This window comes from Amborella trichopoda, chromosome 2 (assembly GCF_054954075.1).
Source record: "Amborella trichopoda isolate Santa Cruz 75 chromosome 2, AtrichopodaSantaCruz75HAP2 v2.0, whole genome shotgun sequence".
Classification (NCBI taxonomy): domain Eukaryota; kingdom Viridiplantae; phylum Streptophyta; class Magnoliopsida; order Amborellales; family Amborellaceae; genus Amborella; species Amborella trichopoda.
In genome coordinates, this window is record NC_142337.1 from 60,452,803 (window position 1) to 60,524,891 (window position 72,089).

At 33.0% G+C, this 72,089-nt stretch overlaps 1 protein-coding gene across 3 annotated transcripts; it reads right to left on the reverse strand.

The window, feature by feature from the left end:
* Positions 1 to 9,069: 9,069 nt before the first annotated feature.
* On the reverse strand, positions 9,070 to 18,504 carry LOC18445135 (kinesin-like protein KIN-14F). Of its 3 annotated transcripts, none has more exons than XM_088859089.1 (19): positions 17,998 to 18,504; positions 16,646 to 16,812; positions 16,364 to 16,507; positions 15,253 to 15,558; positions 15,041 to 15,115; positions 14,829 to 14,897; positions 14,460 to 14,561; positions 14,162 to 14,290; positions 13,983 to 14,064; positions 13,788 to 13,883; positions 13,522 to 13,698; positions 13,195 to 13,301; positions 12,925 to 13,105; positions 12,651 to 12,813; positions 12,283 to 12,536; positions 11,874 to 12,037; positions 11,549 to 11,743; positions 10,391 to 10,935; positions 9,070 to 9,636 (listed from the first exon to the last, which is right to left on the reverse strand). In XM_088859089.1, the coding sequence occupies exons 1-19, from the start codon at positions 18,140 to 18,142 to the stop codon at positions 9,492 to 9,494; spliced, it is 3,246 nt and encodes a 1,081-aa protein (XP_088715215.1). In that variant the 5' UTR covers positions 18,143 to 18,504; the 3' UTR covers positions 9,070 to 9,491. The 3 variants fall into 3 exon arrangements, with proteins under 3 accessions (XP_088715215.1, XP_088715218.1, XP_088715217.1); XM_088859092.1 differs by having other exon boundaries at positions 16,070 to 16,507; XM_088859091.1 differs by lacking the exon at positions 16,364 to 16,507.
* Between the last annotated feature and the right edge of the window lie 53,585 nt (positions 18,505 to 72,089).

Below are 72,089 nucleotides of genomic sequence, written 5' to 3' on the forward strand. Positions count from 1 at the left end.
TACTCATTTAGTGCTTCTAAAGTAAATTGTAAAATTCACGAAAACGATTTAAAAAGGCCTAGGTCTTTACGGGAAAAGATAAAGCCTCATCTCAATACTTGTCAAATAATGCAATTATGGCGTCATAAAACCTTCAAATCAATCATTTTAGTCTTAAGCACTATAGTTGTGAAAATAATAATAATAGGATTATAGTATTTAAAAATAGTGTATATTGTAACATATATATAGATCAAACAATTCATTTTCAAGTGTTCATAGATTTGTGAGATCTATACCATTTTTTTAGTTTCAAATTTCATAGTTGGTGGTGAAAATTGATTTTGGAGCTATCATAGAGATTAATGATGCCCAAATTGTTTTCTAGAGGGGTTTTCGATGTGAGGCTTTACTCCTTTTTTTCATAAATCATAGGCCTTATACTTGAAAAAAAAAAGTTTATACAAGGTTGTGAACTTCTTTATAGAAACAAGATTGCAGTAATTTACATTGTTAATTTTATTTGGACAGGGTAGATTTACCATTGTATTAAAAAACGTGTCACTTTTTTATACTTATCTTAAAAAGCATATCAAATATGCATTGTCCAGCTAAAATAGACAGTGTATGAGATTGCAACTTTACTTATAGAAATAAGTTTGCAGCTTATACAAACCGCATCCAATTTTAAATAGAAAGATCTTCCAAAGTAACTTTTTGCCAAAAGGACTAAGTTTATAGTATGCTCGAGCTGTGGTACACACATTGAAAACAAGAGAGCATGCAATACACACAATATTAACAAGGAAAATTGCTTTATGCGGCAGGGACCGCATTTCTACATTTGCGATCCCTGAGGTATAAAGCATCCATCTTAAAGATGGATGCAAATAGGTGGTCCATCTAAAAACAATTGAAACTAACGGTCTAAATGTTTTCTTCATAAAATTAATTCTTTTTTAAATTTGTTTGTTTTTCATATTCTTGATCTCCATGTTAGAGACTACATTTCCTTAAAAATTAGGTAAAAAAATCCATCTCAAAAGTAGATTTTTAAGAGGTAGCTCATATCTACATGGACTCATAGAAATCATGTCCTTTCAAAAACTCTTCCAATATTTGTACTTTTGTTGGAAGGAAATATTTATATAACATGTCAATCTTATATTATTGAAGTAAGGAGCACCTCAAGAATCCATTGGAAAAGGATATTCTGATGTTAAAAACCCCAAAAATTGATCATATCGTCCTCGGATATATGGATATGAAAAAAAAAAATTCAAGTTCTAACACTTAATATTGTAACATATTATCTGGACTATCTATTTTTTTAAAAAAATAATAATTTATAGATCTCCTCAATTTACATCATTTTTTGAGTGTTAAATTTCATAATTAGAAATAACAATAGATTTTCATACCAAGATTTTTGTAGGAGCTTTACTTTGATTGTTTAAGGTTGATGATAAAACGACCACATTAAGATACTACAATGAAGTTATGCATGGGACTTGAATTGTTTCACGATTACATGCAAGAGGAAAGAATCTTTGTCGTATGTTTAAGGAATAACTTTTATTAGCTCGTAAAAGTAAGAGAACTTCGCACTAATTTCCCTTGAAGTAATATTTTTATATGAATTTTTTCAAATTAAAATTTACATTTATTATTTTTTCTTTTTAAAAAATGTCCCACCTTCAAAATGTGTAGCTGACTACGTACCAAAGTTTTGAACAATGACTGTAGACCTCCATAATACAAGGGTCAAGGGTTACAAAGGTCAAGGGTTTTTACCGTGACTTTGGACCTCATGACCCAAAGCGGATTGTTAAGAGTCCAAAGTTATTTTGACTTCACTTTGGATCTTGAAAGTAAAATTAATGCTTTATCAGCAAGGGTCTTAGGTTTAGATTTTTAAGGTTCAAAACCAAGACTTCAAGTCTTAACATCTGACCTTAAGGTTCGAAACCAAGACTTCTAGTCTTAACATTTGACCTTAGGGTTCGAAGCTGGGGCATTTTGAAAAAAAAAAAAAAGGGAAAAAAATGGAATTAACATGAAAAACAAAATTTCTAAAAGATACAAAAAAAACTAGAGGATTTTTGGCTCAGGGGGACTTAGGCATTTAAAATACTATTGTATTGATAATTGGGAAAATACTTTGAGGATGATGTATCAAGATATAAAAAATTATTTGCCAAAACCTCACAGACTCTCGTGTGTAAGTTAATGCAATTTTGAATAGCAGCTTGATTGAGAAATATTAGTGTCATGCCTTAGTGTTAGAGGTATGCATGCATGTGTTTGCATGCTAAAAAGAGTGAGAATGCTAAAAAATTTAGGCCTTTGGCTATGTTGGTTGTAAAATGAAATGATATAGTGGAACATGAATTCAGTGGGAGTGTAGTCCCTCGTGGATCATACTAAACAAATAATGTTTGCAGATACCGGATTATGCTTAACGATCTAGGCCAGTCGGTTGGAAAAAACCCATGTTACTTGAGTATAAATAACAAACCGAGAAGGGTTTTAATGGGTTAGCCCTTGATGAGGTCGGAGAATATGCCCGGATGAGTGAGTCGAGGGGCTGTGTGACCCTTGTGTGTGATGGTGGCCTACAGAGACGGGGGTCAAAACCTCATCCATATGCCATTACACGGCATCCATATCGATAGATCGTTCGGAAGCGTATGTATGTGCGAGAGATACCCCTATGCACCATAGGAGCTATGTTCGCATTAGGTCTAGGTGACCTTGACTAGTCTCTAAGGGATGACCTAAAATCCCATAGACTGGGATTGCAATCCATTGACTCATTAGCCGGACTTTAGTGACCCGCTAATAAGTCCCTGCTTGGACTGTGGGTCATGAAAAACATTGGGTCGGTCTGATAAAGCAAATGTGGTTTGTAGTCCACAGTTGAAGGTAGAGTGCCCCATGATTGTTGATTCTTAAACTATATAGATTCTTTTCCCATCAAATTAATTTAATTGTATTTGTTTTATAATGAAAATTATTTTAAGATTATTATTTGAATTTTTATGAACCCCTGGATATTTTATTTATAATTTTTGGATTTATAAAATTAAAGATATTGATTTTACAATTGTTTAAATACTCAAATAATATTATAAAATCCTTTTATTAATTTTAAATATATAAAAATATCATAGGGGCCCATTGTGCACATGGGCCCGCCATATCTTTAGAAGGTAAGGCCCATAAGTGCCTCTCTTGGGTGGCATGCCCCACCTTTATTCTCTTTCCTATTTTTTGATTTTTTTGGTGATATGTCATGTGGCTATATGGTTGAAAAATCTTGACTAAATATTGACTTGATATATCTTTGAAAGATTTTGTGGAAAGATTGAATAGACTTGTGCTATTTTATGATGTACACAATATTTTGATTAGATTTAATTTATTTAATTTCTATTGATGAGAAAATGGTTTAGGAAAGGGAGATAATGGTTCATGCACCTTCCATAATATTGATAACTCATCTATGGAATGGATGGCTCAGATATCTCACCCCACAAGTCACCCTTGATTGACGGTCTATGTTCAATCTCACAAGAAGAGGCAAGCCAAAGAAAACCCTAAAAAATCGTAATCTTATTCAAAGCCTATAAAAATGGATTGTCTCTACCAAAAAATCTCTACACCTTATATTTCTATTTCTTTCTCTTAATAAAGTTTATCTCTCTCATGTTTGATCTATTTCTCCCACATTGTGAAAGAACATAAGGGTTTAAGTTGTAGAGTTCTTCTCTCTCCTATCTCTCAAATATGGATTTATGGCTAAGGGTTTTAGGGTTTAGTAAAAAGAGAACCCATATCTCTCAAATTAGGTTGAAACTAGGTTGCTAACAGAATTCATCTGGGGTTTAAGTTTGTGATCAAAGGGGTTCATGTTCCATTGATGTGGCTTGGCCGAAATTTGCTTTCCCGGTTCGAGATTGAAACTAAACCGTTGATCTCACGCTATCAAATGTTGGTGACTCGGTGTGGCGTGTAATAAGCCCGGTTGAGGTAATCTCCGGCACTCTTCCTTTTATTTTTTGCAATCTTATCTTTTATTCTCAAGCATAGTTATTTAAATGGCAACAAGTTGTTAAGATCTTGGTTTTATTGTTATGTTGATTTTATTTTGAAATTTACCTTATTATAATAGAGACCACTTGTAAGTGATCTTTTGCCAAAAGAAAAAAGTGAAGAAAAAAAAAAAAAAAAAAAATTGTATTCTTCGGTAAAAGATCACATAGGTCTTTCTTTCAAGCTACACCCCACGGCTTATTTTATATAGGGCATTTTGGTTAGGAGGCTTGCCCTTATAATATACGACCTTATACTTAAAATTTATAGACATAATGGCGGACCAGAATTCGTATAGTCAATCTCAATTATTTTAAAAAAAGTTTTGACAATGATGATAATACTTCCTTAAAATTCATAGAAATTTAATAGTTGCACAAACCCCACGCTTGGAATCGTACTTTTATTTATTTATTTCAAGACATTAAAGAATTTAATGGCCACAATTGTATAATGATAAGACCATATTTTAGTTGGTGATGTTGGAAAAGAAGGGGTGTCTTTAGTTAAATAATAAGGATTGTTTGTCCTCTGCACCAACATACTTTCAAGGAGAACATAGACATCAACCCTGAATTTGAGGGAAGACACATTCTATACTCTCTCAGTGTGTGTGTGTGTGCAAGTTTATATAAATTTAAGGTCCTTACTGTATAGAGTTAGCCGGTTAAACATAATAAATTACTGTGTACAATGTAGTGTTTAAAAGCATTGACTCGCCAAAGTCCTAAGCTCGATTTGCCCAGACCGACTTTGGCGAGTTTTGATTCAAAACTGTATTTCTTTTTTAAAACAAAAATATAAGCTTTGTAGTGAGAATTAGGTCTAGTTTCGACACCATCCCTTCGCAGTCCTGAGTTGGCTCGGCAATTTGTTTAACACTCCTAACATATACACTGACTTAACCTCCATCCCCTTATAGAGAAAGGTTATGGATCTAGTATGATATTTTTCCTTTTTCTTTCGTACTTTCATTAGCTAACAAAATTAACGTACAAGCTATTGTCTATACAAAATTCTCGGAAGACTTTACAAAACACCACATTTGTTTGAAACTTATCATGTCTGCACACATGCACAACGATAAATCTCTCTTCTCTCTCTCCAAAGTTCAAACCATATTTCTCAATAATTGGAAGTCCACAACTTATAGGAATTGATTTAGAAAGAAATTTATATAAGGTGTTAACCTTATATTGCAGAAGTAAGGAGCCCCCAACAAATTAACTTAAAAATATTGTTCCGATGTTTAAAAAAAAAAAAAAAACTTTTCAATTGATGATCTCGACCTCGCGATGTATAGATGTGAAAAAAAAATAGATCTCAAATCCTAAAAATATTGTATCTTGTAATATACATTCATTTTCATGATTTTTCAAATATAAGAAATAGATTTTTTTGGTCATCGCAAATATTTCCGACATCAAAACTACCTTTTCAGGTGGATTTTTGAGGTGAGTGCACCTTACTTCTACTGTATAAAAAAACCTCACCCATTGGATTGGGCCCAAACGGTGGGACTTTTGTGAAGCAAATTGTCTCAATTTCCATCAATGTAAATAGGGTTTTACATGGGCCCAGAATTGGGTGGGAGGCAGCCGAATACCGGGGAAAACGGGACCGCTCTGATACGACACTGCAACTAACTGATGCATGGATATTCCACTTTTTTGACATGTTAGAGAGAGAGAGAGTACATATGTACACTGCTTCAAACGATATAGTTTGTGTGTCATCAAGTTTGAGAATATTTCTTTTAAAGTTTGAGCTTAATCAATGGAATAAATATAATGGATATTTCACTTTTTTGACATGTTAGAGAGAGAGAGTACATATGTACACTGCTTCAAACGATATAGTTTGTGTGTCATCAAGTTTGAAAATAGTTCTTTTGAAGTTTGAGCTTAATCAATGGAATAAATATAACCATTTAATTTCATATTCAATGGTCAAGATTAATTGTGATCATCTTGTATCAAAGTTAAACACTTTCATTGTATACTTTTTCAATATAAAATTAGACTTTGGGCTTCTAAATACTTAGCTCTGACTATTGTCCTCATCATCGTCATCTGAGTCTTACCCAACTAATGTTGGAATGAATGATTCAGCTTGAGTACTTGACCCGAGTTGGTATGTGTACTATAACAACAAAAAAGTGTTACCAAAAAAAAAAAATCTAAAAAATAAGAAATATATATTTAAAATGTGATTAAACAAAACATATCTAAATACGGTTAAAAAATTTGTAAAAAAAAAAAAAGATTTTGAAAAGTCAAATTGTAACTAGGGGGTATTTTTCAAATAATCCAAAAAAAAAGAAAAAATGTAAAAATAAGTATTCATGGTTAAAGTACTTTCCAATTTTGGCCAAAATAATAGAACACATAATAAACATGTTACAAATAGATTTATTTTTTCTTTTTCTTTTAAAATCCCCGAGTTGGGCACCGTACTCGGGGATAGTCGAGCTCTGCAAGGTGCCAAGCCCGAGTTACTTGGGCGAGTCTGAGTCGACACGCGTGAGTAGTGAAACACTGATTTCAACTATTTGAGGTCGGCTACATAAATCCCCTTCTACCATTTTGCTCCATCAAAGATCATACCATCATTTAGACTTGATCATATAACCATCTAAAAGTTTAAAAATATCCTATTACTTATTTTTTTAAGTACACAATTTCTTTTAACATGTGTTTTACACAATGTTCAATCCTTAAACATTCAAAGTAAGGTTCACAACCAAATTTTATCATATGACGTAATTTTGGTGTCAATTTTTTTTAAAATGACATGGTAATCCATTTTCATCTCAAATCATAAAATTTTAGACTCCAAAAATGGTTCAAATCAAGTATATATATAAACACATAAAAATCTTGAAAATAGATAATCGAGATAACGTATTGCACTATACACTATTTTTAAGACTCGATTTTTTTTTTTTTCATATTCATATATCTCGATGTCTTGAAGATCAATTACATGATTTTGCAATTTTAAAACAACCTTTTACGATGGATTTTTTAGGTACACCTTAATTCCACATTTTAAGATTCCAACCTTAAAAAAACTTTTCCTTTCATTTATTTTGAGATTGGATGCTAATTTCTATCTCGAGTTTTATAAATCCCAAAGGTGTGAATCTATGATATGATGTGGCAAGAGCATATAATCTTCCAGTATGCTCTAAGAGTTGCATCACACGCCCCTGAGACTTCACTTTCATCATCCAAGTCTTATCACAATGATTTGGGATTAGCTATATGAATCTTATTATTTCATTCTATATATTCAGAATTTGTAATAAGATGTAGTAAACTTTGACGTTAGCTGCCTACCTAACACAATTCATCTCTTTTTATTGCAAGATTACGTCTGTGATAAAGGGGGAGGGGTCTTTGCTTTTCTTTAATGCGTGTGTGAGAGAGTGAGAGAAAGGCAAGAGGGGCCTTTACTTTTGTAAAGAATCATTGTCTCCACATGAGCAACAATTGCCAGCACCGAAAAGCTTGAAAATGAGTAGTCATAGCACTCATTCCTACAATTCCTTTGGTGATGGAATCCAAGATAGGAGGCCCATCATTCTCATTCTTTACAGGACAGATATTTTGCAACACTTCTCCCAAATGCTGCACTTCTCTCTCTCTCAATCTCAACCAATGCAGTCCTCCCTCTCCCTCCATCTATAAGCAGCATAAATGTCAATGTTTTGGACATTGGTTTAGTAAACCTTTTTATTTCAGAAGTGAGGTTTTTTGGGGAATGCCCATCTCTCTCTCTCTCTAGATATCTTGATCCACCTTTCAAGACTTCTTATTATCTCGATATTAGTAAAGGGAAGGTCTATAAAAAGAATGGTTATCTAAGTCACAATCATTTGCATTCATTAGATATCAAATTGAATGGTTTGGGGTGAGTTACTAAAGTTTGAGAACTTTTTTTTTTAGAACTTTTGTAACTTTTCAGTGACTCACTCTAACAACCACCCATTTTGAAGTTTAATAAACAAATTGTGATTTTCATATACAAAAGATAAAAACTCTCTAAACAATCATTTTACTACATCAACAGAAATTTTCATTTTTTTCACAACTTTCGAGAGGTGTCTCAAAAGTCAGAAATATTTTTCCAAAAAAAATTCTTAAAAAAAACTATAGGCGATTTTGAACAGTATTTACTCGCCACGAACATGATAGGTCCATGATGGCTTATTGAACAAAGCCGCAACGGACAACATGGATGGTATATGGTTCGTGATGGTTCTGCATATTTTTTGACTACCACGCTGTGTTCATGACGGGAGTACCGCCACAAACATACTGGGTTCTTGGATGGCATCGAGAATATACGAGTAAAAACGCTCTTCATTTTCACCCAACAATCGTGAGTAGCTTCCTTTTTTTTCAAGCATGTAAAATCTAGACCCTTGAATATTCAATCCCGAAGATCTGGAACGTACACATGGAACACAACAGAAGACCGTCGAAGGTTGTTCCCCACTCTTAATTTGAATTTGAAATTGCGAGGACAGCAATTTAAATATTGAAAACAACTCCAAACCGCCGAATCATCGCGACTAATTGAGAAAATAAGGAAAAATTAGAAGGGCAAGCTTTTTATGCTTCCATGTAGCATAAAACTTATATATTTTGATTTATTTTTAATTTTTTTTTACAAACTATTTTGACATCAAATTTTAGACGACCAATCTTCTATTAAATTCGCACTAGCAAAAAATAAAAAACAAATATTTCCAATAAAATAAAATGATCAAAATACGCTTAAAAGATTCAAAAGGTAGTTTGATCATTATATTTTATCAAAAAAATATTTTTAATATTTTTTATAAGTGCGCCCCAATGAAAAGATGACGCGTACCAAATTTCATATTCATAAAATTTGTAAAAAAAAAACTAAAAATAAAATACTTTGAGACGTCGAATCTAAGATCAAATGATGAGTGACTCTCTTAATCAAAATTGGACAGCTAGATGGTAGGGAAAGCATAGATCTTATATGATGTCCAGGAAATACAGAAACCTTTTCCAAAATGGAAAGCCCAACATTATATACTACAAGATATAAATAATACTAATAATAACAATAAATTGAAAGAGTAAATACAAGATTTATGAGAAAGCCACACAGCCAACCCTACGCTCACCGTTCCAGTTTTTCTTCTCTTTTCTTTATTTTCCTTTGATAAAAAGAACACCAAAAAAATGAAAAAGAAAAATAAAGGAATACACAGATGAATATAGCTCGCCAGGTCACCCATACAAATACAAAGCAACTGGAATGATTGCTGCGTAAAAAGACGAAGAAATTGGAAACAAAAACCAAAGCTCTAAGAATATTTATCTCTCTTTTCCATCTTTTTCTTTTTCTTTTTGAAGAAGATGAGACTTTATCATTCACTTTCCATTTACTCCAAACTTTCCACCTGATGATGGGCGTTTCCCGTCAGCTCCGCCAGAAACCGGCTGCCTTCCAGTGCGTGCTGGACCACCATTTGATAGTTTACGAGAAGGTGAAGGACCATGTGCTTGATTCGGATTCCTGACCATAAAAGGAAGAGCAAAATCAGATAATATGTAGCTTTTTTAAATAAATAAAATAGAAATTATGGAGCTAGTCCAGTGAAATCCTTGGTAAATTTGTAACTTATTACACAAAATCTGTATTGTTTGCTAAACTAATACATTACAAGGAAACAAGGTTACACGAATAACACAATCATGGAAAAATATGAGTTCAGAATGTAAGGCAAAATCCTAGGAAATGTATTGCTTTTGAAGAAAAAGTGAAGGCAGCTGCCTACATGGCCACAGATCCTGACTGCCTAGATGGCCAGGAGCCTAGGAGCACACCCACCTAGGTGGCCGGGCACCTAGGACCCCTGGCCACCTAGGCGGCCACCTCTGCCTTGGGCTCCCCTATGCACACGCCCAAGAGCATGCGTGCCTAGCGTGCCCGCCTAGGGAACCGGCTGAATTTTTCAACATTGTTTTCTTCATTTTTTCAATATCTCCAATTGTTATTAGATTTCCCTACTCGCTTCTCTAATTTTCACTAGATTTTGTGATCGTTTCCTGAGTCTTAAACTCTTGATAACTATCTCATAAAGAACTTCCCGAGAGCAAGGTGTTTGCAATGTTAAAATAACCCAAGTGGCAGTTCCATCATTGAGAGCTCATTAAAAGAAAATAAAATATGAGCTCATTTAATGAAACTAAAATAAGATTTGCAAGCTCCCTGAGCTCAGAGATGAGAAAAATAACTAATCATTTTCAACATTTCCTAAATAAGTTACCTTTTATTGGGGCTCTTCACGAGCCTCTGTTGAGGCTTCTTGATCTTTGATCCCAACACATTCATCACCGAAGTAGCATTACCAGTGGTGACATTATTTGGAAGATTGAATTGCCACAACAAATCAGCTTCTGAAGAATCACTTGTTTCTATCTCTATCTCGTCCGAATCATCAGTTGTTGCCATCTCATAGCTGCTACTCCTCAGCATATTATCTTCAAAGTCTTGGCTGGCTTTCCTGCTTCTCAACCTACTGATATCATCAGGTTGACAGGTATACTGTTGATCTGGATATATCTTTCTCATATCTGCTATGTATTTCTGGTAAAAGATATCTGGCATTGGACTTTCGCCTTCCCAGCCTGTTTCTTGTTTGTTTACCATCACCTTGTCTACCCAATCTGGAGAACCCATTTCTCTCTCCTCTCTCTTCTGTAACTCATTCTTCAAGCCACTATCTGGCCATGGTGGTGAGTTCAATTGTGTTAAGAAATCTGGAGGGTCAAAGCTTGGTATCTTTGGTCTAGCAGTGATGTTGCTTCGAACCTACGGGAAGCGAATACTAGTTAGATGAAGATTGATAAAGAATGAGAACAAATATAACCTGATACAAGCTTGCCGAAAGAAAGCATAAAAGCAGACGCAATATCTGATGACCTCGTTAGCCATTTTCTTAAAATTTTAGAGAACAGTTGCGCTTAGGCTATGACCATGATCGTTCTTATGATCAAATTAACTAGAATCCAGAATCATACAAATCGATGGCAACTAAATAGCTTGATCATCTTAAATAAACGGTTTTCGACTGCTTGATGTCCCATAGTCCACTGGCGAACATGGCTCTCTCTCTCTCTCTCTCTATCTCTCTCTCTCTCTCTCTCTCTCTATCTCTCTCTCTCTCTCTCTCTCTCTCTCTCTCTCTCTCTCTCTCTCTCTGGCCTATGTGGACATGGGAAAATAAACATCGGTGCTTTTCCAAAATGTAGAAATGCTTCTAAAGGAATTGCACAAAATGGGCACACATATGCACACCCACAAAACATAAATGCACATGTGTTTGTATAGTGGTTATACAAGCATATAAACTCGGTAAATGTTTTTTCAATCTTCCACTGATTTCTGACGCAACTGCTCATGGACTGGAGCAAGAAATAGTTACCTCTATGTTTCCCACTTCTTCCATGGGCAGCCTGTGGTTACTGACCACTCCTTGCACATCTCCATTTTGTCGACTTGAATGCATTGGCGATGGCCCACTACCCTTTATCCTTTGTCTCTCAGGACTCAATCTTGCACTTCTTACCTGCTCCTGTTCTCCTTCCTTCTTTGTCAATGCTGCCTTAAGGCTAGCAACCTAAAATCATTTCGCCAATCACACAGTATTTAAAAGCCTTGAAGTTCCAAAACAAAGCAAAAGAGTAAAGAAAAATCATTTGATTTATAAGGGAAATAGGAAAATATAGGGAACTGAGAAGAAAAGAAACCTGTTCTTTGAGCTCTCTAACATCAACACTCTCCTTGTTTACACGTGCAGCACCTAGCTCAACACTGGCAACCCTTTCTGCAAATTTGAGTGTACTAGTAGTTTCTCCAAATGCTTCAACATCAGGACTTATGTGAACAAACATCAAGGTCTTTGCCTGACCCCCTGAAAACAAAAATCGAGAAACTCTTTTGATATATTCTGTTGTTTTTGATTGTTTACTTGGGATCTGGTAGGAATGGAATTCAAGTCATTAAATTGGGGCATCCCTCCACCCTAGCCACCTATTTGAGACCATTCCTCAATTCTCTTGATAGTTAATAAAATTGATAATGAATATTTAAAAATATGCTACATTACCATAGATCAACAAAGGAAGAAATTTATGCGAGATGTTTCTTTCTACATACCAAGTGAGTCCTGGAGCAATTGGGTGAGTTTGCTGTTCCTGTAAGGAACATGGGCATTTTTCTGTGCAAGAGAGGCAATTACATCGCCAAGAGCTGACAAAGACTTGTTTATATGTTGGGCCTCTTTTAGTCTCTCTCCCGTAGCCTCAGATTTGTCGACCCTCTCACTTCCGGCAAGGTCAACTAAATGCAAACATCCCCTTAGAACAGCGCCCGATGTCATGTCTCTCCCTTGAACATGCACGGTCAGGCAACTGCAAACAATTCCAACAATATTTAACCAACAAGAAGGAACTTCTTAACTATAAGAACCATAATAGAGAGAGAGAGAGGGGGAGAAAGAGCGAGAGAGCTCTAGATATTCAGACCTGTGAGATCGACTACTACGGTCATTCAAGGCAGTTGCTCCGACAGCCCGATTTCTATGCCCTATGTTCATCAGTTCAACCACCTCAGATGTTGATGTAACAAGTACCAGATTTGCTTCAGGAACATTAAGACCCTTTTGCTGAGAGTTATTACGAATTTCTAATGTATTTCCAAGTCAAGAAAATAATGTGAAGAAAAGTCTAGACTAAACTTAAACTGGACTTCACTCAGAAGGGAAGAACATTGGAAAAACAAGAAAGGTTCGGAAAGGATATCGCCTGTTGAGACCATCTGCAGCAAGGAGATCTCTAACTTGTTCATTGTAAATTTCAATCATCTGAACAGAAACTTCATAGCTAAAAGTGTCTCTTCTTTGTTCTGAGATGCAAAATAAGTCACTTAATGCCCTGTAGTTGACCCCTCGGCTTTGTTCTGTGATCTCTTTAGGACCATTCTAAAGAGGAAGGGTAAAAAGAGATCAGCACTGGTCATCATGGTTCAATAAGATTGCTCATTGCAGGATTAAAGAAACGAATGGCATACCATAGTGTAGGTTTTCCCTGAACCAGTTTGCCCATATGCAAATATACAAACATTGTACCCATCCAAAACAGACCGAATCAAAGGTTGCGTATCCGCAAACACCTCCGCTATCATAATATAGACACAGTCAAAACCCCACAAAATATTTCAAAAAATAATTATTTAAAGATTAAAATTAGATAATTGTCTAAAACTGGGAAGACTGAAATCTAGTTTTTCTGGGACTTTTCTCAAGGATTATCAATAGAGATAAAACTAATGGGTTCTCAATGTCACGTCCACAGAAAAAAGTACAAAAACAAACACATAAAAGAAACCATCACCAACCTTGAGTTGTAGATGGACCAAACACTTTGTTGAAGTTAAATGATCTACGGGCATCCTTCCCCTGTTTCAAAGGGTTCAAGATTGTGAGATTTCCATCACCAATGTAATCCACAGTGCTTGAGCGGCTTGCTTGACCAGGCAAGAAGGGCCTCACTCTGCAATAAACCCGAATACTTCCTACAAAAATAGTGCAACCAAATATGTATAAATGCCCAGTCACCATATCAAAACTATTACTAGGATTCCCAGTACGTTCAGTGACTGACCTTTAAGATCCTGGACTTGATTATACAGATGCCGATTTTCCTCAAGGACTTTATTATAGCCTGATGCAGCTCGGGAAAGACCACAGAGATGCCTCTCTGTTCCATAATAACAAATAGGAAACATCATGAAGGGAACAAAGCAGCAAGATGGGCACATTTTTAATAACGAGGACACAAGATTATTTGGGAACATACCAAGAATATAGAAATCTTCAGAGTATTTCATTTGCATAAAATGGATCCCAGCTTTAGTGGTTTGAAGAATGTGTTTCAGTTCCTGCAACATTTGTATAGTATAAGGGGTGCTCAGCCTCCGTTTTGTCTAAAAATTTCCTCTAGAGAATAAAATCAGAGCAAAATTATGAAATATATACCTTGATTTCTCTTTGTTGTTGATCAAAGAGTGTTTTTTGTCTTAGAGCCCGATGATCCATTTCCTCTTTATAGGCTGGTGGGGTTGAAGAAACATAGAGGCATGTGCCATCTTCTTCATTGATTTCCATCTATTACAATAATTTACAAAAGATAATAAAGTTATCGGGAAATCTCAAGCATATACTTTCGTCTGCTTAAATCTTTGCATTTGGCAAGTGATGTATATGCCTGTTGTCATAAAGTTGGACAGTAGGAGAAAAATAAAAAAAGATAGTCATTCAGTAAGACTAAACATACATTCAAATCTCTGGAAGCGGCGGCAAGAGCAGCCAAGACCTTAGCTTTGGGAAGGGACTTCTTGTCACCAGATGCAACCAAGTCCTTAAGAACTGTTTTGAGCTGTTGCAAAAACAACAAATTCCCCAAAATTACACTTACGGGTATAAAATCACACCTATGTACATAAAAATGAGAAGCAGCAAATAAGAACTACTTTTATATATAATAAGAAATGAAAGCGCCACATATTTTCAAAGAGTAATGATCATAGAGAATAAGAGAACACATTTTTGTTAAGTTCCATAGCAAATGCAAAGCCAATATAAGGCCATTGACTGATTCCCCTAATGTTTACAAAGTGAACTACTGGTTAAAAAATTATCTCACCTGGTCGCTTTGGGTTGCAAGACGGCGCTCAAACTCTTCCATGACTTTGCTAAGCATGGATTCCACAAGCTAAAAACAAACATAAGATGGCATAAGAAAATGCATCATTTTAATCAAACAAAGGTGCATTCACGCAAAGCCCACAAATAAATTGCATAATTGCATCTAGCAGAATTCTTTTGATAATCATTATTGGCAAAAGGTCAACTTACACAGGGAACCTCCTCGGGCTTCCTATCTGAGAGAGCAGCGCGAACCAGCGTATTTAAAGAATGAGAACCAGGAGTCTGAAAAATGAGATTTGTAGCATTCAATCATATAATCCTTGTGAAAGTGGGTAGTTTTGTTTGCGTGTGTTGTGAATTAACACATACATGAAAATTATATGATTGAAAATTAAGGATCTAAGAATAACGACCCATACCACTTCAGTAGAATCTAAAGAAAGATTCGCACTTGAATTCTGTCGTGATAATGAGAAACCATTTTGGCCTTTGTCATCCATTTGCTGTGGACCACTTGGATCAGTTTGGTACAAGTTCTTTGACAATGAATTCATGAAGGGATCAGAATTTTTGGAAGGCTTTACGTTTACAACACATTTTCCTGAGTTGGTCGGTGGCTTAGAATTAGCTCCATATCTCCACATCCCATTCCCGCCAGTTTGCTTCCAATCACTGTAGGATTTAAGACCCAAGACACAGTTCACAACCTTCGCACAGTTCCCTCCCTGAAACATTCATCAATAAAATACCTCAATAAAACATCGTTTGCATTAACAAAACAAACAGCAAAATTTTCCCAGTTGAAAGAAAACAGAGAGATGAGGAAAGCTTAACAATTAGATCAACTGAAACCACAGTTCGAAATGAAGGACTAGGGCTCGATTTGCTAGGGTCTTGAACAAAAGCCAACCACAACTTGGCCATATTGGATGTCCAACTTAGCCGAGTCCAAGGGTAAAAATGCAGGGGGACCAGGAATTTTTAAGACTCGCCTGAGTTTTGGTGTTTTCTATCTGGACCCAGCAGACAAGGACTTGTCAAGACTTGCCAGAGTTTTGGTGTTTTCCATCCCAACCCAGCACAGCATCCTGCTGGGTTGAAGTGACTCACTATCTAAGCCTGAGTCACCGGTTTTAAAATCACTGGCCGAAACATAAAAGCGGTGCAAAAAACAAAGCAATTTTAAAAAATTGTTTTTGTATGATTGGTTACCCATGGAAGATAGTTCAGTTATACCAGTGATCCTAGAGAAAGAAGGGGCACTAAAACTGAGTGACCAAATGGGAAAGTGTAGCGTAACCATTCAAGTATGTACACCACTACACCCAACACCTGGTACCAATAACGGAGGGTGGAGATCGATCATAGTTCAGACATTAACTTGGTGCAGATAATCTCTAGCTTCCACCACCAGGAACTGAAGTTGGATGAAACTCAGTGCCATATATATGATTCACCACTAGCAGAAGGTATAGTTTCCTTATAGTTCCTTAGTTCTCCTATAATACTCAATATAATAAAGAGTATCACCATTTCCAAATCAGATGCTTCGAATGTAGGAAGCCTCATCTCCTGCACTGCTACAAGGAAATTCCTCACATTTTCGAAGTATTGATATGCCAAAAGAGCCGCCCCATCTGGAGGAGGAACTGCAGCAGTTGGATTTTCAACTACCTGATCAATTAAGGAAATTGTTGATTTTCCAACTGTTAAGAAGTTTATCTTATTTCATGATTGTAGACTAACCAAATGACGGAACAAAGAAGATAAGTTTATTTAAATTAAAAAGAGAGGAAAAGGCATGCAGTAAACCTTAGGAACTGCACCAGGTTGGACTTTGTTGATGGCATTGCAGAGGATTAACCCATTTCGTAATCCATGTAAAAACTCTTCCTCAGAGGGATCATTGGGCAAATCCCTCGATCCAACAACTCCCACAATCTTCTTAAGCCAACCTGCTGCTTCATACCTTCTCGAAGCTGCAACAAACACTCTTAATTTGAATATAATGAAAGGGTGAAGGTGGATTTTCAAACCTATATGGCTTACTTGGTGTGAATAACTGGTCAAAAGTAAAAATTCGAGAAAAATCACCTTGTGGGATCTGAGGCAAACATGAGAGGAAAAGGCAGGTGCTTGAAAGCAAAAATTTTCAAAAAAGAAATTTTTAGATGAGTTGAGAAATTTTTCCAATGGAACTGAAAAAAATAAATGGGCCTTCACAGTTCCTCTCTGTTCCCACAAGAAATTAAAGAAAACAGATCACAAAAAATGGAGAAACGAGAAAGAAAATTCAGAATTTCCTATAAAAGAAATGTGGTAACAAGAATTTCAGGAAGATGATTCAGGAAAATAGGAAAACGGTAACAAGATTTTCTTTGCAATTAAGTTTAACGTAAGAAAAAACAAACATCTTATCCACCCCCAAAAAAAAAATCTCTGAACTCGTTATGCACGTTTACATAGAAAAAAAACATGAAAATAATATGATGGTAAAATAACTTTTTAAAAAAATTAACAGCTTAAAAAAGATGCTGCATTGGAAATAACGAAAAAAAAGTGCAAAAACCAGAGGGTTCCGTAGAGAGAAAAAAACGGGGGGAGAGAGAGAGAGAGAGAGAGAGGAGAGAGATTCCAAATGCAAAAAAACACTTGCCTCATTCAGAGAGAGAGAGAGAGGGATAGAGAGTTGCCTTATAGAACGAGAGAAGAACAGTAAGAGTTGCCTAATTTCACTTGTTCTGCACTTTCCACTTCAAAAACACAAGGGAACGACTCACAACAAAAGGAAACCAGACAAAACGCCTTATCTAAAAATAGCAATTTAGTAGAAAGCGAAAAAAAACACAGAAACCGCAAGTTCGAACCTGCAATGACCTGCATTCCAAATTTCTCCACAGAAGCAACAAGGGAACAGAGAGATAGAGAGGCAGAAGCGAGAAAAATGAAGAAGAATGTGATGATGATAAAGAAAATCCATTATCTTCAAGTTAAACAACAATAATAAAAAAAATAAAACAGAAGCAAAAAACAGAAAATATTCATGAAATCCTCCGAGAGTGTTAAACCAACCATATTGAACATATTATAGCAATGGAGCATTCTCTCTCCGAAAGAGAAAAAACGAGCCAATAGATGGATAGAGAAAGTGGGTGAGAGAGCACCTGCTTCCTCTGCTTTTCTCGACGCCAAGTTAACATCACTCAACCTGGTCTGCTGAATCACATCCTCCATTACAGAAGTGCAGGAGACCATAAATGGGTTTGAATCCAAAGCCATTTCCATCGAACTCAAACCCTCTTGCGCCATTGCCTTCTTCGCAATCGAGAATGGCTGAAGCCAAAACCAAAACGACTGAATCACCTCTAGACCTCCATTGATCAGATCAAAACATTCAAAATTAAGGAAACCCAAAAGAATTCTCGATCTGTAGTGAAATTTAATCCCATAAATGAGAAGAAAACTCGAATTCCCTGAACAAATTGGACTCTAGATTAATGGAGACTTCCTTTTCTCCCAAAATTCACTAATACATATTCCCTGGTTTTCAGAGAAGAGAATATTTTCATAGGAAAAGGGGAAATTAGGGTTTCCAAAAAGAAAAAGTCCCCAAAAAAAGAAAAAGCGTTTTTGTGTATATTTTCTCTGCGTTTTTTGGTTACGCCATCGCTGAAGATCTCTTTCCCTGGTCGCTCTCTCTATATTGCACTCAAAAGCACTTCCGAGCCTAGCTCCTAAGCCATGGTCCATATTACGAACCTCTTCCTTCGGGTCAGAACCCTACCCATGCCTTTTCCTTCGCTCTGCCGTCTTGTGGGGTTAAGCCCTTGTTAATTTGCCCTCACGATTCCGAATAATAACGCCTTTACTCTTTTCCACTTCTTAATGCCGATTGTACCCTTACTGGTTGGCTTTTGGCTTTTTGGCAAAGATTTCAGGATTTTTCTCGATATGCGATTATGATTTTCCAAAAATAAGATCAAAGGAATTTTAGAGTACTTTTGGAATTAATTTTGTTGAGTGGAAAGTTTTCATGTTCTTCATTAGGAGAAGTATACCAAAACTAGTAAAATTTACGAAAAACTTTAGTATTACCCAAAGTTAGGATCAAACAAAACAATTTATTAGACTATCTTTACTTTATTTCCCATATTGTATCTAAAGAATGATATATGCAAAAGTGAAGATTTCATGCTCCAATGGGAGCAACCGTCCATTTAGGAGCAAAACTCAAGTCAGGGGTATTTTTTTTTTAATCTCAAAATTGGAGATGTGATATCTAGAAACCAATGGCCAAAGTCAAAACAGATAAAAAAATTAACTTGTACTTTCCACGTGCTTAAGAAAATTACATCTCAATATTGAACATGAATGGTTTAATTTTAGAAGGCAAATATCTAGATGTTCAAAAACTTAAAATCGAGATTTCTTTCTTGAAAATATTTATTTAGTTCTATTTAGATGGATTCCAAAATTTTGGATCTAAAAAATCCTTCCAACAAATTATTTTGTCGGAGTTCTTCTAAAAAAGAATTTATTTTTCTCGAATTATTGTATAGTATGCTCTCAAGGGAGCTTGATGGATGCGCTCTGTACGAAAAATTTAGATCTTACAATATTTAATGGTTATGTTAGTCTTGCCTATTTTCGAAAGGAAAAAGTTTATATAAGGTTGACGCTTTAAAAGTATAGAATTATAGTGCACCTCAAAAATAATTCGGAAAAGGCTATTTTGATGTTTGAAAAACATCTAATTGATCATTTCAGCATCGAGATGCATAGATACGAAGAAACAAAAAATTTCAAGCCCCAAAAATAATAGATCTTGCAACACGTTATCTAGACTGTCCATTTTCAAGATTTTCACATATTCATATATATGCTTGATTTGAATCATTTTTAGAGTTTTGCAGCATTCTAAGTATTTTCAAAACTAAAATTGCATCGTTTCTTTTGATTGTTCAAGGTTGCAACCTTATGCAAACCACACCCTTTCCCACAACAGTACATATTTATATTATTCTTTTTCAAGAATCCAAGATATCTCTATGATTTTTTTCTAATTTCTAAAATAGATTTAACTGTTGAAGTTATTTTGAAAAACAAATTGTAGAATTGTCTATAAAGAGATCATCTATCTTTTGTACATAGAGGTTACAAGCATTCTTGTCCCTTAAATTCCAAAATGGGTGGTTGTAAGAGTGTTATTTAATAGAAAGTTCCAACAAAATAATTATTAGACTTTGTGATTCACCTTGAGCCATCTAATTTGACATTTAATGAGGTAGGATGATTGTGACTTCTACATACAAAAGATAAATGGTTTTTTTGTAGACAATCTTTTATCTTTAATACATAGCGTCACAATTAGTCTTGATCATTAGATGTAAAATTAAATGATTAAATTTGTTCTGTTGACTAAACTCAAACTTTAAAAAAAAAATCTCAAACTTTATGACAGATCCATAATTAAACATTGTGACACGCATATTGCACATCAAATAGTTGTACATAATTGTAGCTACCTTACGGACGAGATAAATGATCTCATTGCACACAATCCCCAAGGACAAATGTTCTCATTGTACCCTTTTTCTTAAGATAATTTGAGTAGGAAAACTTTCCAACAATTAACTTGACCATCTAGGAAAGAGAAGTTTGCAATCAATCCACCCCTAACCAACCTCCCGATGGGGACAGAGATTGATGTGTTATTTATCAAAGTACAGTTTTCTTTCACAAACTTCGATGACAACTGCGGATATCTCTCGTATATATGACTGGTAATCTTTAATTAGGGACATGTTTCTATGAGTTCCCGGACTCATATGTAGAAATGCGCCTTTCTTAATAATCTATTTTTAAATGAATTTTTCCATTAATTTCTAAAGAGATTTTGCCCTTAATTTCAAAAGAATATATAATATCTAACACTGAGATCATTAATATGTAAAAATAAATTAATAAAAATTTTAGTGAAATATTTAGAGAATTGCTTTTATCTTTTTTTAGAAAGACCATTTTGATAGATGGTTTATGCCTAAGGGGACACAAATGTAGAATAAGGTCCGCACACATATAACTAATAGGCAGACACTTATTCATTAGGGAAAAGTTTATATAGAGCGAGGCTCTAAACAATCAAATTCGAGCCTACTTCAAAAAATTCACTAGAAGATGTTATTTTGATGCCCAAATATTCTCAAATTGATCATCTCGGCATCAAGATGCATGGACATGAAAAAAAAATAGATTTCAACTTTTGAAAATAGTTTATTTTATAATACATTTTTGGGCCATCAATTTTCAAGATTTCAAGTTTCCATAGATCTCTCAATCTACACTATTTTTTAAGCTTTAAACTTTATAAATAAAGATTAAAATATATTCTAAGAGAAATAATCCTATATATTTTGAAGCTATCAAAAAGATTTCCAGCGTTGAAATCACATCAATACTATTTGAAAGTAGGCTCTTTTATTGTTTAGAGCCTAAGCTCTATACAAACTGCACCCTATTCACTTATTTGAAAAGATTAGATCCACCCACTAGGAGAATTTCTTGGACCCCAAAATTTTGCTGATGTGATCAAATCGACCATGCGACCAACCTTGAAAGAGAGGATTATTGTATACATATCATGGTCCTGCATGAAAAAACACTAAGCCCCAAGGTTTCTCACGCAGGCCATCCAATTTTTGATAATCAAATCTAGGTGTTTGGTTATTGAGAAAATGTTTTTCTCTCTTCTTTTTTTGTAAATAGCAAGTATTGGTGGGGCGGATCGTTCACCCATAGATCCATGGCGTATCGTTAGATCGACGATCAAGATCGGTTTGAATCAATGATCTGAAAAATATTAGAAAATAAATAAAATTAAAGGGTGCAGTTGGCATACTAATGCATCCGTAGCTGTAGAGGTAAAGTGCACATTCAAATTTTATCATGGTATATAATTTTGATATAAAATGTTATTAGGAATATATCAAAATCTATTTTTATATCTAATTATAAAATTTTAAAATTAAAAAATGGTTAAAATCAAGTAGATCTATAAACATATGAAAATCTTTGAAAATGGACGGTATAGATAATATGTTGTAAAATTCACTATTTTTTAGACTTAAAATCTTTTTATTTTTCATGGTCATACATCTCGGTGTCAATATGATCAATCAAAGGGTTTTTCAACATTAAAACTACATTTTTTGATGGATTTTTGAGATGCATTCGTAGTTCTACATTATAAGGTTGCATCCTTATATAAACTTTTTCCAAGATTAAATAAAGATTAAATTTGGAGTTTATGGGGTGGGGATTTAGAGGGTACTTAAAAAACAATAGATAAGTTTAACGGAAGAAAAAAATAAAAAAAATATATAAAAAAAGTTTTTTAAGGAACCGAGCCAAGAATCATACCATCCAAGAACCAACTTCTTCCCGATGGATTCCCAATGAGGTAGGCTATCCGTATTAAAAATCAATGGATTTTAAAACGGTGGTAGTTTAACTTCATGTCAAGAAAGTCTTCCCCAGGAAGTCATTTGCCGAGGGAGTAAGATGAATGTCTGCTTTTGCCTTAGCAAGTGTTAGCTCTTCATTTATACTTCAAGAAGTGCTCGCATGGAAAATTTAACAAAATACCCATGAGAGGTGCATTACTTATCATTTTATACTTTTGGTACCATGATATTAAAAAATGTCGATCTGGCTCAGAATCGGCAATTGGTGGGACCGGTCTAGTGCTCACCATATATTTGGAATTGGTCAATTCTGTTAAGAAGAACAAGTTCTATTAGGGAATTGGTCGATCTGGCTCCACCTTTTTCCTCTTTTTTTTGTATTAGTTCAATTTTTTTTGTTTGTTCTCTAATTTTTAAATTTGTTTTATTGGCTCATTCCCTCAGCTAGATTGTACATTCGAATTGCTGATTCACCGATCCATATCAATTTTTTGGATAGGCGATCTATGTCATCAATCCAATTTTTTTAAATACCATTTGGTACTATTCCAACTCATCATCATGTATTTTTTTTATAGCTAGTTTGAAATTAAATCAAACAATATGAGTACAATGTTAAATAGTTCACCTAATGTAGGTACAACAATGACATGTTTGGTTCGCGTAAAAATGTTTTCTATACATGAAAAAATTATCTCATGCTGTCAAGTATGAGAATATTTTTACATCAATTAGTTGCCAATTGATGTAAAAATATGCATTAATACTCATTGGTATGAAAATATTCCCACACTTGACCACATGAAAGAATTTTTTTATGTAAAAATATTTTCTAGGAAACAATTTCACACGAACAATGTGACCTAAGAATTTTTGAACTGCATTAGAGGTTTTTGGGCATACGAAGTAACCTTAGTTATATTATCATTAAAAAAAAATCAGGACATGATTTTTATTAGTCCATGTAGAAACAAGTCACCTCTTAAAGATCTATTTTTTAGATGGATTTTTTGACTTAATTTTTAAGGACATGCAATCTCTAACATGGAAATCATGAATATGAAAAATAAAAAAAATTAAAAATTAAAAATAATAATATTATTAAGAAAACATTTGGATCATTAGTTTCAATTATTTTTAGATAGATCACCTATTTGCATCCATCTTTACGATGAATGCTTTATACGTGGGACCGCATACTGTAGAAATTTGGTTAGCCCGCATCAAACAACTTTCCAAAAAATTATTATCATTAAAAAAAGAGGTGCAGTTTGCATACAGTTGCATCCGTAGGTGTAGAGGTAAGGTGTACCTTCAAATTTTATCACGGTATATAATTTTGATGTAAAATATTCTTAAGATTATTTCAAAATCTATTTTTATATCTAATTATAAAATTTTAAATTTCAAAAATGGTTAAAATTAAGTAGATCTATAAACAAATGAAAATATTGAAAAATGGACAGTGTAGATAATATATTGTAAAATGCACTATTTTGAGACTTAAAATCTTTTTATTTTTTATAGTCATACATATCGATGCGGAGATGATCAATCAAATGATTTTCCAACATTAAAACTACTTTTTTCCCGATTGATTTTTTTAAGACCATCCGTAGTTCTACATTATAAGGTAACCTTAAGTTCTACATCCGTATTGGTTGTATAAACTTTTTCCTTCAAAAAAAAAAAAAGAAGGTAACCTCAGTGATTCTTGGGTTTTGGGACACTGCAACGTCACCTGTTTTGTTCATTTCAAAATTCAACGGTAACTTTTTGAATAATATTCCATGTATCCGACCCCACTCGTTCACCACCGTACCCTTCTCCCGCCCACGCTTACGCCTAACTGTTTTTTCATTTCGTCAAATGTTTTAAAATGTAGATTGCTTAATATAGATTGCCAATTTAACCAAATCAAAAAAATAAAAAATATAAAGTTCAATATATAGACCTAAAAAGGGGTTTCAGCTTTCAGGGTTAAATAACAATGAAATAAAAGGCAGAAAAAAAAGAAGAAGATTGACATTTTAAAGTGGAATAGGGCCAATCATTAATACTTGCCCGAAACTTGATCTAAAACGATTCTTGAACTGGATCGATAATTCTAACTTTTAGATTTTGAACAATTTTAACCTATTGATCGCAAAATTTACTTGAGGCATTCCAAAATTCATGCCCTGAAATACCAAAAACAACCTTTGATGTGCTCGTAGTGACCATAACACCCTTGGCTTAATCATGTTGAACTATTTGTTTCATCATGTAAAATATCGGGGAATTTCATGGGAAAAGACCATGGGTATTTTGGGTAAGAAGACAAGACAAATATAGTGTAAAAGCACATTGGAAATTTTATGTAGGGTCTCTTTGGCCCGAGGCCCCATGCCTCTTTTGACAAATTCCCCCTTCTCAAATAGGCGTCTGAGCTGCCTTAAGCATTTTTTCTTGGGGTAGGTTAATGGTGGGACTCATTGAATTTGAACTACGGATTTTTTTTTTTACACTAATCAGTGTTTCGAAATTCGGATAAGTGAGGTCGAACACTCGTCTCATAATTAAGGATTTAAAAATAAAATATTAAAATAGGGATTTATCAGGATATTTGAGAGTGGACCTAAAAAAATATTAAATATATTTAAAGAAAGTTAAAAATTATTAGAAGGGAATTTTTTAGGGGGTAACCGAGCCGGTACGGATACCTTTAATTTAGTCTTGGCCAATTCCCAATTCCGATCGATAATTCCCGATCATAATCACCAGTCTTTGAAACATCAATTAGGATGTTGAATATTGCGCCACCACATCCCGGGTGGAATCCCACCGATAATCTAGCAAAGAGAAGAAGTGTGAAGATAATGAGTGTGAGAAAGTAAATGAGACATGGGGTACAAACAGAGGGAGTGCTGAGATTTGTGCTTTGATGCGTGAGGGTGACCGAGTCCGTTAGAGACAAAGGTTGAGAAACACTCAAAAAGTGTGTTAGAGAGAGGTTCATGGGTGCTAATTGGTCCAAGACAGGCTTTTGTCAGTTTTTTTTTTTTTTGGGGAAAGTATAGAATAAGACTATTTATTTTAGTACAAGGTGAGACATTAATATTGTTCTCATGCATTGAAATGACAGGATAAGTGTTTCAATCTTCTGTTTTCAAGTATCCAAAGCGCAAATTTGCCAAAAGAACATTATGCATACCAATTATTGGGTCTAAAGATTAGTTGGGCTCCAGTCAGCCATGCTAGGCCCTAACAATTTTTAGGCGAGGCTTGAGCCAGCTCAGTCGAGCTTAAAAATTCATATAACTCATACACATGTATGTGTATTTGACTCTGAGAGAGTGTGTTTGTGTGTGTGACAATTGACATTTCCAAAAAAAGCCCAAGCTCTGGCATGCTCCAATTTCTATGCAGGGCAACAAAATTCAGACAGGGTTGGGCCACAAGTTACAGTTCATTTCTAGGACTGGCCCCGCATAAGAATTTGGGTCGGGCTCGGCCAGGTCTGGTCTTCAGAGAGTGTGTATAGATGTGTGTGAGAGAGAGAGAATGAGAGAGAGAGATATGGCTTGATCATTTGTTTGAAGTAAGGGCCTTGAAGGTTAAGATGAAGATAATATGTTTCTTTTTACTTGATGAATAAATAATTGTATGATAACTGCTTCAAACTCCAAAAAAGTGAAGAGAGAGAGAAGGTTCGATGATTTGGTTTGGTCATATGTATATATGAAGCAAGGACCTTCGTGTGAATGTAAATGATAAGTTTTTCATGGCAATTGTTAAAGTTGAGATGAGGTGTTATTTATTTGATGAAATAATAATGAGATGATTGTCTTAAACTCTAGGGAAGTGGAGGCGACGTTACTTACTTTAAAAGCTAAAAATGTGTAATCTCTCCACGTCGATGCTCAACGGCCAAATGAGTAGCGGTCGGTAACAACTAACCAAACAACGCTTCTTATAAAATACAAGTTTTTACTCCATCAAAACACATTATGGTAGACACATTTGAAAATTTTAAGGGCTTTTTCTATAAAAACGCATCATTTTTGGGCTTTAAAAAAGTCAAACCTACTTTTCCTTGTGTTTCAAGGTAAGGATCGTTTGGTTCCAAATTCCAACCGATGCTTAGAAAATCAGAATTGGATTCACTTGGCAGTAGTCCAACTCTGATTGGCTTGGTTTGACGGTTCTCGAGTAAGACAATGCTATATTTAACAAAAACAATAATAGAAACTAGAAGTTAGGAGGCCCGAGCAGTTTTGTGGTTTCTCAACCGGTAATCATCTACCTCCAAATCTATATGGCATTTCAGAGTCAATTTCGAAGTTGTATAGATGCTTTTTGAAATACTGGTTTTAGTATTTTAAAAAAATCTTATGATACTCAAACTTTCAAAGTTCAATGACACTCTTCCAACCACTTATTTTGAAATTTAAGCGATAAGAATGATTTTGACCTTTTTGTACAAAAGATAAAGGGTGCAGTTCGCGTACGGATGCATCCGTAGTGGTAGAGATAAAGTGCGCCTTCAAATTTTATCATGGTATATAATTTTGATGTAAAATGTTTTTAGAATTATCTCAAAATCTATTTTTATATCTAATTATAAAATTTTAAATTTCAAAAATGGTTAAAATCAAGTAGATCTATAAACATATGAAAATCTTGAAAATGGACGGTATAGATAATAAGTTGTAAAATGCACTATTTCTGATACTTAAAATCTTTTTATTTTTCATGGTCATACATCTCGATGTCGAGATGATCAATCAAAGGGTGTTTCAAAATTAAAAGTACCTTTTTCGATGGATTTTTGAGGGGCACCCTTAGCTCTACATTATAAAGTTGCGACCTTATATGAACTTTTTCCAAAAATAAATGACCTCTTTTAGACAATCCCTTACACGAGAGGCCACCTTTTAATGTGAGTAATAATTCATAATTTGGATATGTTCTCCAATGTTGGTAAGGGTACCGAGAGGCCATTGACATAAGGGCATGTTTGATGGAAGACATTGTGTTGAAAACCGTGCCTTCAAAGGAAGAGGGTTGTGGCACGTTCATGGTCCGTTATGGAACTTGCCGTCTATACTTTTTTGGCCTTAATTATAAGGACCCGATTTTTATGAGCCCAAGACTCAAATGCGAGCCTCTTAATAAATTTAGTGTTAAGATAGATTTTTGGATTTAATTTCTAAAGACATATATTATCTAACATGGAGATGATGAATATAAATAAATAAATAAATTTTAAAAATTTAAAATAATTATTTTAATAAGAAAACATTTGGACCGTTAATTTTTATTGTTTTTAGATGAAACACCTACTTACATTCATTTTTAAAATAGGTATTTTACACTTTTCGAACGGCATATGTAGTCATGCAGTCCAGCCCGCATAAAACAATTTTCCTAAATATAAAACAAGAGGATTTCGCACCATCTACTTTAATATAAAACTTTTTTGTTATCAAATAAGGAAGTACTATAAGATGGAAGGCACGGTTTTTGAAACCGTATCTTCAAGGAATCAAACACGGCCTCAAGATGTAAACTGTGCCTACCAACAATCACACACGGCCTAAAGATGCTTGGAATTTCGATATTTATAAGCCTGAAGCACTTGATTTTCAGTAGTTATAGAGTTGCACTAATATCCTTATCGCATGTAAAATTGTTTCCTACAGGCTGGACCGCATTTTTATATATGCAATCCACAAGTGTAAAGCATTTTAAGATGAATGCAAATAGGTGGTCCATCTAAAAACAATGGAAACTAACCGTTCAAATGTTTTTTTAATAGGATAATTATTTTTAATTTTTAAAAGTTATTTATTTTTTATATTCATGATCACCAAGTTAGAGATTTACATATTCTTAAAAATTAAGTCAAAAAATCCATCTGAAAGATAGCTTTTTTACGAAGCGCCGCATTTCTACATGTACGGGCTTGGCCGCATGCTAAGCGCGTCCTTTAATAAATGAAAGGTTGGAGTACTTAAAAAAGCTAGGAAGATGAAAACCCATCATAGATTGTGTGAAAGCCACTACTCCCTATTACGTATAAATTAGAACTGAGCCAAATACTTTGGAATAAAACTGCTCTCTCCGTCCTCCAAAAATCCTTCTAGAAATAAGTTTCCACTTCTGAATATATCGAGCACGCATTTGTCTTGGCAGACTAACGTTTATATTGTTTTCTTCTTTTTTTTTTTCTTTTAGAGAGAGAGTGAGACAAATGGTTATTGGTAATTAAGTAGTTTTATTTTCATCATGTTGCGAGAGAGAGAGACTAATGGTAATCGGTAACTTTGTTGTTTTATTTTGATCAATACAAATATTGCAATTGCAGAGTCACATAGAAGGTTGTATTTAACAACAAATATAAAAAATTAGAAAACCAAGAGAATCAGAGATGCGATTTTTGAAACCCTAATGCTCATGTGATGCGAAATGGATTTTGGTTGTAAAGGAAGAAATGCAAAATAGAACATTGGTTGCTTAATGAAGAGGTTATTACTTGCTACTACTCACTACATAAAGACTTGCAAGTTGGATTACCCATCTCCACTTCAACAAACTTCTACTTAGCTTCCGGTGAAAAATCATGTCAAAGTAAAAAGTTGGGAAATCCCTGATTGGATTTAGAAGTTTTGGTGATTTTAATTTAAGAGATATGTAAAGTTTCTGAATTGGGTAATTCGCTAGATTTGAATTGGGTAATTAAGAAGTCCGTCCAAGCCATATTTAACAAAAAACACAGAGATACTTGGGCGATTTCTAGGTTTTTTTGGCCTGGAATCACCAGCCTCCCAATCCAAACTGAACTCGATACCGGCGATTTTTTTAGCACTGAAAACTGAGATAAATTTTGGAAAAAAAGAACACACAGATAGCTAAAGGGGGGTTCACTTACAATTTGGTAAAAATTTTTGGTGAATTTTCAGTTTTATGTTGTGGAGGAAGGGAGCAAATAAATCACAGGAAGTATTGGGTTTGTCATGGTGCAGGGGTTAGTTTGGTAATAATTCAGAGCCTAACGTTCCAAATATTCAAATCTTGGTTCGGTGCCAACCTCAGGCTCGGATAGGGAAAGGCAGAGGGGTTTTTGTTTTGGTGGGTCCCACGTGGGAGAACGTTGTGGTGGAGCCCGCGCCGGCCCGTGAGTAAGACCTGCCAGCCCCTTCTTCGACCTGTCGTTTAGAACGCAAAAACTAAATATTTATCCTCTCTCTCTCTAGAGTCTAGAGAGAGAAAGTTCTCTCTCTCTCTTCTTTCTAGAACTAGAGAGAGAAATCAAACGGGAATGAGCACATCTCTTGATTAAATTTTTGAAAGGGGGGCTTCACTACTGCTTTTGGCTTTAGAGTAAATCCAAATCTTGGTCTTATAATCCCATTTCAATTATTTAATTTTAAAATAGAAAATGACAACATTGCCCTTGAGCTTTCACTTTTGGTGCTATTGGTTGTGGACACATGATTTTCAACTTCTAAATTAATGAGATGTTTTTTGGGAATATGTGTTGGAAAACATGTTTCTTAAAGACAATGTATTTTCGAAATATGACTGTTTTTTAATGGAATATGTATTTTCAGACTTTAGGTTTTGCTTGTGAGAGAGTTTTAGCTTTTTCATAAATAAAATGATAAGATAAAAATGAGGAGAAATGAAAGTGTAAATAAAAATGTTCTTGAAAAAAGAGAGGAAAACGTCAATAGAGAATTCCCTACATTTCTAACTATTAAAAATCAAAGGAATTTCCCTCCATTTTTCATATTTTTAATTTATTTTCTTCCTAGTTTATACTGTAATTTCTCCCTACATTTCTAAGAGCACTTGACGCAAAAAAAAAAAAAAAAAAAAAAAAAAATCATCGTAACTTTGAGTGCTGCAAAGTTTGTATCCCCCGTAGACAAGCACGTTGGACACCGTTGGATTGGATTGAAAGGATGGCATTAGCCGAAGGAGTGAAGCGGCAATTATTCTTGCCGCATTTATTGCACCGCTTAGGGATTCATACGGTCATTCACCTTTTTATACATTGAATGTTATAATTATTTGTATATTATATGGCCAATGATCTTTCGGTAGAAAGAGATTATAATGATCTTTAGCTGTTGCATATCAAATCAAATAGCTTGAAGTGATTTTTTTTTTTGGTAGAAAGAGATCATAATCATTTTTAGTTGTTGCATATCAGATTTTAATTTTAATTTTTTAATTTTAATTCTAATCAATGATACAATTTTATGCTCTCTCAAATCTAATTTGGTCAATGATACACTCTCTATGCCAATTTCATATGTAACAAACAAAAGTGATTATGAGCATACTTAAAAGAACATATTCTTTCTATATAATTTTTTTTTTTTTTTTTTTATAGTTCGGTAGGAAAAGAATCTCTACATCTGATAGAAATAAGACTCAAAACATAATATTGTGGCACTTTGAATTTTAAGGTGGGACTTTACCTAATCAGGATGAATAAAGACGGGCCAATATTTGAATGGTCAAATTTAGTGTTCATAATATCAAAATCAAATTATCTCTTTTATTTTGAAAAAATGCTCATATAGTGATACTAAAGTGGGTTTCTAAATTTTAGATTGAAAAAAACATGCGTCTTCTACCTGATAGATTAAACGTTCAGTGTACTCTTGTGGGAGCACTATACAAGCTCAACAGTAATTGCCCAATTTAGCGCATTATAAATACGTTGGGAATGACATTTTTTAAATTATTGAAGCAACGGCCAATTGTTTCAAATTTGAACTTGGAAGACTGCTGAATTTCGTTTGGATTTGACAAACCAACTTTGAATACCAATTGGGGGCATAAAAAGAAAAATTGTCAAATTTCAAGGGTGTTTTGGTCATCTTTTGAAAAGCAATTTTTTAGTGTTAGCCATTGATGAACTGAAATCAAGGACTTGATTATACAATAATCCATGTGAAAACAAAGCGCTCTATGGATAAATAATTGGCAGTCTTTGAATGGGAAAGAGAGCTTATAGTTGGAGGGATGGGGCTCAATCAATTAACAAAGGATTGTAAAATGTATAGGGTTTTGAGGACTTGGTCCTGGTTTTGCTTGTGGTGGGGCAATGGTTCTCTTTTGAGGCACATGTTGTGGGATTCAATATTTGGACTCAAACCCAACTTTTTCTCTCTAAAATCCTAAAGAATTCCTTCAAATTTCCATACTCTCTACCTTTAAAAGCTCTCTCACACAGAGCCATTCATGACTTGGGGCCCTTACGCGTGGTTATCCACTCTTCAGTAGCCAAGCTGGAGAGCTCGAGAAAAGTCATGGAGGTAAAAGGAAAATTGAGTTGTCGACTTATACACCATCTAGACAGAGAGAGAGAGAGACATGGGGAAAAGAGAGACAGCTAATGTTATACACCATCTAGAGAGAGAGAGAGAGAAATGGGGAAGAGGGAGAGATAATGTTCACTGTACATAATGAATGCGTATCATGTGTGGCAAGCACGCTAGAGAGAGGGAGTGCGTGTGTGTGAGATAGGGTTGGCAATGCCCGACCTAGGACCCTGAAGGGTAGATCCGATCCCGGTCCAGGTATGGGTTTAAAATTGGTCCTGGCAAGTCGGGTCCTGGTCCAAATATTGGACCCAAACACTATTCAGGTGAGGGTCCGAGTCTAGTAACAATTTTCGTTTCCTAATATATGAATTATATTTTAATTTTTGGGTCGGGTCCGGATCTCACGCTATAACTTTGGGTCCAGATCTAGGTCCCATATCATTTTTTTCAGATCCAGGTTCGGATCCGATTAGACTTGACCCGACTTGACTTGTTGCCACCCCTAAGAAAGAGAGAGAACCTACTCTCATGGGGGAGAGAGAGAGGAGGGGAGAGCCGACTTCCATGGGGAGAGAGAGAGAGGAACCACTTTCATGGAGAGAGAGAGAGAGACCACTTTCATGGAGTGGAGAGAGAGAGAGAGAGGGGAATGTTTGGGCTAGATATAATTATAGCCTCATACTGTTGTTGCCTATTTATGGACCAAAGAATCTTAGTATTAAGTTAATGTTTTTGGGTGGTGAGGCTAATAACAATTGGCCTTCTTTCTTTATAGCAGTAGTAATAGTTGCTCTTGATGATCCATAGGTGGCAATGCGATAATTTCTAGATTTAATTATATTGCAAGTATTGAATTGACAAAAGAATGAAAAAGAATTGAGATGAGGAATGTTTAGCTCGATGCATAATGAGGAAGATGAAGATTTTAATGAAGAAAGGATAGGAGCTCATCAAGAGGGAAATAAAATGTACTTTCCCCAACATTCTTATCAAAACAATGGCTTTTAAAGTCATCTCATATGATGGAGCTAAGTGGTCCATAACACCCCATATTTTTAACCTAACTAATGATTTCTCTCTCTATCTCTCATTTTTCAACTAACTAGTGATTTTTTTCTCTCTCTGCCCCCTTCTCTTTTACTAGGTCTTGGTGGTAGCACCCCAATACTCTAGTCACCACGTTATGGTTTTCATTCTGAAACCATCCCAATAACACTTTTAAAAAACTCTCTCTTAAACTATTTGAAAAAAACAGGTAGGGGCCTATCTTTCATACTGAATGACCCAAAAATAAATAAAAAAATACATACATGTGTTGGTATATGATAGTGTGTATCGAGTGAAGACCACAATAGAGGGATAATTTCGAAGTGTTTATGATCCGGAAAATATTGTAAATGCTGACCAAAGATTTGTTGGTGAATATGGAGAAGTGTGACAATGAAGAGGATGATCTATATAATTTACAATCCAAGTTTACATACAAATATAAACCAGTATTTACATTAGAAGCTCATTATAATAGAACTATGTATTTGTCAAAATAATAAAAAAATGTATATAAATATGCACATATGAGAAATTTAGTTTCTTATAATGGTGTAAAAAACTTTACAAGATACAACAATTTCTTAACTCACATTCGTTTCTTCAGTACTGTCTTCAGTGATTAGTTTGACTATAAGGCATTAGTTATGCTATTGTGCTTGTATCCTATGTTGGCTTTGAGAAAACAAAATGATTCTTTGTTGTTTCAATTTGTCAAGAAAGGACTTAATTGTACGGACTCCTTTTCCCTCTTGTTTAATAATGTCTTGGTATGCTATGGGAAGGAAATCATAATGGAGAGAGGAAAATAAATGTTGTGCTTTCTCCAAAAGTTGTTCAACTTCATCAACAAAAATGCCTTTTAGTTGCTCTAAATGTTTGTTGAAAATTGTTGCTTTCAAAGAAGAATGATTATCATCTATTAGAAGCACATATGCAACAAAACTGTATTTGAAAAAAAATATTTTAATAATATAATATTGAAAATATCATATGTAGTAAAGAAAAAATTTGTAAGCTGCCCTACTTTTTTTGCTGGTTTGGCAGTAGTTGTTTTTCAAGATGTGCAAAGGAACACTTCATTTTTTTGGAATATATCCTTAGAACATTTCTTGGAGCCACCATATCAATTATTTCTTGTTGGAATATTTTCAATAATAGTTCGTTTGATTTGTTTAAAGAGGTTCACATTATCAGATGTATCTTACCTGTGGCATGACTTACTCTTTGTATATAGTATATACTTGAAAGACAATATAAGGGTTGATACAATATTTGCTGTAGTTGTAATGATCTCTTATGAAACAATTTATTTAAGCCAAGGACACGATTAGCATGCTTCCAAGCCCGCACATGTAGAAATGCGGGCTTGGTGATAAATATATATTTTAAATATAATTTGATCCTAATGTTTAAAGAATATATAATCTTTAACATGAAGATAATGAATATGAAAGAATAAATAAATTTTTAAAATTATAAATAATAATTATATTAAGAAAACATTTGAACCGTTAGTTACTATTGTTTTTAGATGGACCACCTATTTGTATCATCTTAAATTTACTCTCTTTATGTCTCTGGACTGCATATTGTACAAATGCAGTCTAGCCCACGTGAAACAATTGTTCTTAATCTAAAGAGAGTGAATTTATTACAGTCCAAATATATCTAAGAGAAAACCTTCCATATATATATATATATACACATTTTTTTGTTTTGTGTGTGTATGTGTTATACACATATGATAAGAACAATACTGGTCTATCTTTAAACAACCAATTTAGTATGCTGCAAGTGAGTTAATAATATGGTAAAATACATGTATATTTAGACTTCCATCCACCTATTGACGATAATTTCGTTTCCCCATGCTATCCTACTTGCTACCCTTCTTTTGAATATAAATCTGAATTTATAGTATTGCTTGATCATTGAGGGCATGTTGATTCATTCCAAACTGACGCCTTGTTGTGAAATGTGATTTGTAGGCACATTTGGTTCGTATGAAAATATTTTTTCGTAAAAGAACTGTAACAATCCTAAAATTTCAAAAAAAAAAAAAAAAAAAAGAAAAAAAAAAAAAAGGGAGGAAAGATGCTTTTAAATAGGTGATGGTCTGTTTGAGTATGATGGTCAATGGGGACCATCACTATTTTCAAAAGTTTTTACTTGGTTTAAACTTTTGCTTGCTGCTGCTGCTTGCTGCTTGCCACGTCCTTTAGTGGACGTGGTTTTCGTATGTTAAAAGCAGACTCTTAACGCGACACCTCAGGTATGAGGTAGAGCGAAATAAAATAATATAATAATACATTATAAGAATTTAAATGGGGGAGGTGAACACTCCCACCCTAGAAAATTTTGAGATCTCTCTCTCTCTCTGGTCGAAACACAGTGAACTCCTCTCTCGAACCGAATTTTTATCGGAAGCTCCCTCTCAAATATTTGTGAGTAAGTGACATCGTCTTCCTGAAAAATAGTCTATTTTTAATAAATAGTGATATTTCCGTTTAGGATCTTTATTTTATAAGTTTTGTGTGTAAGTGACCCCATTGTCTCGAAAAATAATCCATTCTTTTTAAAAATGAAATGAAATAATTATTTCTGCTTATTATCATGAATTTTAGGCGCGATAAATTTTATGCGCACGTGACCTTATTATCTTGAAAAATAATCATTTTAATAAAAATTGTGATATTTTATCTATGTTAGAAATTTTGAATGCTGTAAATTAGAAAAAAAAAATATATTTATTTATTTTTCTTGTTTATTGTTAGAAATAAATGTGATATTTCTGCTTTTAGTAAAATTGTGATATTTCTTTCTACTGTTTTGAATATTTAGACATTGTAAAATTCATGTGCAAATGACTGCCTTATTATTTAAAAAAATTGACATTTTTGCAATTGATTATAGTATTGTTGTGAAATGTTTATTTGTGGATTGATATCCCATAAATTGTGATAATTCCGTATTCTTGAATTTTTATAAGAGTTTTTCTATACATATTAAATTGGCAATTATGCTAGAATGCCTTTACAAACTGCTACCTTTCTAAATTTGAGCCCAAAATATTTGATTGGTTATTTTTGAAATGTTATAGAGAGTGACTGTTATTAATGGTTTAAGTGAAATTCATATTAATGATTTCAGTGATATGCTGAGTACATGATATTGCTGCTTTCGAATGTTTAAAGAGATTTAGAAATAATTTAAGTATGCAAGTGGACTCATTCGGTTCGCCGGTGAGGTATAAGTAGACCTATCTGGGACGCCGGTAGGGATTAAGTGGACTCATCCGGTACGCCGGTGAGGTATAAGTGGACCTGCAGGGATTAAGTGGACCTATCTGGGACGCCGATAGGGATTAAGTGGACCCATCAGGACGCTGATGGGGTATATATGTGACCTACTTGGGACGCCAGTAGGGTATTTTGTGAAATCCTTTGAATTATGTACTGCCGTTAAAAGTGTTATAAGCATTTCAATTAATCGGATTATACTTAATTATGCATTTATTGAAAGTGAAGCTGTTGATGCATTTCTGTTAATAGATCTCATTGTGGAAAATATTGATATCTTTCAATCATGATTATTTTTAGGATTATGATGATCACTTACTAAGTAGCCAAACTCATCAAACTATGGTAAACATTTTTTTCAGGATAACTGCTGATTCATTTTGAGTGCTAGTCAAGATCAACCTTGGAAGATACTGTTGTTGTGCTAGCTTTCTTTATTTACTTTGTAAGACCTCGCCACTGTAAATTTGTCCTATCAATAGATGTATATATGTTTTGTCTGTCACATCTCAGGAATAACAGTATTGTAAATTCTTGGGATGTGACAATTATGGTATCAGAGCAATAAGTTTGAGATCCTTAGGAAATTTAAAAAGAATGTACTTAAAATCACATTTATTGTGTGTACAGACCAGGATAAAGTCAAGATCCAAAATAGCTGAAGCCAATATGGAAGGAATTTACAAAGCCTTGGAAAATATGGTTGCTCTAATGCAACATCAGATGGAAAACAACAATCCACCCAGGCAGTTAGTTACAGGAAATGGTGGGAGTAATATCGAACAATTTAAGAAATTAAACCCACCTTCTTTTAAGGGTGCTGTAAACCCACTGGAAGCCGAGGGATGGATTATGCAATTGGAAAAAATATTCGAAGTTATGGAATGTCCTGATGACAGGAAGGTGGCCTTGGCAGTTTTTATGTTAGAAGGTGAGGCACAACACTGGTGGCGAATGGCAAAAGGAGTATTGGTCAAAGAAAATAAAACCTTGACTTGGGAAGTATTTCTAGAGGCATTTAATGAAAAATATTTTTCAGATTTTATTCGAGACCAAAAAGAAATGGAATTTCTAGAATTAATCCAAGGAAATAGGACAGTAGCACAGTACGAAGCCAAGTTTACTGAATTGGCCAGGTTTGGACCACATATGATTAACAATGAGGCAAGAAAGGTGAAGAAATTTGAAAGGAGTCTCAGGCCAGCTATTAGAAGCAGAATATCAGTCTTGAAATTAAGAACTTATGCTGAAATAGTGGATCGTGCCCAAATTGTCAAAAAAGATTTTGAAGATTACCAAAAGACGAAAAATCAGAACAGTCATGTTAGACCTACATCATCTAATCGACAACAGTTTGAAAGGCCAAACAAGAAGCCAAGGCCCTCGCCATTTCAAAACCCAATAGAACCATGTAGAAAATGTGGGAAAAATCATGGATCAAGCCCTTGTTATTGGAATACCGGAGCCTGTTTTAAATGTGGAAAATTGGGACACCAGATTAAACAATGTCCTAGCTTACAGACACAACAGCTTTCAAAGTAGGGAGAGATAGCTCCAAAGCCTCAGAAGAAGGGAAGAGTATTTGCGATTACCGAGCAAGACGCTCAGGCCTCAAAATCAGTGATCCAAGGTACTCTTACTATCTTCCAAAAAGTAGCTCATGTTTTGATTGATCCTGGATCTACTCATTCATTTGTGTCACAACACTTTGCATGCCACTTAAAGGTAGAACCAAAACAATTAGAATACATTCTAGAGGTAGCCACACCGCTGGGAGATTCAATTAACACCAATATAATGTACAAATCATGTGTAATAAAGATAGAAGAAAATGAACTATTGGTTGATTTAATACTCCTGAAAATTCAAGATTTTGATGTAATCTTAGGCATGGATTGGCTTTCTGCATACCATGCAAGTATTGATTATTATAAGAAAATTGTTACCTTTAGTATTCCGAATCAACCAGTATTTTACTTCAATGGTGTCAAAAAAGACTCCCCATCATATTTAATATCTTGTATTCGAGCTAATCGCCTCCTTCGAAAAGGGTGTCAAGGCTTTCTTGCCTATATCAAAGAAGATAGAAAGGAAGAAATAAATTTGGATACCACTCCGGTTATCCGAAAATTTCCCGACGTTTTTCCTGAAGAATTGCCAGGATTACCGCCTGACAGGGAAATTGAATTCTCCATTGAATTATTGCCAGGGGTAGCACCAATTTCTAAGGCACCGTACAGAATGGCTCCTGCTGAACTTAAAGAACTGAAACAACAATTAGAAGAATTATTAGATAAAGGTTTTATCAGGCCCAGTGTGTCACCTTGGGGTGCTCCAGTACTGTTTGTCAAAAAGAGAGATGAGACTATGAGATTGTGTATTGATTATAAACAGTTGAACCAAGTGACAGTGAAAAATAAGTATCCATTACCTAGAATTGATGATTTATTTGATCAATTACAAGGATCACAAGTGTTTTCAAAAATTAATCTTAGATCTGAATACCATCAGCTTAAGATTAAAAGTGAAGATGTACTCAAGACAGCTTTCAGAATAAGGAATGGCCATTATGAATTTTTAGTCATGCCTTTTGGATTAACCAATGCACCAGTTGCATTTATGGATTTGATGAATCGGATCTTTAAGCCCTTTTTGGATAAATTTATTGTGGTATTCATCGATGATATTTTAATTTATTCCAAGAATCAGAAGGAACATGAGCAGCATGTAAGAATGGTATTGCAAATATTAAGAGAGAAGAAATTGTAGAATTTTGAACAAGTGACATTTTTAGGACATGTCATATCAAAAGAAAGTCTATCAGTTGATCCTTCAAAGGTTGAAGCCGTTGTTAATTAGAAACAACCAAGTAATGTGACTGAAGTTCGAAGCTTTCTGGGATTGGCAGGATATTACAGAAAATTTGTAAAAGGATTTTCTCGAATCGCAACCCCATTGACTCGATTGACACAGAAAAATGTCAAATTTGAGTGGACAAGTGAATGTGAGGAGAGTTTTCAAGAACTAAAAGTTCGATTAACTTCAGCACCTATTTTAACTATTCCTGAGGGGAGTGGGGGATTTGTGATTTATAGTGATGCTTCACATAAAGGTTTGGGCTGTGTATTAATGCAATATGGGAAAGAAGTGGCATATGCATCCAGACAGTTGAAAGAATATGAGAAAAAATATCCAATTCATGATTTGGAGCAAGCTGCAATAGTATTCGCTTTGAAAATATGGAGGCATTATCTATATGGTGAGCAATTCGTAATATACACGGATCATAAGAGTTTGAAATACCTTTTCTCTCAGAAGGATTTAAATATGCGGCAGATAAGATGGATGGATTTCTTAAAAGATTATGATTGTACAATCCATTATCATTCAGGAAAAGCTAACGTTGTGGCCGACGCTCTAAGTAGAAAATCTACGGGAGTCTTAGCTCATCTAATGATCCAAGAAATGCGATTGTTAGAGGAAATAGTGGATTGGCATCCAACTCCGTCCATTAATGGTGTGGTAAGTATGATTGCCAATATTAAGGCGGAACCCCAATTAATCCAACAGATTCGATTGGCACAAAAGAAAGACCCTCAGCTTATAACAATTATAGAAGAGGTGAAGCAAGGAAAGAGAGATGAATTCTCCATATGTAGTGAGGATTTGCTAAGATTCAAAGGTCAGGTTTGTGTCCCGAATGATGAGAGTGTAAAGAAAGCTATCTTAGAAGAAGCACATCATTCTCGTTATACAATACATCTCGGAAGTATTAAAATGTATCAGGACCTGAAGAAAACCTTTTGGTGGAATAATATGAAAAAAGAGGTAGCACTATTTGTGTCTAAATGCCTAACATGCCAGCAAGTAAAAGCTGAACATCAAAGGCCCGTTGGGTTGTTGCAGCCTTTACCGATGCCAGAATGGAAGTGGGAGCACATCTCTATGGATTTTGTCTCTGGTTTGCCTAGAACAAATTCAAGACATGATAGCATTTGGGTCATTGTGGACCGGTTAACCAAAGCTGCCCACTTTCTACCGATTCGCACGACGTACACTTTGGATCGACTGGCTCAGTTGTATATTAAGAAAATAGTGCGGTTGCATGGAGTTCCTGTCAGTATTGTATCGGACAGGGATACTCGGTTTACTTCTAAATTTTGGACTAGACTACAGTCAGCCATGGGGACTAGACTCACCTTTAGTACTGCCTTTCACCCCCAAACTGATGGACAATCGGAGAGGACCATCCAAACCTTGGAAGATATGCTGAGGGCCTGTGTTATTGACCTTATAGGAAGCTGGGATGACCATTTACCCCTGATTGAGTTTACTTATAATAATAGCTTCCAAGCCAGTATTCAGATGACACCATATGAAGCCCTGTATGGAAGGAAATGCAGGTCACCCATATGTTGGGACGAGGTTGGTGAAAGAAAGCTTTTGGGGCCAGAAATTGTCCAGATAACCACAGATAAAATAGCATTAATTCGTGAAAGGCTCAGGACAGCTCAGTGTCGGCAAAAGAGTTATGCCGATAACCGAAGGAGAGATCTTGAATTTGAGGAAATTGATCGAGTTTTCCTAAAAATCTCACCAATAAAGAGCATTATGAGATTCGGCAAGAAATGAAAGTTGAGCCCACGTTACATCGGACCATTTGAAATCCTGAAAAGAATTGGAGGTGTCGCTTATAGACTTGCCTTACCACCCGAATTGGCAAATGTCCATAATGTCTTTCATGTATCTTCATTACGAAAATATCAGCCCGACCCATCCCATATCTTAAAATATGAACCTTTATCGATCAGGAAGGACCTATCCTTCATTGAGCAGCCAATTTTGATACTGGATAGAAGGGTGCAAGTGTTGCGTAACAAGGAAATTCCTTTGGTCCGTGTATTATGGCAGTACCATTCAAGAGAAGAGTCGACTTGCGAACGAGAAGACGAAATCAGAGAAAAATACCCCTATTTTTTTCAGTAATCAGGTACACAAATTTAGAGGACTAAATTTCTTTAAGGGGTGAAGAATGTAACAATCCTAAAATTTCAAAAAAAAAAAAAAAAAAAAAAAAGGAGAAAAGATGCTTCTAAATAGGTGATGGTCTGTTTGAGTATGATGGTCCTTGGGGACCATCACTATTTTCAAAAGTTTTTACTTGGTTTAAACTTTTGCTTGCTGCTGCTTTTGCCTGCTGCTGCTTGCCACGTCCTTTAGTGGACGTGGTTTTCATATGTTAAAAGCAGACTCTTAATGTGACACCTCAGGTATGAGGTAGAGCGTAATACAAGAATACAATAATACATTATAAGAATTTAAATAGGGGAGGTGAGCACTCTCACCCTAGAAAATTTTGAGATCTCTCTCTCTCTCTGGTCGAAACACAGTGAACTCCTCTCTTGAACCGAATTTTTATCAGAAGCTCCCTCTCAAATATTTGTGAGTAAGTGACATCGTCTTCCTGAAAAATAGTCTATTTTTAATAAATAGTGATATTTCCGTCCAGGATCTTTATTTTATAAGTTTTGTGTGTAAGTGACCCCATTGTCTCGAAAAATAATCCATTCTTTTTAAAAATGAAATGAAATAATTATTTCTGCTTATTATCAAGAATTTTAGGCGCGATAAATTTTATGCGCACGTGACCTCATTATCTTGAAAAATAATCTTTTTAATAAAAATTGTGACATTTTATCTATGTTAGAAATTTTGAATGCTGTAAATTAGAAAAAAAAAATATATATTTATTTATTTTTCTTGTTTATTGTTAGAAATAAATGTGATATTTCTGCTTTTAGTAAAATTGTGATATTTCTTTCTACTGTTTTGAATATTTAGACATTGTAAAATTCATGTGCAAATGACAGCCTTATTATTTAAAAAAATTGACATTTTTGCAATTGATTATAGTATTGTTGTGAAATGTTTATTTGTGGATTGATATCCCATAAATTGTGATAATTCCGTATTTTTGAATTTTTATAAGCGTTTTTCTATACATATTAAATTGGCAATTATGCTAGAATGCCTTTACAAACTGCTACCTTTCTAAATTTGAGCCCAAAATATTTGATTGGTTATTTTTGAAATGTTATAGAGAGTGACTGTTATTAATGGTTTAAGTGAAATTCATATTAATGATTTCAGTGATATGTTGAGTACATGATATTGCTGCTTTTGAATGTTTAAAGAGATTTAGAAATAATTTAAGTATGCAAGTGGACTCATCCGGTTCGCCGGTGATGTATAAGTGGACCTATCTGGGATGCCGGTAGAGATTAAGTGGACTCATCCGGTACGCCGGTGAGGTATAAGTGGACCTGCAGGGATTAAGTGGACCTATCTGGGACGCCGATAGGGATTAAGTGGACCCATCAGGACGCTGATGGGGTATATAGGTGACATACTTGGGACGCCAGTAGGGTATTTTGTGAAATCCTTTGAATTATGTACTGCCGTTAAAAGTGTTATAAGCATGTCAATTACTCGGATTATACTTAATTATGCATTTATTGAAAGTGAAACTGTTGATGCATTTCTGTTAATAGATTTCATTTTGGAAAATATTGATATCTTTCAATCATGATTATTTTTAGGATTATGATGATCACTTACTAAGTAGCCAAACTCATCAAACTATGGTAAACATTTTTTTCAGGATAACTGCGGATTCATTTTGAGTGCTAGTCAAGATCAACCTTGGAAGATACTGTTGTTGTGCTAGCTTTCTTTATTTACTTTGTAAGACCTCGCCACTGTAAATTTGTCCTATCAATAGATGTATATATGTTTTGTCTGTCACATCTCAAGAATAACAGTATTGTAAATTCTTGGGGTGTGACAAGAACCCTCTCATGTGGTTAGATGTGGGAATATTTTTATACCAACTAATTGTCAATTGGTGTGAAAACATCTACTTGGACCAATTAGTATAAAATATTCTAATACTTAACTACATAAGATAATTCTTTCACGTGAAACAAACTGTTGAGTTTGCAATAAGAGAAATAGAGAAGAGGAGAGAAATAGATCAATACAGGATATTTGTGGTTTGGCAATGGTGCCTACATCCACGAAAAGTCATCCAGTATTTCATTCATATGAATTACTCTAATTTACATGGGATTTATAGAGTTATCATTCTTGTTTTTTAGGAAACAAATTGCATTACAACTATAATCCCACAAAATAATAAACTCTCATTATAGGAAACTCTCAATATAAAAACCTTTATATCTTGATGCTATAACCTTCAACACTCCCCCTCAAGTTGGTGCGTAGATATCCAAGGAGCCCAACTTGGCTAATATATGTTGGAACTTTGTCATTGCAATAGCTTTGGTAAACATGTTTGTCATTCGGTCTTCACTTTGAACATAAGGAGTTCTAATAAGTTTTTTATTGAACCTTGTGAATGTGGAAAATTAATGGAGTGCAAGATCAACCTGAGATTAAAGCTGAGAGATGCCGTGAGACTAGTGATCGCAAAGCCATGATTTTCTTGCCCTTTTGAGATAGAGAAGATAAGTTATGTGTTTATAGATGAAGCTCTTTATTCATTTTTTTCTTGATGTGTTTTTCCTCTCTCTAGTTTCCCAGTTTATAAGGAGAAGAATATGGCTTAACGATTACCTTTCCAAGGGGACTCTGAGAAAGGGTCTTCCTTGATCTTAAGGATATTCATCCAACGTTCATATGGACGTTGGTTCATGTGAATGTTGGATGTGATAAGCATAGGATTCTCCCGCCATTGTAGGCCTCCCAGCCCACAATCCTAGGCAAAGTCACGCTAGGCCTTATGGCCATACGTGTTAACATTTCTCTCACAAAGTAACAATCAATTTCTATGTGCTTTGTTCTTTCATGAAAAACTGGATTAGAGGCTCTATGTATATCTGCTTCACTATCACATAACATCTCCATTGGATTGACCTTTGAGAACTCCATATCTCGAAGTAGTAATTTTAGCCATATCAATTCACTTGTAGTTGAAGCCATAGCTCTATATTTAGCCTCTGCACCAAATCAAGCAACTACATTTTATTTTTTTTTTGTTTTTCCCTAAGTAACTAAGTTTGTAACAATCCTAAAATTTCAAAAAAAAAAAAAAAAGAAAAAAAAGGAGAAAATATGTTTATAAATAGGTGATGTTCTGTTTGAGTATGATGGTCCTTGGGGACCATCACTGTTTTCAAAAACTTTTGCTTTCCTCGCTTTTGCCTCTTGCTGCTTGCAGCTGGCAGCGTCCTTTAGCGGACGTGGTTTTCGTACGATAAACGTTTGCTTTTAACGCGACACCTCAGGTATGAGGTAGAACGTAAGAAAATAATATAATAATACGTTATAAGAATTTAAATAGGGGATGTGAGCACTCTCACCCTAAAACAAAACTTTGAGATCTCTCTCTGGTCGAAACACAGTGAACTTCTCTCTCGAACCGAAAATTTTTATCGGAAGCTCCCTCTCAAATAATTGTGGGTAAGTGACATCGTCTTTCTGAAAAATAGTCTATTTTTAATAAATAGTGATATTTCCGTCTAGGATCTTTATTTTATCAGTTTTGTGTGTAAGTGACCGCATTGTCTAGAAAAATAATCCATTCTTTTTAAAAATAAAATGAAATAATTATTTCTGCTTATTATCATGAATTTTAGGCGCGATAAATTTTATGCGCACGTGACCTCATTATCTTGAAAAATAATCTTTTTAATAAAAATTGTGATATTTTATCTATGTTAGAAATTTTGAATGCTGTAAATTAGAAAAATAAATTTATTTATTTTTCTTGTCTATTGTTAGAAATAAATGTGATATTTCTGCTTTTAGTAAAATTGTGATATTTCTTTCGACTGTTTTGAATATTTAGACATTATAAAATTCATGCGCAAATGACTGCCTTATTATTTAAAAATTGACATTTTTTCAATTGATTATAGTATTATTGTGAAATGTTTATTTGTGAATTGATATTCCATAAATTGTGATAATTCCGTATTCTTGAATTTTTATAAGAGTTTTTCTATACATATTAAATTGGCAATTATGCTAGAATGCCTTTACAAACTGCTACCTTTCTAAATTTGAGCCCAAAATATTTGATTGGTTATTTTTGAAATGTTATAGAGAGTGACTGTTATTAATGGTTTAAGTGAAATTCATATTAATGGTTTCAGTGATATGTTGAGTACATGATATTGCTGCTTTCGAATGTTTAAAGAGATTTAGAAATAATTTAAGTATGCAAGTGGACTCATCTGGTTCGCCGGTGAGGTATAAGTGGACCTATCTGGGACGTCGGTAGGGTTTAAGTGGACTCATCCGGTACGCCGGTGAGGTATAAGTGGACCTGCAGGGATTAAGTGGACCTATCTGGGACGCCGATAGGGATTAAGTGGACCCATCAGGACGCTGATGGGGTATATATGTGACCTACTTGGGACGCCAGTAGGGTATTTTGTGAAATCCTTTGAATTATGTACTGTCGTTAAAAGTGTTATAAGCATTTCAATTACTCGGATTATACTTAATTATGCAATTATTGAAAGTGAAATTGTTGATGCATTTCTATTAATAGATCTCATTTTGAAAAATATTGATATCTTTCAATTATGATTATTTTTAGGATTATGATGATCACTTACTGAGTAGCCAAACTCATCAAACTATGGTAAACATTTTTTCAGGATAACTACGAATTCATTTTGAGTGCTAGTCAAGATCAACCTTGGAAGATACTGTTGTTGTGCTAGCTTTCTTTACTTACTATGTAAGACCTCGCCACTGTAAATTTGTCCTATCAATAGATGTATATATGTTTTGTCTGTCACATCTCAGGAATAACAGTACTGTAAATTCTAGGGGTGTGACAAAGTTTCTTTTGACTAATGTACAATAACCAGTATGGACCTCCTGTCAAGTAAGTATCAGAATAACCAATAATATTAGTGTGACCATTTGGTTTCATCTCAATGCCTCTGCCGGGTGACGACTTAAAATATTTGATAATCCAATTGACAACCTCCATATAACATGATCTAGAAGCATGCATAAATCGACTCCAAGGCAAACCGCATATATTTATATCTGGTCGTATCACATTCAATCAATATGCCTACAAGTCTATGAAAGCGACCCACATCCTCAAAAGGTTTTCCATATCTTGAATCAAGCTTGTGATTAATATCAACAGGGGTATAGTTTGACTCCCTGTTTCTCAGTTTCTTTCAATAGGTCTGTAGACACCCCATTTTTTAAATTGACAAATTTTGTGATACTCTTGAACCCTTAAGACCACAATAGCCTAATAAACCCTTGAACCATTGGTCATCATAGTCCGTGATCCTTATCCCATGATCAAGAATCCTACATGACGACTGTTTTAGTAATAAATCATGTAAATATCAAAACAATTTATTTTTACCTGATTTTTTGGTAGGCAATATCACAAAAATGCAACTGCTAATTTTGGTCAGATTTGGGCTCCATTTGACCCCCCATAATAGAATTTTGGCTTGCAAATTTGCTTAAAAATGCTATATATCCATTCTAGTATGATTTGAGCTCTTATAAAAACACATTTTGTGACTCATTTAGTGTTGAACTTTGTTAACCCATAGGCAAGGAAACCAGAGAAAAAACCTGAGAAAAACCTAGACATAAGAAAACCCTACCCTTAGGCCACTTACAGCCCGTAGATCAAGAAATCTATCCAACCAAGCCAAGGCCTGATCAAAATCTGAAGAGAGAGAAAGAGTACGTACAACATAAATTCAGCCGGTTCAGATACGGGCGAGGCCTCGAAGCCTCGGCAGTCCTAGGCTAACTGGCTCGGTCTAGTACATTTTTACTCTTTCTCGTATTTCTTTTATTTTTATTTTATTTTATTATAATTAAATTATTTTTATTGTATTTTATATTGTATTTCGTACTTTTTGGATCGATGCTAGCTTTGCCACTGAGATGAGAGCGGATCTCTTCGTTTTTTAATAGATCTGATCTCAGACTAGAATTTAATTGTCCCAATCTCTATCATTTTTTTTAAAATCGGTTTGTAGTACGGATCTGAGAGATCTTCCTCTGAAGATCTCTCCAATTTGCACTGTAAACAAAGTCTAAGACATATTTTTTTGAGAAATAAATGGTCATTTTTTTAATGTACTACTTCAATGCCGAGAAAATACAAACATCAAGGAATCCTACAAGAGAGATTGCATAAAGGAATTCCAAATATTCATGCTCAAGGAAACAACAATTAGTTTATAAAAACAAATTATGATTATCTTTTTAAGAAATCAAATAAAGTAATTCACAATATTGGGAGATAGAGAAGAAGGTACAGGTTGCTATGAAAATATGAAATTGGTTCATAAATTACTAATGAAAGTAATAAATTGTTGTAAAATTTAAAATAACTTACAAAAATGGTAATCATTGGAATGTTGCGTGTGTTCAAGAAGTCATGCCCTTTAATTTATGAGTTAAACTTGTTTGGATTTCTGTTAATTAAATACATTGGATTAGATAGCATTTGATTTATCATTTGTTTGGTAAATTAAAAAGTAATAGTTTTTGCCTCATAGAGATAACAATTGGAATGTTATTGTTACACGAAAATATTTTGCATTGAAGAGTTGTGCTAGACATATGGACTTAATAAAGAAATGTATATGTGAAAGGGGTTGGGCCATGGTGTTAGCATTCCCACATTTAAGGTATCACATTATGGTATCCATTCTTATTGTTGATACTCCCAACACTTTCAAAATCTACCTCCCCTAATTTATTGAAAAAAAACAGGGAGGGGCTGTCTTTCCTATTGAATTACCCAAAAAAAAAATAAATTAAAAAAATACCCATTGAATTATCCAAAAAAATAAAATAAAAAAATCTATATGAGCATAATTGTACCATGCTGTTCATGCATTAAAGAATAATCACTAATTATTGTGATAGTTTTCAAAGACATTGAATGAGCCATTTCATGATGCATTAAAGAATAATCACTTATTATTGTGATAGTTTTCATAGACATTGAATGAGCCATTTCATGCTCTTGTTCATGCATTAAAAAGTAATAACTTATTATATAACTTATCTTTTTGATAGTCTATATAGTCATTGTGTGAGCCATTTCTTTGATAGTCTATATAGACATTGTATGAGGCATTTCACTCACTTGAATGTGATTTAAGAATTTTAGATTGTGAAAAGGTCATACAAATTTATCATTGAGATATGAGACTAAAATGAGAAAAATAAAGCTCATATCACTAATTTATTTGTAAGTAATTTATCACATTAGATATTTCTATTTTATTTGTAAGTAATTTATCACATTAGATATTTCTCTTTTGGTTTTGTACTGGTGCAAAGGTGACGTAGGAGTGTAATTTATCACATGTTTGTCTCTATCTAAATCCCATTCTAAAACCATCCTTCTTTAATTTATTTTAAGCTGTTTGTCCGAGATAGTTGTCTTTTGCTTTCTTTAAGCTGTTTCTTTAAATGCGTTTTGCTTTTTTTTTTTCTTTCAATAATCTTGAAAATCAGAGAATTGGGTGATTAATGTTTCTATTTCCAAAACGAACATAAATAGGTATCATTTAAGATCATGAACTATATCCAATTAGCAAAAAAGCATATATATATATATATATATAAATAAATAAATAAATAAATAAATAAATGTGACCACCTTGTATTAAAGTTCATTCCTATTGTTATATTATATATAATATATTATACTATGTAATATATAATTTAATAGTAATATATAATAAATAATTATAATTTTGTAATGTGTTATAATAATATTTTATATTAGTAGTATATAATATATTGTTTAATGTTATATATTATAATAGATTATATATAATTTAATAATAGTATATTGTAGTAACTTTTAATGTTCTATTATAGTTTATCTTTGCTAAACAAAAAATTAAAAATTAAAAATTCACCAACAATTATAGATAGAGCAAGCTTTTATGCTTCCCTTATCACATAAAATTTATATACTTCCCCTTATCGAACGGTCCATTCTGAATGGAAGGCTAAGATTCCCGCAATCACAATGTCTTGTCACTATATTATTTTATTTTAATCTTTTTTTCTGTAAACTATTTTGACACCAAATATGGATGTCCAATGCTCTATTAAACTCGCACTAGTGAAAAATATAAAAATAATATTTCCAATAAAATAAAATGATCAAAATACCCCTGAAAGTTTCAAGGGGTATTTTGATCATTATATTTTATTGAAAAATTATTTTTAATATTTTTTATAGATGCACCCCAATGAAAAAATGACACGTACCAAATTTCATATTCATACAATTTGTACAAAAAAAACTAAAAATAAAATACTTTGAGACGTCGGATCTAAAATTAAACAATGAGTGGCTATCTTGATCAAAATTGGACGGCTGGATGATACGGGAAGTGTAGATCTTCTATGCTGTTGGGAGTATACCAACTTTTCTCATATAAATAACAACTCGCCCCTTCTAACTCTTTCACTTTCTTGTGCTCTTTTCTCTCTTAACCCGCCCCTTCTAAGCTCTCTCTTTCTGGTTTCACACCAATTTGAAAAAGGTGACTTATGTGTGTGATTTTTTTTCTGTTAATTGTTATTGTTTAAAAATTTTGAATGCTTATTTCTTTTTCTCTCTAATGCAGTTGTCAAGAATTCATTTTCTTTTTGTCTCTGATGCACTTCTTAAAAATTGACGCTCATTTCTCTGGTATTCTATTTTGCTTGAACTCTAGTACAGAATTGAGGCTCATTTCTCTGTTATTCTATTTAGCTTGAACTCTAGCACTTCCTATCTGGGTATTCAAGGATTGGTTGAAATATTTTCACATCAATCTAAAAAAGGTGATTTAGATATGATTTTGTTTGTTAATGGTTATTGAGTTTTTTTGTTAATGGTTATTGTTTAAATAGTTTGAATCCTCACTTTCTTTTTGTCTCTTATGCAGTTATCAAGAATTGGGGCGGTTTGGTATTCCATCTCTCTAATATTTCATTAGCACGAAATAGACCATCTGAAAAGTAATTTTTTTGTAGCGACGATATCTGCCAGTGATCTCTCTCCCTCTTATCCATTTTTTATGTTTCTTTCTTCAGCCAATAACTGTTGAGAGGAAATAGAGATATATAATTTTTTATTTTTTCAAATCCTGCTAAAAATTTGATATACATTACATCGATAATCTTTACATTTTCTTTGTGAGAAATAGTATTCTTAATATATTATGTGTAAAATATTAAGTAATGTAATTATATTTTATAATTATGTTATATAAAATATATTATATATAATTTACTAATATTATATTAGTAGCCATATTTTATAGTTTTTATCATCTTCTTTAGTCTTCTCCATAATTCCTATCGGAAAAAGTTTATATAATGATGCTATCTTATAATATAGATCTACGGATGCCTCTCAAAAATCTATTGGAAAAGGTAGTTTTAATATTGAAAAACCCTTTGTTTGATCATCTTGACATCGAGATGTATGACTATAAAAAATAAAAAGATTTTTAAGTATCAGAAATAGTGCATTTTACAACATATTATCTACACGGTCCACTTTCAAGATTTTCATAGGTTTATAGATCTAGTTGATTTTAACTATTTTTGAAAGGGTGTTGTTAAGCCATGTGGTGTAGACCCTTAAAGCGCTTAACATTTTTTTACGCTAAAATACCCTTGAATTATAATACAAAATTTTTTAAGTATGAGCATTTTTTGTCATTTAGATGGGTAGAGTGGATATTTTTATAAGAAAATGGTGGTATTCTATTAGTAGTTAAAAAAAATTAATGTGTGAGTGATATCACACACCATATCGGTGATGTCATTGTCAACTATGGTTAATTAATAATTATATTTCTATTAAAAATTTATAGTTTATCTTTGACTAATTACTTAAAATGCTCTTAAACAAAAAGTTACTATACTATAGGATAAGGGTATCTAAATGTCTAAACTATTGAGTACTTTAAGGGTCTACACCAGCGTAACAAAACCCTCTTTAAAACTTAAAATTTTATAATTAGATATAAAAATAGATATTAAGATAATTTTAAAAATATTTTACATCAAAATTATATACCATGATAAAATTTAAAGGTGCACCTTACCTCTACACCTACAAATGCATCCGCATGCCAACTGCACCCATTTCTATTAATTTTCAGTACTTTTCATATTTTTATTATTTCAAGAACGGCTTTAAACAAGGACACATTAACAAACAAGATTTAAAAAATAGTAGTAGTAAACCTTTGACTTTGATTGATTCAATGACAACTATGATCTTTTTCACCCCCAATTGAAATTCATGAACTCCCCCACAAATTAGAGCCCTACCTCTAAGAAAATAAGAAATAATTTGCAATTTTTAAATTCAAAACTTTCGCTGTTTACATTTTCATCAATTTATTATGGTAAAACTAAATGTGATTTATCCTTTGAAAGCATCATAGAGTCCTAGTCAATAAGTTTCTTTTCCATGCAAGACGAAAATAAAATTTATAGTATTTGCTTTTTAAAAAAATTAATCGGTATTAAAGAATTTAAGGCTTTTTAAAAAATTTAATTGACACTAAAGAATTTAAGGTTTTTTATTTTTTAATATGCTAATTGCATTGATTGATTTAACTTACCGAATTAGTTGCTTTCTTGGCCACGTGGTGCCTTCTTGCTTACATCATTAATTAACTCACCGAATCTCTCTCTCAAAAGTTCGCTCTCATCTCTGTCTCTTCTTTCTTATCTTTTTCTCTTCCATTAAAATCTTTCCCTTTTTGCCACTTTTTTTTCTCTCGATTATATATATATATATATATATATATATATATATATATAGCGTAAAATGAGATATTAGCCCATTAACTCATATAAAAATATGAGCTCAATAGTCTAGATTGAATCTGGGCCAATCTGACGATCGATGATGTTCAGTAGTTTTTGAATTTTATTTTATTTTATTTATAAATCCTAATTACTTGAAATTTTAGATATATGTTTATAAAAAATAAGTGAATATTCGAAAAATATCAAAATTGTTTTTATATGAAATAAATTAACCAAAATACCTTCGAAAAGTTTAAAGGGGTATTTTGGTCATTTTACTTTTACGAATGATTTTTTAATATTTTTATTAGGTGTGTCTTGATGAGAAGAAAATGCACCTAAAATTTCAAGTAATTTGGATTTGTAGAAAAAAAAATATAAAAGATAAAATTAGCCCACTAGCTCATATGAACATATGAGCCCAACTACCCAGATTGTATATGGGTCGATCTGACGATCAATGATGTTCGATAGTGTTTGAATTATATATATATATATATATATATATATATATATATATATATATATATATATATATATATATATATATATATGGGGAAAGGATGAGATTAGCTCACTAACTCTTACTTATGAGTTCCACGGTCTAGATTGAATTTGTATCAATCTAAAGGTCACGATCTCACTTTATATTTTAATTTTAATTTTTTCTACGAATCTCAATCACTTGAAATTTTGAACATGTATTCTTTAAAATTAGGAGAATCTAATAAAAATACCAAAGAAATAATTTATAAAAAATAAATTAACTAAGACACCCTTGAAACTTTTCAGGGGTATTTTGATCAATTTAGTTTCTGCTAATTATTCTTTTAATATTTTTATTTGGTGCGACTTGATGAGAATAGTGAGTGCCTAAAATTTTAAATGATTTAGATTTGTAAAAAAAATTTAAAATTCAAATACGAAATGAGGTCGTAGTTGTGTGCGTATTAGTTAAAATGTATCTTTTTCTCTTCCATATAAGAAAGCACTACAAAATGGATATAGGTGAAGTTCTACCGTACTTCACCTACTACTGTATCACCGTTCAAAGTTTATCACATGATCACAGATGTTTGATAGTGTTTGAATTTTAATACTTTTTTTTAAAATCATAATGATTTGAAATTTTGTAGGTGTGTGCGCATTAGTGAGATGCACATGAATAAAATATAAAACAAATCATTTGAATGACAAAAATTATATAAAATACCCCTATAATGCTTCAGGGTTATTTTATCATTTTATTTTATGACTATTATTTTTTTAATATTTTATTTTGGTGCAACTTGGTCATATGTACACACATCCCAAATTTAACATAAATCGTATTTGTGCAATAATTATAGAAACTCAAATACTACTGGACAATTGTGACCATGTGATGAACTTTGGACGGTGATGAGATGTAGGTAAAGTACTGTAGAACTTCACCTATAGGCATTTTGTAGATGCTTATATATATATATATATATATATATATATATATATATATATATATATATATATATATATATATATATATATATATAAAGGTTGCAACCTTAAACATTCCAATTAAGACGCACATCCAAATTTTATCATAATATAAACTTTTAGTGTTAAAAATTCTTAATATTATCTTCAAATCTCGTTTTATATCTAATTATAAAATTTTAAATTTTAAAAATAGTTAAAATCAAGTAAATCTATAAACATTTAAAAATCTTGAAAATAGACGGTCCAGAAAATGTGTTGCAAGATTCCCTATTTTTGGGGCTCAAAATCTTCTCGTTTTTTTCTTCATATTCATACATCTCGATGTCGAGATGATCAATTAGGGTATTTTTCAACATTAAAACAATCTTTTTTGATGGATTTTTATGTGCATCTGTAATTCTACGTTTTATGATTGCAACCTTACATAAATTTTTAAGGTTGCAACTATATATATATATATATATATACTTCACAACCCTTCAATTACAAAGGTTCAAGATAGAGAGAGTTATGAATGGTGGATTTATTAATTTTGTAGTCTATTTTTTAAAGGGTGTGGTTTCTATAAAGTTGCAACTTTAAACACTCTAATTAAGGCGCACCTTAAAATTTTATCATAACATGTAATTTTGTTGTAAAAAATTCTTAGTTGTTATCTTAAAATTTATTTTCATACCTAATTAGAAAATTTTAAATTCCAAAAATAGTTAAAATTAAGTAGATCTATAAATATATGAAAATCTTGAAAATGGATGGTCTAGATAATGTGTTGCAAGATGCACTATTTCCGGGACTCAAATTTTTTTTTTTCATATTTATACATCTCGATGTTGAGATAATCGATTAAACTATTTTTTCAAAATTAAAACAACATTTCAGATAGATTTTTGAGGTGCATCTGTGATTCTACATTTTAAAGTTGCAACCTTATATAAACTTTTCCCTTTTTTTTAAAAACGTTACTTTTGTGGGGTAATTTTGTAAATATTACTACAAGACAAATGATACTTTTGTCATCTCCCTAAGGGGTAAAATTAGAATTTTAAATAAAAGAAAATGACACTCTACAAATAATGTTCCCGGACACTAACATTCAAAATATTATTGTATTTTTGCGAAAATTTCAAATTTTCTTTTGCTTAATGATAAAGTTATCTATTTTAATAATTTTTTAATAAAAAAATAATCATTGTTTTGATAAGTATACCCATCACAACCCCTTCTAACTTAAACCTTTATATTTTGAGGAGTTGTTAACTCTAGACAAACTCATATATATATATATATATATATATATATATATATATATATATATATATATATATATATATATATATATATATATAGGTTCTCAAAATATAGCCATTGTTTATCCAATTTATTATAAAGTAATGAATACATTATGTCCAAATATACTTCAAATAGATACTAGAGGACAAACAATATTTTTTCAAACCAATATGGAAAAATCAAATACAATTATACCAAAAACAATATCATGGTCAGATATTATCTTACCCCAAACATGGTCTATCCATAATGAAAATCAACCATCACAAATATCTACTCAAAACACTCCAGATAAAATTATTGAATATACAGATAGGAATATTGAAATCCAATTCACCACAAATAATAGAATTATGGATAATGCATCCATCTCAGGTACTTCAAGTACTTATTCCTTTCGAGAACCAGAACTAGCAAGAAAATTTGTTACTACTTACAATAGAATTCTTCCTATCATAAATATTCCATCAACACCAATAAAACCACAAATTACTGACTTACTAAGGACACTTGATAATATCATTATTCCTCAATACAAAGAAGCTCAAAAAGAACCTGCTGAAGCAGAGTTCATTCAAGTATTACAACTTGAAGAAACATTTGATAAGAATATATCATAAAATATTTTTTATCCCTAGAAAATAAAAATATCAGAGAATGGTATGTCAAAACTTTTGAACATAGATTAGTGGAATTATTTCACAAAAGATTTAACAAATGGAGAAATAAGGGAAATAAAGGAACATGTTTTTTCGATTGGTTAAAAGACATTTTAAGCCAAAAGGGTATCCCTATTACTGATTTTGAAATAAATACACTAGAAACCCAATACACAGTATTTAATACTACTGAAGGAAATACAATTAAAGCCATACATCCTCCTTAACAAAGCTTGAAAATACAAGGAGTTGCAACTAAAGCCTCTGCCACAACAGGATTAAATATAGAATCCTCAACCTCAACTTCAACCCAAATGGTTGTATACGAAACCGTAGCAACCCCATATAAACTAAATAATGCAAATATAGCTCGTATAGAATTGCTTCCCCATATAATTGAACAAAATAATTATACAAATCTTTACCTTCATACACTTGGTCAACAAACTAGTAGAATAGAAAACTTATTACATCCACCTATCTATAAAGAGAAGAAACAATTATTTTTTAAACCTCCTCCTGACTTAAATAAGGAAAAATTTCATATAAGTGATGATAATAAAACACTCATGGATCAATTAATCTCCAAATTATCGAAATTAGAAATTAAAGAGCCCAAACAAACCTTTATTTTCCCAGACAATGATAAAGGAAAAGCAAAAATTCCAAAACATGATAATATGACCCTTCAGGAAGAAATAATATTCCAAACCAATGAAAATGAGGAACCACCAATTGCCAACACAATAAAAAATATACAAAAGGCATTTTTTGAAATACATATTACTCCAGATACAATAAACCGAATCAATTACAGTAAAAATTGGCAACCAATAAATGCCAGACCCTATTATAAGAGACAAACTCCAGTTGATATACAATTAGAAGAAGACCTTACAAGTCATACTTCTACATATACTTGTCGAACTATCATAAACTGGAATATTGATGGAATTTCAGATCATCGAATATTAGATACAATGAAACATATGACCATGTATGCTTCGGCATGTAAAATGGCTGGTAGCCATGATCAAGAAATAACAAAAGCTATAGTCTCAGGATTTACTGGATGGCTAAGAGGATGGTGGGATTCTTATCTTAATGAACAAACAAAACAACAAATATTAACTAATACTCGACAATGGACAGCAAAAAATGAACACAACTAGGATATGGTATATTCTGAAAGCGATGCTGTCAATTCCTTAATCTATACAATTGCCCTTCATTTTATAGGAAATACGTCAATACTTACAGCACGAACTGCTGATTTTTTATCTAATTTACGATGTCCTACACTATCACACTACAAATGGTATAAAGACGTCTTTTTCTCTCGATTACTCATACGCGAAGATAGTCATCTTGACCACTAGAAAGAAAAATTCGTAGCAGGATTACCATATCTATTTGCTGAAAAGGTTAAAGAACGTCTAAAAAATAAAAATAGTGGTGTAATCAATTACTCTCAATATACTTTAGGAGAACTATCTTCAGAAATCTGTGCTGAAGGCTTAGCCCTATGTACAGATCTGAAACTCAAAAAGCAACTGGATAAACAAAACCTAAGTGGTAAAAAAGAATTAGGAGACTTCTGCCAACAATTTGGCTATCATATGAACCAAACTCATATGAATAAAACCAAACCACATAAAATACATAAAGCATATAAAAAGAAAAAACATCGTAGTAAACCCGAAAAAAGACATAAGTCTTTTCTAACCAAACAGAAAAAGTATAGAAAATTTACTAAACGTTTTGCTTCCAAAAAATCCCAACAAAATAATAAGAAATTATCTGTTTGCTATAAATGTGGAAAAGTTGGCCATTATAAAAGCCAATGCAAAGTAAAAAAACAATTAGACTTCATCACATTAGATGAGTCCATCAGAAATAAAATATATGATATCATTCAAATATATGATTCATCTGACAGTTCAGATCCAAACATTACTTCCTCAAGTAGTGATACTTCTTTCATAGGAACAATATATAATGATGAATTCTATTGGTCAGATATTAGTTCTAGTACAGACGACGAAATATGTCAATGTCCGATTACAATTTCTGATATTCATACACTAACAAAAGAAGACAATCTTATTTTAGATCTAATAGAGAAAATATCTGATCCTGATGAAAAAAGAGAAATAATTACCCAGTTTATCAATTTAACTAAAATAAAAACAAAACATATGCCATTAGTTAAACCACCTGATAATTATAACTTTTATGATATCATGAAACGTATCAGTCAGCATGAAGCCACACAAAAAGAACCTACCATTGCTGAACTCAAATCCGAAGTAAATATAGTTAAGACAGAAGTAACCCAATTAAAAAATAGAATTCAAATTCTTGAACTCCTTAATACCAAAACCTCTGAAATAGACACTGACACAGATATCATTGAATTTAACCACTTACTCAACTCATATCATCCCAATGATTGTATAAATCAATGCGAATCTTCTACTAAGAAATCAGTAAATGTCTTGAATAGAGTAATTACACAAAAATGGTTTATCTTAATAACCATTGTCATAAATAATGAATATGAATTTCAATCTCTAGCTTTAGTTGATTCAGGTGCTGATCTTAATTGCCTCAATGAAGGATTAGTCCCTACAAAATATTTCGATAAAACTACTCAAATTCTTAATACCGCGGATGGAAGTAGACTATTTATTAAATATAAATTATCTAATGCAACAATTTGTAATGAGGGACATTGTTTTCCCACACCATTCATTATGGTCAAGGGACTCAGCCAAGCTGTTTTTTCAACCTCCTCCTGACTTAAATAAAGAAAAATTCCATATATGTGATGATAATAAAACACTCATGGATCAATTAATCTCCAAATTATCTAAATTAGAAATTAAAGAGCCCAAACAAACCATTATTTTACCAGACAATGATAAAGGAAAAGCAAAAATTCCAGAACATGATAATATGACCCTTTAGGAAGAAATAATATTCCAAACCAATGAAAATGAGGAACCACCAATTGCCAACACAATAAAAAATATACAAAAGGCATTTTCTGAAATACATATTACTCCAGATACAATAAACTGAATCAATTATAGTAAAAATTGGCAACCAATAAATGCCAAACCCTATTATAAGAGACCAACTCCAATTGATATACAATTAGAAGAAGACCTTACAAGTCATACTTCTACATATACTGGTCGAACTATCATAGGCTGGAATATTGATGGAATTTCAGATCATCGAATATTAGATACAATGAAACATATGACCATGTATGCTTCGGCATGTAAAATGGCTGGTAGCCATGATCAAGAAATAGCAAAAGCCATAGTCTCAGGATTTACTGGATGGTTAAGAGGATGGTGGGATTCTTATCTCAATGAACAAACAAAACAACAAATATTAACTAATACTCGACAATGGACAGCAAAAAATGAACACAACCAGGATATGGTATATTCTGAAAGCGATGCTGTCAATTCCTTAATCTATACAATTGCCTTTCATTTTTTAAGAAATACTTCAATACTTGCAGCACGAACTGCTGATCTTTTATCTAATTTACGATGTCCTACACTATCACACTACAAATGGTATAAAGACGTCTTTTTCTCTCGATTACTCATACGCGAAGATAGTCATCTTGACCACTGGAAAGAAAAATTCGTCCATTCAGCCCTCTTTGAGTCTAACACCTATGTCACCTCTCAGATCTTTAAATATACCTGAATACTTGATTCAAACTCTTCCTCAAAGTCCAATACAAACTCCAAGTCCGGCGTTTTCCCCGGCAACATACCCAAATAAGTAAACCTCTACTGCTGCCAAATCAGTCTATATAGACACAACCTTCTTAACAGATATACCTATTTCTGATAATCATGCACAACTTGACCCAAATAAATTAGCTCCCCTTTATCTTGTGAACTACCTAAATCCATCATACGGAGTAAAAACCCGTGAATGGTACGAAGCTATTCTTATGGAAACCTGTTCGGTTTCAATTGTTCATTTTTATCAAGGTACAACTAAAGTATATGCTTACTCCAAATTCCAAATTAAAAAATTACTTTCTTATGATGATTGGGGATGCAATCCTCTTCAAAGGAAAAAGTTATTGAATCCAGAATTTCAATATAAATATTATAAATATTCTGAGTACATAGAAGCCTGGCTTAAAGTATTCTTTTACCAGAATCCAAATAATACTCATTCTTGGTATTTACAATTTAAACTCCCTATTCTTGAAAGATTTCCAAGTTGGTTCCGCCATTGGTTCCTACTATGGGGATCACAGACCCAAATCTTACCAGATGCTTTTCAAGCCTTACAGACAAAATTTGCACAACATAATACTTGCACTGACCTAGATGATTCCCATTTCTATTTCATGGCTATCTACCAAATACCCTAGATCCTAAAATGGGATTACTCTATTGCTGAAAATAATACTAATAATTATGAGTATATTCCCAAGCTTGACAAAACCATTAAAATCAAATGGTGGGATATTTTTAGTGTTGACCCTGCCTCTCTACCCCTGAAACGAATACCTCCTCAAACCAACAGTATAAACCCACCAGCATATAATACAGTCAGTTTACCCACTTTCTCAGCCTATCTGAAAAAAATGAAACAATCACACCCTAATGCTACCTTAGAAGAATTAGAGCAAAATCTTCTTAATATATTTGCTCCCGATACTCATGCACAAACTACATCAGAAGAAATCAGTCAATCCGGCAACCCCTTGTTCGACGATTTCAGTCAAAGACCTGATGCTTAGCTCGGCCCGATAAGCCCAGCCTACATCATCATAAAGCAGATACCTCTACAGAAAGATGCCTCTACAGTTCGCTGATATGACCTCACCATCATAAAACAGATGCCTCGACAAAAAGATTCCCATCTTTATAAAGTAACAAGATATTTCCAATAGTAAAGATTCCCCTTTACCCCATTTGATCAATGTGACTAATTTCGGGTCAAATCATAGCCTCACTTCGAACGACGTGTCCTCTTCTCCTTCTTCGTCGCTCACACGAACTGCCACTATTTAGACACGAAAGATTCGCCATCGCAATCCATCACCATCATCAACGATTGGCTATCTCCTACACCTGCCACATATCCCTCTTTATACAGTAACACCTTATCCCCAGGTTCCTTCGTCGCTACGCTATCGTCTCTCAGCCATAAGCATTCCTTCGTCGCTACGCTATCCTCTCTCAGCCACAAGCATTCCTTCGTCGCTACGCTATCTTCTCTCAGCCACAAGTACTCTTGCATCATTCATCTATAAATACCCACTCTCTCAGTGGAAGAAGGCAGACTGCATCAAGGACTCAACGAAGCATCATCAGCATACTCAAGCTCTCATATGCTCTCTTATATTCTCTCTTCTTCTTCTTCTCTCTTTTTGTAGACAGTAGGTTAGTCATTTACATTCATCTACATTCAGTCATTTGTACATCACCAAAGTCGGTAACTTCCATATGACTTCTTTATTTTAGAATGTGTGATTGTAATCTATCTTCCTTACCTTCCTACTATCCTTCTGAGTGGAAAAAGTTTGCAAGTCTCTGTATATGTAATCAGTAAGTTATGCAATTTAAATTTGTCTTTACATTCAAAAATCTGTGACTATACTCATACTTCTTGGATCATATTTGACATATCCTGGCTTTCTGTTTTAATTATTCTATTTGTGTTTCTATATTATGTTACTATTCTGCAACAATTAATAGCTTATAACTCTGTAATGTTTTCATATTTAAGATAAGTAATAGTAACTACGTAGGGTAGATCTTGCGGCAAAAATGGTATCAGAGCCAACCCTGTTTTAGAGATCTAAAAGTTAACACTAGTTCTTCTATCTTAAGAAACTTAATAAATTAATTCATTAAAGAAAGTTGGTCCGAGAATTGAGGTTAGAGACGCTCAGGACACCCAGTCAGTTGACCGTTTAGGCCAGGAGAGCCGCTAAGGTCTAGAAGACGTAAGAGGTAGTCAAAGAGGACTGTCCAGATAACACTCAACCGCAACCTAATAATGGAAAAATTTATCAAGAATCTGACGGATAAAACAACTAGTACAACTAATAGAACTCTAAGGATAAAAAACAAAGAAGAAATTATTATTAATGATATTGAAAACCAAATATATATATATATATATATATATGAGCAATGATCCAATGCAACAGTTGTATTATAGTATAATGCATCGATACTTCTAGAAAACCATGTTTGTGGTATTTGTATGACTCCAAATTTTGCACCCACACTCTCTTCATCTCAATAATCAATCCCAAAAAATAAAAAATTTCAATTTGAACCCTGGTGAAAATGAGTCCCCTCCAAAAACGAATTTAAACCATTCATTTTGTGAATTTCAAGATCTTAGTCTTTATAAACTCAAAATCATTTTATTATTTTTTAACATTGTTCATCTAATGATAATAAAGCCATCCGAAAAAATTAGAGATAAAAATTTCCTTCTAAGGCCTAGATCTAAGCATCTCACAAAAATGAACGGTCTATGTTAATTGAGCTAAAAAAATTATTTTTTAGGTTGTGCTTTCAACTTTTCTTTTTTTGCGATAGTTCATTATAATGAAAAGAGTGTATATTTCAAAATTTGGATCAAACAAATGGCCATAAGATGGATTTTTAAGGTTATTGCATCATATTACTATACAACGGTGGTATGAAATAATTGCCATATATATATATATATATATGGAAAATGCTGAGATTCCACTAGCTCATATGAACATATGAGCCCAACGGCTCAAATCGAATCTGAGCTGATCTGACGGTCACCATCTCATTTCATGTTTGAATTTTAATTTTTTTATAGAAATCCAAATAACTTGAAATTTTAGGCGGCCATTTTTCTTATCATGACGCACCTAATAAAAATATTTTAAAAATAATTCACAATAAATAAATTGACCAAAATCAATTTATTTTTGTAAATTGTTTTTTTGATATTTTTAATATATTATCATATTTTTTAAGAACACACGCCTAAAATTTCAAGTTATTTTAATTTTTATAAAAAAATTAAAATTTAAAATATGATATGAGGTTGTGACCATCAGATCGGCTCAAATTCAATCTAGGGTCTTGGGATCATATGAACTCATATGTTCATATGACCTAGTGTATATATATATATATATATATATATATATATATATATATATATAGTGCAGTTGGAATACATATGCATTTGTAGCTGTAGAGGTAAGGTGAACCTTCAAGTTTTATCATGGTATATAATTTCGATGTAAAATTTTCTTAGGATTATTTCAAAAATCTATTTTTATATGTAATTATAAAATTTTAAATTTAAAAAATGGTTAAAATCAAGTAAATCTATAAACATATGAAAATCTTGAAAATGGACGGTGCAGATAATACATTGTAAAATGCACTATTTCTGAGACTTAAAATCTTTTTATTTTTCATGGTCATACATCTCGATGTCAAGATGATCATTCAAAGAGTTTTTCAACATTAAAACTATCTTTTCCGATGGATTTTTGATGTGCATTCGTAGCTGTAGAAGTAAGGTTGTAAACTTATATATACTTTTTCCATATATATATATATATATATATATATATATATATATATATATATATAGGGTTTCGTTAGGCTACACCACTTGTGGTGTAGACCCTTAAAGTGCTCAACATTGTAAGACAATTAGATACCCTTATCCTATAGTATAGTAACTTTTCGTTATGGTAAGCTAGAAATTCCTAATAGAAACAAAAGTATTTATTAACAATAGTGGACACTGATATCATTGATATGGTGTACGACATCACCCATAAAATGTATTAATTGTTTTTAACTACTAATAAAATGCCATTATTTTCTTAAAAAACTATCCATTCTACCCTTCTAAATGAAGAAAAGTGGTACTACTTAAAAAATTTGCATTACAATTCAAGGGTATTTTAGTATCAAAAAATGTTGAGTACTTTAAGGGTTTACACCAACAAGTGGCGTAGCCTAACAAAACCCATTTATATATGGGAAATGATGTAATGCAACAGTTGTATAGTAGTATAATGCAACCACACCTCTAGAAAACCATATTTTTGACATTTGTATGACCCCAAATTTTACACATACATTTTCTTCATCCTCATAATCAATCCTACGAAAAAAGAAATTTCAATTTGCACCCTAGATCAATGAATCTCGACCATCTATTTGGTGAATTTCAATATCTAGGCCTTAAAAAATTCAAAAGCACTTTTTCTTTTTTAGCATTATTAATTTAATGATGATAACGCTATATAAAAATTTTGAAGTAAAACAATCATTTTGAGACCTATATCTAATCATCTCAATAAAATAGACAGCTTATGTTGATTAGAAGATACTATAGAACGCCTATAGGTGAAAATGAACAGTGATTTCGTCTATCCTTATCACCATCCAAACTTCTTCGCACTGCCACAGTTGTCCGATAGTGTTTCAATTTTCATTTATGCTTTACTAATCAGAATGATCTGAAAATTAGAGCGTGTGTACATCTTAGTGAGCACCTAATAAAAATATATAAAAAAATAATTCGTAAAATATAAATTGATCAAAATACCCTCATAAATTTTTTGGGGTATTTTGGTCAATTTATATTTTACGAATTATTATTGTTATATATATTTATTAGGCGCGTCTCACTAAGATGGTTATATTAGTTTATGTTTATGCATCAATCCAAAATAACTAAATCGGGTCGAACATAATGACAAAAGTGCATATACTTCATACCTAAAGAAAAAATAATAGTTGCTCAAAATCAATATTTCAAATTTACACAGCCAAAATGTTAAGGGATTTTTCAAAAATGAAAATGAAAGCAACTTATTAAACGGGGGAAAAAGTAAGAAGCAATTAAATGAAAGCACTCCATTCAAATGCCACAATACCAAGCAGTGTTGGAAAAAATCGGCCATAGTGCATATTGTGGCCTCGTTTTTGGATTTTTATCAATAAAAATATATGGCTTTTGTTGGTAATAGAGTTATACAGTATTTTCTACTCTTAATTTCATTTAAAATAAGAGATTTGGACGTTGATTTGGAGTGATTAGGGCATCTACTCAATTGAGTTCAAAAAATCCGCCATACTGCATATTGTGGCCTTGTTTTTGGATTTTTATCAATCAAAATCCATGGATTTTGTATATGATTTAGTTAGTAGATTCTACTTCTAATTTTATTGAAAATCCGAGATTTGGAACTCGATTTGGAGTGATTGGGATGCTGACTCAGTTTTTTAGAACTGGATTGAAAATATATGCCATACTCCACAAGATTCAAGTCCTAATTTCATTATATATGGTGCTCGATTATGACAATTAAGGCATTGACTCACTTTTTCTAAACTAAGCTAAAAAACATCCTCCACTCGATTTTGTACTCAATTTGGTTATCGATATTTACAGCTTAGATTACGGAAATGAATTTCATGTGACTTTTCATTTAATATTTTTTTAATATTATTTTTGAGTTGCTTGAGAATTTGTTCACGTGATATGTTAATTAATTTGGTTATTCTCTTAGGTTTTTTCTTGCATATTATTTTTTTGTTTTACTACGAGCTACTCTTGGAGAAAGTAAAAGTGTAGTAGCTTTTATCATTTTGATCAGCATATTTGATTGATGGTTTTGTGTAATCTCATGTTGCTTGTATGGGTTTTAATCTATTTTTGAGAATTGTAGTTTATACTTAGAAACCAGTTCTTTTTAGAAACTAAATACAAAATTAGTGTTTATGAAAGCTGTGGTTTCATTATCTGCTCTAAAAATCCGAAATTTCATGAGCGCAGGAAACATATTAAAGTCGATTGCGACTATGTCCGACAAGAATATCTCGTCGGCACAATTTCCTTACCATATATGACCACCAAAGCACAACTCACCGATTTATTCTCTAAATCTCATCCTCCACATTCTTTCTCTATAGAAATTGTGTCCTAAAGTTTTAGTAAGTATTGATTGTACCTTCTCTACAAATACACAATTGTATTGTAATCTTATTGATTAATGTAAATACAGTGAAAGGTTATTTCTCACAATTATATGGATTTTTTTTTTTCTTTATTTCTTCTTTTATTGATATGATGGTTGTTTGGGTTTTATAACTAGTGAGAAGGTTTTTTTAATTAAAAATTAAAAATCATTTAGGTTTAACTTATTATTGGTGGATGATTATAAGATTATTGTGTATCAGAAATGTTGGGAATTTTGGTTTTGGTTTTAGGAGATTTTTTACAGATTTTCAACAACATAGGAGCTTGATTGTAGATTTTCAACAAGAAGTTGTTTCAAAAAAAAAACAATTAAGATTAATATAGGTAATAAGATAGTATACACTTACACTATGTTTTTCTTTTCTTTTTTTTCTTTTTTTTGGGGTTTTGACCCATTTTCTTAAAAAAATTCTACTGGACCAAACCGGTCCGATTAACCACCCTGTTTGTCTGGTTTCAGTTCTAACCTCTCCCGACCCCATGTTCGATTAATCGTACCTACTCGATTTTGTAATATATGTGGGATTTGAACAAAGTCTTTATTGTAGAAAGTTCCTCGATTTTCTATTTTCAAAATAAATAAACTAGAGTGTAGCACGTTAAAATTTTAATTTTTAATTATAAAAATCTAGAAAAATATGTATGTTGATTCAGTATAGGTGATTTAAAAGTAATTTTGCAATTATATAAATAGCAATAAAGATATTTGTGTTTTTCACATCGGAAATAGAGGAAATTTACCATTTTTGTTTGTAGTAATTGATTTAAAACATTCTGTCCTCAAACAAACTATAGCAAAGAAACAAATAAAGCTAAAAGAACATTCATAAAAAATAAAAATAAAAATAAATAAATAAATAAAATTTGGGGGGTAAATATGAATAAAGAAATAATTAATTATGCTAACCGTACATCGCACTAGTTTTGCGGTAGGTTGAAGTTATGGTTGCGGAAGACAAAATTTTCAAACTTTGCTGCTCTATGTGGGGGCATGGAAGGGCGGGTTCTATTTTTTTTTTGAGAAAATTACAAAAAACACTCAAGACTACACTTTTTATAGAACTTACCCCTAAATATATATTTTTTTCACCTTTTTTTTTCAAAAATACACTTTCTACGGAAATACCCCCAACCAAATAAAAAATAAAAAATAAAAAAATACCTAAACTACCCTCCCTTACTCTTAACTTACCCACGACTCTCTCTATTCTGCGTAAATGCGCTCCAACATTGCAACACTCTGGAGTCCCAGCGCTCCAGCAGTGGATCATGAGAGTCACAATGCTCCAGTAGTAGATCATGAGAGTCACAACGCTCCAGCAGTGGATCATGCGCTCCAGCACTGTGTAAGTGCGCTCCGATAGTGGAATCTGGAGTCACAATGCTTTGGCATATGCTCTGGCACTGTCTATGTGTACTCCGGCAGTGGATCATTTGTTCCCACACTGTGTAAGTGCCCTCCGACACTGTGTATGTGAGCTCCGGCAATAGATGATGCACTCCGGCACTGTGCGGTCGTGCACTCTGGCAGTGCAACACTCTGGAGTCACAGCGCTCCAGCACTATCTATGTGTGCTCTGGCAGTGGATCATGCACCCCGGCACTGTGTAAGTGGGCTCTGACAGTGTAATTTGGAGTCACATTGCTCCAGCACTGTGTATGTGCGCTCCGACAGTGGATCATGTGCTCCGGCACTGCGATGGTTCGCTCTGGCAATGAGCTTCATAAGTCAACGTCAAATATAGCCAAATTGATTTCTGTACACGGGAAGGGCATTTCCATCTAAAAATAAACAAACTTTTTTACTTGGGGGTTATTTGTATAGAGAGTACGTTTTTTGGAAAAATGAGAGAAAAACTTAGGTTGGAGGTAAGTTGCATAGAAAGTGTGGTCTTAGAGGTTTTTTGTAATTTTCCAATTTTTTCTTCATCTTTGGTAAAGCCGAATTCTAAAATTGGGGAAGAAACTTCGGACTCAACATGCAGGGTCCGGGTCTAGAAGCATGGAACCGAGAGTGCGCCGACCCAACCCGTTATTTTCTGTATACAAATATGCATATTATGTTATAAAAGCATATAATATACATTTAAATTTGTTTTATTTTTTAACCTCGATCAGGTACGACCTGTTAGGCTAGGCCTAGATTGACCTGGATCCGACCGAGTCCTGCCAAATTTTTTAGTAGTAGGGAGCCCCATGTACTCTGCACATACTCAGTTTTCACTTGAGGGAGCAAATAAATTTTTAGCTTAATTTTATTTAGAAAAAGAAAAAACATAAAAAGATTATCAATCAAGGGGTTATAAAATCAAAGGGTCAAAATATTCTAATTATCATTAGAGGGTGTACTGTTTAATTTTTACTCGGTATCTACTAAAAAAATATAAAAATAAAATAAAATTGTCCCTATTCGGACTTTAGAACTCCGAATAAATAAAACATCTCAATGATTTGATCAACACTGAAAAAGCAGTGGTCCCCCTCATTAAAATCTTTTGACCCTTTGATAATTTTGGAAGGGGATTTTTATGATTTTATCCCAAAACATAAAAGTAGACTCCAAGGGCTTGTGACAAAGCTTGCCCATATTTGTAAAGAAAAGACACATGAGCCCCTATCAAAAACTTAAAAGACTTCCAGGTCCAAGTGGGTAATGCCCTTTCTCTAGTCAACCTCAACTCTAGGGAAAAATCCACAGTGCCCTTTGTGGAGCTTCCATGGGTAGCATACTGTACCAATGCAGCTCACTGGGGCTGCATACTGTAGCTATGTTCTCTAGGGAGCATTACTGTCCCTAGTGCTTTCCACAATGCACACATGGTAATATTTCCCATGCAATAATGCTAGGAGGCACAAAGAAAAGCAGTTCCATGGAGTTCTTGTTTCAATTCCTTAAAAAAAAAGGAGATGCAGCCCAAAACATTTTGATAATGATTTCATCCTCCTCCATAGCAAAGGAGCTCAATATTCAAGAATATGTGGACAGGGATCACTTTAACTTTTTTTCCCTATATACCTGGTCTTGAATAAGTGGTCACTTTTCTTCCTAGTACTAATGTAGTAAAAGATTGAGACTTCATTTGTGTACCTCTCTGTAAAGGCAATAATGGGTCACCATGTCTAATACTCCATTATAGATTGAACAAGGCCCTCAACAATCTACCAACCAGAATGAAAAATGCATGCCTTTTAATTCCTTGTCATGATGCTTAATGGTGGAACCCAAACCTTGAAAAGTCCCTCTAAAGTGATTCCTACCTTAATATTCATAAACATTTCCTTAAGAAAAATTGTTTTATACAGGCTGGACCGCACATTTATACAATAAAGCATCCATTTTAGAGATGGATGCAAATTGGAGATCCATCTAAAAACAATTGAAACTAACGGTCCAAGTGTTTTTCTTTTTACAAAATCATTATTTTTATTTTTTAAATTTATTTATTTATATTCATGATCTCCATAACAGAGATTACATGTCCTTAAAACTTGTGTCCGAAAATCCATCTCAAAATAGGTTTTTAAGATTCCTCATTTCTACATGGACTCGTAGAAACCATTTCCTTTCCATAAAGACTGATGCCCACAATCATTCTTCTTCATCGTGTTCCCTACTCAAAGAAGAGTAGGGCTTAACCAATAATCTTTTGTGTTCAAGAAGATGCACATTTTTTGATGACTTGAAATGAATGAGAAGTTGCAGAAGTTGATGGGATGAAAGATAAAGGTTTACGGTTAGCACTGAAAAAATGGAAGCAGTTCCGAGACTTTCCAATGGCGGCTTCCTTAAGTCTTGAAAGTTTTTCATAGAATGAATTGTATCCGGCACGAATCATACATCATTAAGTACAATTACAAGGTTATGTACTTCTCTAGTGATATTTCGAAAAGAAATGTCAAGGAGTATCAGATTTCAGGATATTAAAACACTAATAATTCCTTTTAGACATGTAAGAAGGAAAAAAAAAAAAGGTGCGATTTTTTGTAACATTAAATACTTATTAGTTATATTTCAAAAAGAAATATTAAGAAACATCCATATTTCTAGATATTATAACTTGTGTATCACGTCCTCCTTTTGTGACACAAGCAAAAACCATAGACATACATGTCTATGTTACATTGGCTACACCAGTGGTTTAACAAACGGATTGGTGCTCCTGATTGAGCATCCCAAAAACCCATCCAGATCGGTGAGTCGACGATTTGGATTGAGAATCGACTGAATCGGTCGGATTAAGCCTTAAAAAATCCAAAATAATTATTAAAAATCATTATAAATGTTGTTTCTTAGGAATCTAAAAAGAAAAGATAGTACTACATTATTAACTTTCATTTTTTCATCAATATGGGAATATTGAGATGATCTTTCCCTGTATGAACTTATGTTAACCATTAAATTTACATCACAAAAAAAAATTCATAGAACTATCATGGATGAAGTATATAGTCATACATGAACTACAATAAAGAATGGATTAAATCGATGAAAAAATGCCTCCAAAATCTCGAATTGCTAGAGAACCTTAATCCGCTAAAAAAAAAACCCAAATTATTATAACCTAACTACTTATAATCAAAATTATAACAACCTAAATAACTATAATATTATATATAGAAATTAAAATTGTTGGTTTGCATTTTATAATTATTTTATTATACAAATAACAGCAAATCCAAAATATCTTATAATATCATCTAATTTAAAATATATTATTGACAATTGTAAGAAAAAATAGTACATTACATAATTTATAATGCAAATAAAATAATAAATAAAATAAAATATTTGGTTATCAATGTAGAAATTATTAGAATGCGTACCAATTTTCGAAATAACATTTTAATTTTTTAAAAATCTAATTTTTTAGGTTTCTAGAATAAATTTAGTGAAAGATATTGTTAGTGGAAAGAGAGATTTCAAATGACCTCATTGTATGAACTCTATCTTTAAATTAATATTCCTAAATTTATGTTAAAGTCCACCATGTTATAAAAATAAAAAAATATAATTAGACCATTTATTCCTAGGTAAAAAAAATCTAACAATAGGCATTCATAGATGAGAGAGAGAAAAAAACTAGCTTAAATGCCCGCTTGAAAAGCATGATACTTATTGTATTATCTTTTATTTTTTTATTTTTTGACAAGATACACTTGTATTACCTTTTATTTTTTTGTATAACTTTTTTTATTTTATTTTTTTGACAAGAAATTTTTATTTTTTAGTTTTTACAAGAAATACTTGTTGTATTATCTTTTTTTTTTTGACAAAAAATACTTGTTGTATTACCTTTTTTTTTTTTTTTTGACAAGAACCTTTTTTTTTTTTTGCAACTAGTGGATGTGGAAATAGCAGCCAAGCTCCTAGGGCTGTTTTGTGTATAATCTTTGGAATTATATACTATATAATATTGTTTATCTAAGGTATAAAAAGTTAATATTGAAGATTTTTCAATCTTTACAATAGATCCTAAGCTTTAGGACTTGACATCCAATTGTATATATAGAGAAAGACGAATGCCACAATACCGGAACAATCTGCTTCTCAATTAGTATAATAATGTTGCACTAGCCCAAGACTCACAATCAAATAGAAAGAAGAAGAACAACCACGATGAGATTGAAGAAAAACTTCAATAAAGAAAAACATGGGGTATACAAAAGTATTACCATCTTGACAACCAAGATTAAACTTAAACCATGTGACCCTATTTTCCCGCAATACACCTCTTTAAATAGAGGTTCTTACAACTATATTTACTACAATAATTCCCCATTCACAAAAATAACTACTATCTAACAACAATAACTACTAACTACCTTATAATTCCATAATTTCTTATTACACAAAATTACAAATTATAACTTCACTACATCACTCATAACAAAATAAAATAAAATAAAGACTAACATAATTTCTAGAAAATATGCTTTAACAATCATAAGAGTAATTCAGATCTACTTGTACCAAAGAAAATAGTCTCCGAGCACACAATCCCATAACATAATTGCAAAATATAGCCGGAAAGAAGCAGCTTGAGAGTCTCATAGCACACAATGCCATAACATAATTGCAAAATATAGCCGGAAAGAAGCGGCTTCTTCTCAAGCCATAAGACTAAAAAATTCAGATCTAGTCCAACAGTATGGGAAGAATAAAAAAGGGTGGAATAGATAAAGCACCACTTGTCAAGCCCCATAAGAATAAAAAAGTTAGATCTAGCCAAACAGTATGGGTATGGGAAGAATCAAAAGGAGGAGAAATAATATTACGATTTGTTTGAGAGGGTGGAATAGATGAAACACCGACAGAGCAGGACCTGGTTCCCTTCACTTGCACGATTCGAGTTGGAGTTGGTATCCTGTACATGCTGATGTACAATGTACATGTTTGGAGTTGGAGTGCGTGTTATCATGTCAGCATCGATCTCACTAACATCAAACAAAATCACATCCATCTCTTCTCTCCATTACACACTCCTATTTGATAGGATTTGGAAATATCAAACAAAATCACATCCATCTCCATTACACACTTGTATTCGATATGAATAGGAAGTATCATAGGAATCGTGTGAATTACGGCCCATTCTCGAGTTCTAATGTCAAAGGACCCGAGTACATAGCCTTCAGGCCCGAAACTCACACCCTTGATTTTGTCCATACAAGGATAATTGTGATTGTGATGGGTACTTGTGTCCATCTGCAATGTGGAAACCATGATAAACGGACCAAAGGAATTGAGCAGTATCACAGTG

Bases quoted from the DNA above. Each gene is read 5' to 3' on its own strand.
- LOC18445135 (XM_088859089.1), bottom strand. From the start codon at position 18,142: ATGGCGCAAGAGGGTTTGAGTTCGATGGAAATGGCTTTGGATTCAAAC. The intron at 15,116-15,252 runs GTATGGGTCGTT...CTCATTTTTCAG, and splicing joins CTTTAGATTCTACTGAAGTG to ACTCCTGGTTCTCATTCTTT. The intron at 10,936-11,548 runs GTAACTATTTCT...CGCTTCCCGTAG, and splicing joins AAGAAGTGGGAAACATAGAG to GTTCGAAGCAACATCACTGC.